This window comes from Rhinolophus sinicus, linkage group LG01 (genome assembly GCF_036562045.2).
Source record: "Rhinolophus sinicus isolate RSC01 linkage group LG01, ASM3656204v1, whole genome shotgun sequence".
NCBI classification, from domain to species: Eukaryota; Metazoa; Chordata; class Mammalia; order Chiroptera; family Rhinolophidae; genus Rhinolophus; species Rhinolophus sinicus.
In genome coordinates, this window is record NC_133751.1 from 112,278,556 (window position 1) to 112,350,644 (window position 72,089).

A 72,089-nucleotide genomic window follows, 5' to 3' on the forward strand; every position below is an offset into this window, starting at 1 on the left:
TCCAGGGATAGGGTGAGCTAAGAATGGGGGTGTGAAGCCTGTGGCATGTCCTGGGAATAGCAATCAGTGATTTAGAATTGCCTGGGTTTAAGTTGTGAGGAGGAATGGAAGAGAGGAAGTGAGGATGGAGGTGGGAGCAGGGTCCAGAGAGTGCAAAGGGGTTTACTTTGGAAGGTGATGAGGACTCAGGAAGTGCTGTGGTCACTTTTGTATTCTAGAAAGAGTGACCTGCAGCCTGGAAGTTGTGCTGGAGGAAGAGACACGGGAGTGAGTTAGGAACCTGACGTTCTCATCCAGATTGCAGACGGTGGAGACTGGAACCTGGGCATCGCCGGGGAATGGAGTGGGGGGGGGGTAAAGGCATGAGGGAGGCACAGAGATAGCAGGCTCAATGATTGTGCAGGTGAAGGGACCACACAGGAAGGAGCCTAGCATGGCTTTATTGACTTAGAGGTTCATGGTCCCTGCCAACTGAAATGAGGTGAGAGGCTGAAAAGGAATTCCATGTTTAGGTAAGTTTGGGAAATGCTGAGATTCATGAAGTTAAACAAAACTTCTTTACTTCGGGACTTCTCAGAGCCTTGAATATGTTCACATGCATTTGAATCCTCAAGAAGGGAGATTTAGAAGGCAGCCTTCCCAAACATATCTGATGATGAAATCTTTTTGGGAGAACAGTCTTAATAATATGAGATCACCAGAAATACTCTGGGGAAAGCTGATTAAGACTAACCCCTTCATTTAAAGTATTATCATAAAATGATTCAAAGAATTAAAAAATATATAGAGATGAGATAATGAATACATATGTACCCATGTTTCAGCTTTGATAAAATATAACATTATACACTATTGATTAGCTGTGTTAGGAAATATCATATGCCAGCTGTGGGAAATCTCCCCAACGTACCCCCGTTGATTCCATCCCTTTCTGTCTTACCCAGAGGTAACCCACATGCTGAACGTGGTGTTATCACGCCCATGCATGCCTTACACACTTGCTACATATCTGTATGTCACAGACAGCACACACCACTGCTGTAAAATGTTAATGTTTAAAACATTTCATAAATGGCATTATAGAACTGCATCCTTCTGCACATGCTTTTTTCTTTTAACTATATTGTTGGGATATCTATTGTATGAATATACCATAAGCCATTTATCCATTCTTCTGTTGATAGGTCTTCAGTGTCTTTTCTTTTTTTTTTTTGGGGGGGGGCTATTATAAACAAAGCTGCTGGCAACATTCTTGTCCACATGTCTCCTTTTGTGCATAAGTGAGAGTTTCTCTAGTGACTATTTCCCAGTGGAATTACTGGGGTCAGGTTTGCCAGATGCAAAGCTACTTGTTAAGAGAAGTTTCTGTCTTTCCATATTCTCACCAACACTCAGTATTATCAGATCCCCCCATCTCTCCCCCCTTGCTCCTTATTGTGAAATGGTGGTTTTTGTTCGAATTTGCATTTTCCTGATTCCCAGTGAGGATGAATATCTTTTCATATTTTTATTGGCCTTTTCATTTTTTGGGGGACTTGCCAGTGTTTCTCTTTATTTGCCTGTTGCTTTTTCACTGTCTTTTTCAAAAAAATGATTTTTCCTCCAGTCTGTGTCTTCATTTTTTATTTTGTTTATGATAATTTTTGTTGTGCAAAATTTAAAAAGTTTAATATAGTCAAATTTTCTTTTCTTTCTTTCTTTCTTTCTTTCTTTCTTTCTTTCTTTCTTTCTTTGTTTTCTTTTCTTTCTTTCTTTGTTTTCTTTTATTTTTTAAATTAGTTTCAGGTGTACAAAACAATGTAATAGACATTTTTCATATCTTTCACACAGTGATAACCCTCCTCCCCCCAAATTTTCCAGTGTTCTATATGGTTTGTGCTGTTTGTGACTTTTGTAAAGCCTTCCCTACAAAAGTTGAAAGATATCCTATATTTTTTTCTAAAAGTTTAAAATTTTGCTTTACATATCTAGGTGTCTAATTCTTTTGTGTTTCTTTTTGGGCACTTTGAGAAATAAATCCGATTTTACTGTTTTCTATTTAAATTATCAAATGTTCCAGTATCATGTATTGAGTGACCTATCCTTTTGATATGGTTTGCAAAGCCACCTGTGTCAAGTTTACGCACGTTTGCCTTCTCTGTCCACCATGTTACAGCTGGATAAACTGAATCCTTGAGAAGGCAAGCAGGTTTCTCAATGTTCTAAGAAGTGGCTACAGGACGGGAAGTCCAGTCACATTGTCTGAGGTCCAGGGATTTCCCTACTAGGCCATGGAGAAAAGCCAATGTACTCTGCTGGTATTTTCTTCCCATCTTTCTTTCCTCTCTTCCCTGCTTCTCTCACCCTGTCTTCCTTCCTACCTTCTTTCCTTCCCTTCTTTACCTTCTTTATCCCAGGTAAACTTATGTTTCACCTTTGAGATCTATATTTTTTGTGCATGACATAGCCATCAAAACACAGCTAGTATTCTTTAAGTGGCTGTTTTGTGAAAACCATGGCAGATTAGATCACATTTCCTTTTCATAAGCGGGGGCTGGCTGGGCTGACCTCTTTTCCATTAGAAGAGATGGATGGTAGGGTGATTAACATCTGCAGCACTTTGCCTTGGCTTCTGGTGATTCATGGCTACTAAGCCCTGCTGACATATTTTTATTTTCTTGGATATATTGGATGTGCAGGTGGTATATATTGGAAAAACCTGTTGTTTATTGACATGAGCCCAGAAAAGACTCTGATTAATCTCAAAAATAAATAGAGAAAAGTGGAAGGTCACACTTCAGATCAAGAGCTCTGATAATATCCCCAAATCCTTGAGTTATTTATTTCCAGCCGAGAGGCATCCTCCCAGCGGAGGAGTCAGGAGATGGATGAAGAATAACACATGAAGTATGTGCAGGGCTTCTCTTGCTCGCTCTTCTAAACCTTTACTGGCCTTGCTGGCCAGACATGCTCTCGCTAACTCACCATTTGGGGAAGAAATTCAGCATTTTTTCTTAGAATTGTTTTCAGGTGCTTGTCGATATTCCATCCTTCCTCCTATGATCTTGAGGAACCTGGAGGTGTGTGCCTTTTAGATGTTCCTGTGATCTCAAAGGATTTGATGTGCTTGGTGAGGTTCCCTTGATGAATTCAGGACAGTCTCCTGGGAATGTTCAGGATGGTCCCCACAGGTCTCATGATCTGTGTCATTGGCGGGAGAGCAGTGCTGGCTGTGGGTGGGTACTGTCTAATGTGGGGACAAGGATAGAATGGTGGAGGTAACATGTGATAAAATGTTGTATTTTGAGATTTGAGGTGGGGTGGCCTCAGTCACCCAAGTCAGACCCATATTTCTCCTCCTATTCACGCTGGTATTCAGGATCTGTCACCTTTTCCTCTTTGCATGTCCAGTGTCCTGCTGCTTCTTTCCCTTCCTCCACTGGTGGAGTTCAGGAAGACCATTGTCTTTTGTGTGAAGAATGGAAGGAAATTTCTTGCAAATTTCCCTGGCTCCTGTCTTTCTGACAATTCACCCTCCACACTGGCTGCCAGAGGGAATTTTCAAACACAAATGAATTATATTACTTCTTTGTTTAAAGTCCTCCGTGAGAAGGGAGTGCTGGCCTTTTAAGTGGGAGGTGACTCAGAAGTTGTTCACATCACTCCTGTGTATATCCTTAGACCGCCTTTAGGACAGAAGGAGGCTAGAGCAGTGTGGTGCTTACCTGAGCAGATATACACCCAGCAACAATGCTGCAACAGAACGGATTCGCTGGTCAACTATTGTCTCTGCTACAGCACTGGGCTCCTTGATGCTCTGGTGATGTCCCCCATGTGGGGAGCCCTCCTCCCTTTCCCATCCAGTTCTCTCTGAGACCATCTCATCTCTTCCTCCATGAAGCCTTCTCTGGCTCCCCCCAGGTGTCTAAGCCGCCCTCCCCTCGGCACTCTGATGGCACCCTTCTTTTGAGCACAAACCGACTGCACCCTCATTCTGCTGCCTGTCTTTTGCCCTTAGTACTCCGTGAGCTCCTGTTGGGCAGCAGCTGGATCTTCTTTATCTTTCTGTCTCTCATGCAGAGCATGGGACAAGGCACAATGATGAATTATGGGTAGATCAATGCTGCAGTGTCGGGGAGCCCTTAGTGGTACTTGTGACAGAATGTGTAAAACTCTTTTTAACACGTTAAAGAAAGACTCAAAAAGGGCAGTCTTTATTATTACTGTCTGCCTTTCCCTGGTATAGGGCTTCTGAAATCTGGTTGTGCCTTTGAATAACCCAGAAAGTGTGTGAGAAATACAGCTGTAGGGCCCATCCTGAGACATTCTGCTGAGTAGGTGTGTTGAAGGCCTGGGAAATTCTGTTAAAAACAGAGACCTCTGTGGGACCGTGCTGCAGCTAGTCCCAGGGGAGAGAAATATGAGGTTGCAGAAGCCCGAGGGAAAATGAATTATAGAGAAACCCTGTGTTCCTTCCATCTAGAGATCAGAGTGGGACCAAACTTGCCCGCCAGCCTGCCTGTCTCCCTCCTTCCTCCTCCCTTTCTTTTATTTCCCCTGTGATGACTTTCATTACATTCGGTAGCTCAGGGCTGAGAAATTCTAATCAGAAATGTATCCTCTTATCCTGCAGCTTCTTAACTCCATCCAGTCCCTGTGGATATAATTTGTGATGATTACATTTGATGAATTGCTGATGCCTTTGTGATTCTGGGTTTGGTATCCCTGTGGGGTTGGGGACAGCACTGGGCTGCCTCAGCTCTCAGCCCCTGAGACTGGGCGCTGAGAAAGCTAGGAGCTCTGAGCCACAGGGCAGCTGTGTCACCCAGGGCCTTCTGGAGGACCTGTGAGGACCCTGCAGTTAGGGCTTCTCTTTTTACCACATTTTAAAGTGACAGAACACTGAACGGCCACTGCGTATTTCTGCAAAGGGGAATGTAAGGAGGATAAGCTGCCAGGCTCCAGTGATGACCTCCGAGTCATCACTGGAGCCTCCAGGGGAAATGGATAACTTTAATGATAAAATACATTTAGAAACACATGGAAAAAAGCCAGACTGAGACTATGAAGTCATTGTTTTTCCTGAGCTCTAAGCAACGGGAGGGGTTCATGAACTCTGAGGCTGCAGGAGCCAGACAGGTAACATACATGGATGGGTTTAAGTATTTGGGAGGAGTGGGGACTGTGGCACACTGGCAAGTGTCCAAGAGTATCTGCATTCATAGTCCAACCAAACCAAACAAGCTTGCTGTGGATTTTTCCCTACGGTGAACAGTTTGGGATGTCCGTAGCACCAGAGTGCAACTCCTGACACCTAGGTGTAGGTCGTCTTGGTTTGTTTTCCCTTGTGGCGCGTATCCCCGTGGTGTTAGCTGAAATCCAAGACTCAATATTTACTCCTTGAGAAAGGATCAAATAGTGTGCATCGGGTCCTCCGTTTTAGTTTAGTAGGTGGTGTTTACCACTCAGGACTTAGATCAGAGCTAGTCACTGTCATAGATTCAGGAAAGGTGCAGACTCAGTGATGGCCCTTGAGGACTTAAAATGGAGCTAAAGAGACAGATACACATATGGACCAATCGGAGACTGGTGGGAGACAGGGAGTAACCTACAGTGATGATGAGAAGTGCTATGATTATTTAAAAAGAGAGAGGTCAGAGGGTGCCATAGCAGTAAGAGGTCTTCAGAGGTGGGCTTGAACTGGTCCCTGAAGGTAGGCAAGATTTGGACGAGCAACAATAATGACAATAGCTAGTATTCACTGGGCCACATTCTTGATCTGACTTGTGACATCTCATCCTCACAACACACAAGTGAATGGTTTCATTTCTCTTTCCACATTACAATTGGGGGATATAACTGTTTACAAGCTGGATACTTATAGCTAGAATTTACTCAGTGCCGGGTACTGCTTTTAGGACTGTGCGTGTATTTACCGATTTAACCCTATGACAAGGGTTTTATTATTATCATCGCAATCTTACATATGAAGAAACTGAGACACAGGAGGTTAAGGAACTTGCTGAGCATCACCCAGCTGGTAAGGGAAAGATCTAGAACTTAAACCCAGATGGCTGCCTTCCAACATCTTGTTCTTAAGTCCCATGCCCCTCCCTAACTTGCCTGCTAGCACATGGGTGCTGAATGGTGGAGCTGGGATAAATTTCAGATCCTGAACTGGGAGCTCCAGGTACATTTCACACCAACCCCTCCTCCTAAAAGGAAAGACTCAGCTAAGTGTGATAAGGTATCTTTTAAGATATTTAGTTTCAAATGTTTGTCCAATGCAAACCGTGCAGATAGTGCAGCTTATGCCCCAGAGGAAATAAGACCAGACCATGGCAAGTAAGATGTGAAAGTGGACTGGGCAGCCCCTGGGTACAGGTGGGGAGGTGGGAGGAGCCTGCTAGGATTTGGGGAAGAGCCAGAGCCAGGACCACTGAATTCCACGTATGTTCATTTAGAAAACAGGCATTCATTTAGTGTGTTAATTACAGATTATTTTAAAATGCAGTGTATGAATAGAACATTTGAGGTGTAGTAAGGCCAACAGGTCAGGAGATGACTGCCACTGAAAATCTAGTTTGTTACTCACAGTTCTGAGGAGGAGGCATGCTGCATCATGGAAGGCCACACCGGGGAGCACCAGGGTCGGTCAGGAGGCCGAGGGAGCCCGCAGAAACCAGGGCAAGGACCACATCATGATTTCCAAGCAATGGGTGAGGCAGGGTCAGCCCACTTGGGATTGGCTAGTTGGAATCATCTTACTGGGCTTTGGGGCAGAGTAACTGTCTGCAATTGTCTGGTACCTGGCCCTGGGGTGTTGAGGGCAAGGGGCCAGGGGCCAGGAGTGTCAGAACCCTGTGAGAGTCTGATAGAGGAGGTGGTGGGGTGTGCACTGTGGATTGTTGGCTTGTATTTGTAAAATGCACTCACAGGTAAGTTGTTTATTGTCCCCAGGAGGGACGGTCCTTGCGTGGCTCCAGATGTTAAAGCATTAGAGTACAGAAAATAAAAGACACAGTTAATACGTGCATGTTGTTCTGACTTCTCTCCAGGGTATAGTATCACTGCAGTTTTATGATCTCAACCTATTTAAAGTTAATTTTTCGGGAAAATTTTTTTTTTTTCTTGCAAAGACTGAGCATATCGTGAGACAACCCCCCACCCTGTATAATTATTCTTGGACACAACAAGGGTCTGGGCACATGGCAACGGAGTGCATGGCTTTGCTGCACCAATGGCCAGATGCTGTGCTGGGCACGTGGGCCCTGCGGGTGCCTGCAGTGCCTGTGACTAGAGCCTGTCCTCTGGGATAAGGGCAGGTTGTTACACTGTTGTGCAGGTGAGCACTACACGATAGCTCTGCACCTAAGGAAGTGCCATTCATTTGGTAGCTTTGCATATTTATTACACATTTCCAACAGATGGCAATAAAGCATCTTAGTCTAACAAAATCTACCAGGAAGCTTTTTTTTCTGACAGTAGAAATAAAATTGCTATGTGCTAACTTGCACATAGATCCTGAAAGTGTCCACTGCCCAATAGTCTAGGTCTCACCAGCCATCCTGCTATTATCTTACTCTGCAGGGGTTGCAATTATGCCTCATCACCAAGGAATAGATGGGCTTTCGACTTAGCCCCGGGAAAGTTCCTTGTAGTTCTAAAGCAGCCTAATTTTTGATGCTGCTAGTACAGACCTAAGGAGGGAGCAAAGAGGTCCCTGAAGGTCAGAGGAGGTACTGCATAAGTCATGGGTGGCACTTAATGTCTGGGGTCCTGACAACATGGTAGAGTGGGATGGCTCTGGGACCCGAGGGTGAGGGAGGAGGGCATTTATGGTCTGAGAGAAAAGCAGGACATGGGAGGACACATGCATAGAAGGTGTGGGACAATTGTTCAATGAGTCCTGTACTAGGAAGTGACCAAGATACTAAAGGATTAGTTCCAACTACTTGAACACATAATGCAAGGTGAGGCAAGGAAGGTGCAGCCTTGGACCTGTACTCTTTTCTGTCGGGGAGTTGCTGGAATGGAAGGGGTGATGACAGATACAGGTCAGAAGGTCCTCTCAGCTCTGGCTGTGCTTGGTGCAGGTCCAGAAGTTATTTTAACATCTGGCCCTCGTCCCTCCTGAGGAGGAACTGTCTTTGTTCAGGGAAAGACCATGAAAAACCACTGAGGAAGAAGGTGAGACCCTGAGAACATGAGTGTCACACAAAGGGATTTTGAGCTGCTCTGAGTGAGACAATGAGAAGGATTTGTTTTATATCCTTTGAAAGAGAAGAGAAGAACAGGGAGACAGAAAAAGGAGGAAAGAGTAGCAGGCAATATGGTGAAACCTTCAGTCCCCAGGGCATGGGGAGCTCCCTGTGTTAGGCGAGGTGCCCTGGGGATGGGATCTTGGAGAGGGAATAGGAATGTCTGGTACATAATGTGCTGTGGGAGCTGGCCCCACGGACATCCTCTACCTCAGTCTCAGTGAATTTTGCTGCATACACCAGTGTTTTGTATGAATGTTTTTGTGTTGGGGAGAGAGAGAGAGAGAGAGAGAGAGAGAGAGAGAGAACACTGGGGCAAAGTCAGGTTAACATCTGGATGTGTGGAGGTGGTAGAGAAAGCAGAGTAGAGAAAGCATGAGTGGGAGAAAGCTGAAGAAGCATTGACCATTTCTGTGTAAGCCTCTCTGGGTTGCAAAATCTTGGTGAAGGCTTTCAACTTCACAAACTATGGATTTAGGGGTTTCGTTCACTTTTATTAGATGTGTAGACTTTGGTAGGCCCCAGTAGACATCTGAGTCTCCTAGACAACCCTGTTCCTAGGAGAAGGGCTTGTGGAAGCCTCCTTGATTCATAGAGGTATATGTGCATACAGAATGTTCCTGAGCCAAGTAAACTATTAAAGATTTCCCTCAAGTTGTCCTATCAGAAGAATTGATCTGTCTTAGAGTCTCCTCAGCCACAACCACACTGGGGAGAAACATTTAAGAAATATCTTCTGTTCTTTAACAGATTTTATTTTGTTAAGAAATGAATTTTGAGTGGTTTTATATTTGTTCGTTCACTCATTTATTGATTCAACATCTATTTATTAGCAGTACAATATGTGTTGGGAGCGGTCCTTGGCATTTGGGAGCTGTGGAGAAGGTGGCAGCCCTCAGCTCAGCAGATTTCTGGATGCAGGAGTGAGACTGGTCAGAGTAACAAGAAAACAGCAGCTCAGGGTAGTATTTTTAGCAGCTACTTTTAATTTGCCCGACAAATGAATCTGATTGACAAACTATGGCAGTAAGATCCCTGGGTAGAAATTATTCCATGCTAGAGAAAATACATGCCCACTTTCCAGCACTGGTCTGATATGCTTATAAAATTTTTGTTGAGAGCAAGATAGTGGGCAATAGGATCAGGGTGGGCCTGACCCATAATAATCCTTGGAGTGGAGTCCCAGGTCCATTTGGCCTCACCCACTCTGCTTTTCCATTACTGAGAGTGTATGCATTCTTAGTCTCATGCTGGCTCTATAAAGGGATTGCAAAGTTGTTCCGAAACTGAAGATAAAATTGCTTTGGAGAACTGTCATTTTGGTCTCCTGGTGGGTTGTAAGCAAACATATTCTTGTAAGCTGAAAAATGAAACCTTGTTGTTTCAGGCCAGGAGAATATATAGCTGCCAAGCTTGTGCTGCTTTGGTCTTTCAGGAGGTGCCACCTTGGGTGCTAATGACAGAGTGAGGGGATATCATACATACATCAAGGTCTGAGTAGGGGCTCAGCGCCTGCTTGGTAAGGGAACAGAAAAGGGATCGAGACACAGTGCCATATCCTCCCCTCTTTTTTTTAGAGACATGTATGAGTGTTTTGCCATTTTAAAACTTATGTTAAGTTCACCCATTTTAGTATATAGTTCTGAGAATTTTGAAAAAAGTATATAGTTTTGTAATTGCAATCAGGATATAAACCAATTCTGCAGCCTCCAAAGTTCCCCCATGTCTCAGCTCCTGACAAACTCTGATCTATTTGATGTCCTTATAGTTTTGTTTTTACAACAATTTTTGTATATATGGATTCATACATTATGTAACCTTCTGAGTCTGCCTCCTTTCACTTTGCATGACACAGTTGCCTTCATCCATTTGTTGTGTGTATCAGTAGTTTGTTTCTTTTTCATTGCTGTGTAGTGTTCCATCATATGGTTGTAGCACAATTTGTTTATCCATTTACAAGTTTAAGGAACTTTGGGCTATTTCCAGCTTTTGGCAGTTATGGAAAAGCCATAATAAATCTTTGTGTACAAGTTTTTGTGTGACCATAGGTTTTAATTACCCTGAAGCCAATAAAATAAGAAACGTCTAAAGGATTTCTTTAAGCAAAAGAAAGCAGAAACTTAACAAACAAAATAAGATAAAAATATGAATAATAAAAAGGCAATACATATGTACCTATCAATAATCACTTTACATGTAAATGGAATAATGCTCCAATCAAATGACATAGGGTAGCTGCATGGATTGAAAAAACAAGACCTATGCCTATGCTGTCTACAAGAGACCCACCTCAGATCAAAAACAAACATAGAATAAAAATAAAGAGATGGAGAAAGATATTTCACACAAATGCAAATGCTGGGATTGCAATATGTATATTGAAAAAATAGACTTTAAAATGAAAACTATAATAAGAGACAAAGAAGGACATTATATAATAATAAAGGGATCAATCCAACAAGAGGACATTACCCTAATAAATATTTATGCACCAACATAGGAGCATGTAAATATATAAAACAAATATCAACTGACATAAGGGGAGAGAATAACAGTAATACAATCATAATAGGGGATTTTAACACCCCAATGACAACAGTGGACAGAACTTTCAGAGAGAAAATCAACATGCAAACAGCAGCCTTAAATGACACACTAGAGCAAATGGATTTAATTGATATTTTTAGAGAATTTCACCCCAAAGCAGCATAATATACATTCTTTTCAAGTGCACATGGAACATTTCCCAAGATAGACCACAGGTTAGGCCACAAAATAAATCTCAATAAGTTTAAGAAGATTGAAATCATATCAAGCATCTTCTCTGACCACAATGGTATGAAACTAGAAATCAATTACAAGAAAAAACAAACAAACCAAAAAACACACAAATATAAGGAGGCTAAATAACATGCTACTAAACAATGAATGGGTCAACAATGAGATCAAGGAAGAAATCAAAAGACATCTTGAGACAAATGAATATGAAAACATGATGACCCAAAATCTATGAGACGTAGTGAAAGCAGTCCTATGAGGGAAATTCATAGCAATGAAACTACCTAAAGAAACAAGAAAAATCTCAAATAAACAGTCTAACTTCACATGTAAGGAAACTGGAAAATGAACAACAAACAAAGCCCAAAGTGAGTAGAAGCAAGGAAATAATAAAGATCAGAGGTGGAAATAAACAAAATAGAGGCTTTAAAAAACAATATAAATGATTAATAAAACCAGAGCTGTTTTTTTGAAAAGATAAACAAAATTGACAAACCCTTAACCAGATTCATCAAGGAAAAAGAGAGGCGACCCAAATAAATAATATCACAAAAGGGGAGAAGTGACAACGAACACCACAGAAATAGAAAAAAAAAAAAAAAAAAAAAAGAAGAAAATACCATGAGCAGCTATATGACAACAAATTGGACAATGTGGAATATATAGATAAATTCCTAGAAGCATACAATCTTCCAAGGCTGAATAAAAAAGAAACAGAAATCTGAACAAACTGATTACTACTAAGAAAATCAAATCAGTAATCAAAAATCTCCCAACAAACAAAAGTCCTGGACCAGATGGCTTCACAGGTGAATTTTACCAAATATTTTTTAAAAAAAATCACCTATTCTTTTCAAACTATCCTAGAAAATCCAAGAGGAGGGAAGGCTCCCAACCTCACACTGTAATCCACCATCATCCTGATTCCAAAATCAGTCAAAGACAAAAAACAAACAAACAAAAACAAAAAACAAACAAACCACCCCCCAAAACTATAGACCACTATCCCTAATGAACATAGATGCAAAAATCCTCAACAAAATATTAGCAAACTGAATTCAGCATTACATTTAAACGATCATATACCACGTTCAAGTGGGATTCATTCCTGGTTTGCAAGATTGGTTCAATATCGGCAAATCAATTAATGTGATTCAACACATAAACAAAATAAAAAATAAAAACCATGTGGTCATTATCAATAGATACAGAAAAAGCATTTGACAAAATCTAGCATCATTTCTGATAAAAACTCTTAGCAAAGTGGGATGAGAGGGAACATATCTCAACGTAATGAATTCCATATATGACAAATCCACAGCTAATATTCTCAATAGAGAAAAGCCAAAAGCATTCTCTTGAAGATCGGGAAAAAGACAAGGATGACCACCTTCACTGCTTTTATTCAACATAGTATTGGAAGTTTTAGCCACAGCAATCAGTCAAGAAAAAAAATAAAACATCTAAATAGGAAAGGAAGAAGTAAAACTGTCATTATTTGCAGATGACATGATACTATATATAAAGAACCTCAAAGATTACACCAAAAACTATAAGAACTGATAAATGAATTTAGTACTGATAAAATATAAGAACTGGATACAAAATTAATATTCAGATATTGGTTACATTTTACACACCAATAATGGAATATCAGAAAGAGAAATTAAGAAAACAATTGCATTTACAATTGCATCAAATAAAAGTAAAATACTTAGGAATGCATTTAACCAAAGAAGTAAAAGAACTGTACTCAGAAAATTATAAGACACTAAACAGAAAAATTAAAGAAGATACAAATAAATTGAAACATAGACCATGCAAATGGATCGGAAGAATTAATATAGTTAAAATATCCATACTACCCAAAGCAACCTATAGATTCAATGCATTTCCTATCAGATTACCAATGGCATTTTTTCACAGAAGTAGAACATATAATCCTAAAATTCATATGGAACTACAAAACACCCCGAATAGCCACAGCAATCTTGAGAAAGAAGAACAAAGCTAGAGGTATCACGCTACCTGATATCACATCCTGCTACAGCATGATATTGGCATAAAAACAGATACATAGATTAATGGAACAGAACAGAGAGCCCAGAAAGAAATCCGTGCCTATATGGTCATTTAATCTTTTACAAAAATAGCAAGAAATTACAATAGTGTAAAGACAGTCTATTCAATAAGTGGTGCTGGAAAACTGGATAGATACATAGAAAAAAACCGAAACATCCCATACAAGAATAAACTCAAAATGGATTAAAGACATAAATGTCAGACATGAAATCATAAAACTCTTAGAAGAAAATGTAGGAAGTAAACTCTCAGACATTATCCTTAGTAATATTTTTACTGATGTATTTCCTCACACAAAGGAAACAAACAAAAAATAAACAAATGAGACATCATTAAACTAAAAATTTTTTGCACAACAAAGACAAACATTAGCAAAATGAAAAGACATCCTACCAAATGGGAGAAGGTATTTACCAATGATACACCTGACAAGGGGTTAATATCTGAAATTAAAAAACAAAACAAAACAACAACAGCAAAGAACAACTCATACAACTCAATATAAAAATAATCCAATTTGAAAAAATGGACAGAGGGCCTAAACAGACATTCCTCCAAAGAGGACATACAGATGGCCAATAGACATATGAAAAGGTGCTCAATGTCACTAACCACCAGAGAAATGCAAATAAACACCATAATGAGATACCACCTCACACCTGTTAGAATGTCTATCATCAATAAATCAAACAACAACAAGTGTTGGTATGGATTTAGAGAAAAGAGGACCCTTGTGCACTGTTGGTGGGATTGCAAATTAGTGCAGCCATTATGGAAAACAGCATGGAGGTTCCTCAAAAAATTAAAAATAGAACTACCTCATGATCCAGCAATTCCACTCCTGGGTATTTATCCAAATAAATCCAAAACACTAATTTGAAAAAAATATTTGCACCTCAATGTTTACTGCAGCACTATTTACCATAACAAAGATATGGAAACAACCAAAATGCCCATCAATAGACGATTAGATAAAGAAAATATGGTACATTTATACAATGGAGTATTACTCTGGCGTAAAAAAAGAATGAAATCTTACCATTTGTGACAACATGGATGGACCTAGACGATATTATGCTAAGTGAAATAAGTCAGACTGAGAAAAACAAATATCATACGCTCTCACTTATATGTGGCATCTAAAGAACAGAACAAACAAGCAAACAGAATGGAAGTAGACTCATAGATAAAGAGAACTGATGGTTGCTAGATGGGTGGGGGTTGGGGGGATGGGTGAGAAAGGTGAAGGGATTAGGAAGTACAAATTTGTAGTCACAAAATTGTCACTGGGATGCGAAGAACAGTATGAAAAATATAACCAATAATGTTGTAAAGACTGTGTGGGGGTGTCAGATGGGTACTGGACTTATCGGGGGATCACTTCATAGATTATATAAATGCCTAACCACTGTTAAAATAATATTGAATGTCAACTATAATTATATACACACACACGAGTATATTTATTCACAGGATGTGAAGTACAGCATAGGGAATATAGTCAATGGTACTGTAATAGCTATGTACCTTATCAGATTGGTAGTAGACTTGACGGAGTTATCACTTTGTGAGTGGTATAAACGTCTAATCATTATGTTGTTTTGTACATCTGAAACTAATAACAAAAAAATAAATAAAAAAGAAGATATTCCAAAAAAATAAAAATTTGAATTATGTAACTGAAGTATGAGGTGGTATTAAAACAATTTGAAATTATTAATGGAAATATTAAACCAATGAATGTTTGGGGGAAAAAAGAAATTAACAAGTATTGGTGAGGATGTGGAAAAATTAGAAGCTGTGTTAACTATTGGTGGGAATATAAAGTGATGCAGCTGCTACAGAAAACTGTGGAGGTTCCTCAAAAAATTTGAAGTAGAATTATCATGTGATCCAGCAATCCCACTTCTGGATATTCATCCAAAAGAGTTGAAATTAGTATCTCAAAGAGATATATGCACTCCATATTTATTGCATCATTGTTTACAAGGGACCAGAGGTGGAGACAACCTAAATTTCAAACTGTGAATGAATGAACAAAATGTGGTCTTTCCATACAACAAAATATGAATCAGCCATAAAAAGGAAAGAAACCTGTCATTTGTTACAACATGGATGAAATTTGAGGACATTATACTAACTGAAAAAAGACAGTTACAGAAGGTCAAATACTGTATGATTCCACTTATAAGAGGTAGTTAATCATCAAAGCAGTAAGTAGAATGGTAGTTGCCAGCAGCTAGAATGGGGGTGGGGGAAAAGAGGGACTGTTGTTCAATGGGTATAAAGTTTCAGTCATGCAGGATGATTAAATTTTAGAGATCGGCCATGTAATGTTATGCTTATAGTTAGCAATACTATTATGTTTGTTAAGAGGATAAATCTCATATCCTGTGTTTTTTAACACACAGACACACACACACACACACACACACACACACACACACACTCACATGATAGAAGGGAGAAGAAAATGGGTTGGGCAGACAGCCAACACAGTCTGCCATGGGTGTGTGTACCAGTGCTGACATACTAATGGTTCTTATCTCTTGGGTGTGGGATTATGAGGAAACTTTCACTTTTTTGGTATTGGTGTTTTCCACCTGATCACACATTATTATATAAAAATAGGTGTTTTTATTTTGAATAAAGATGAAAAGGTCCCTGGTTGTCATTCACTTCTCTGTGGAGCCTTCCCTTGTGCTGCCTTCTCTGAATTATTGGAAGCACTCCAAGTTAGTCTCCTATAGTTTAGGATTTCTGTCTAACCCATCTTGCTTTGTTTGCTACTATGACATCTGCATTTATCTTCTACCCCCAATAGGGTTGTAAGCTCTTTGAGGTCAGACATATTTCTTCTTCTGGATCTCCAGGACATCCAAGGCTGAGAACTCAGGGGAGGAACAAAAAAATACTTTTTAAATGGTTTGTAGCCTATTTCTGGGCAAGCCCTGGGGAAAGGGGCTAATGTGTGGTCATTTGTTACCAATCCGTTTATTAAAAAATATGATCTCTTTTGTGTTTGGATCCCGGAAGACAAGAGACCACTCCAAGAACCGAAATTTTATCAGGAAGATCTAAGTGATGGGAAGCAAATGCTAACTTCATCAAAACAAATCTTAGTTAACCCATTCTGTAGTGTTTCCACTCAGCAAGCCCCAATCTTAAGGGACTTTTGCATGTTAATGGACTGTGTACTTCGGTTATCAAATGTTTCAATATAGATTAACATTTCTCTTTCTGGTGGTCTGCAGAATGTATATTCAATTCATAACCCCTTAGTTAACCAAGGAATCCTCTCTAATTTTTCTAATAACACATCTTAAAAAACGAATCAAAAGATGTATAGTTAAGAATATTTACTTACATAATGCTTTTTACTTTTCAAAGTCTCTTCACCTACATCATTTGAAATCATGCCTGTAATCCCTTTACACAGGTAGGGGAACAGGCCCAAAGAGAGGAAGTGTTTCTCCATGATCTGCAGTGTAGGAGGATGGGCAAAACTTGGAAGGAAATTCTCCCCCACTGCCACAATCATACTGCCTAAACCAGATGTTGGGGGTGGGCACCTTTTCCTGTTTTATCTAGACAAGATTGGCTCCATCTTCCATCTCACATCCTGTGGAAGGTTCAATACCTTCCCTAAGGTTTTTGTGAATTCCTGTTTACACTTGTTTTTGGTTACTTCAGTCTAGAATTATGGCTTTGTCAAATTATTTTCTACAGTGCTTTTTGAAAGTGCTCCGTTATTTCTGCCCTGGCCCTGACCCAAATGTGTGAAACAGATCTGTCTTATTTATTCCCTTCTATAAAAGCGAACTCTCTAATACTATTGCGTCATGTTAAAAGGGCTCTTACTGGTTAAATGTAGGACAATTTGACCATTAATAAAAATAATAACTGCACTATATTGAACACATTAAATATGTTTAAATATAGGAGCCCATTGTAATAATAATAATAATAATAATAATAATAATAGTTTCATTTATAAGCTTTGGATTCTCGGGAAAGTATTCATCACTTTGAAAGATAGCAAATAACGGAGAAACAACATCCTTTATCCTGCCCTTACTGTACTAACTGAACCTCGGAGCAATCAAATAGTTGACAAGACCAAGCTTCTCTTTATAGAGGCTAATAGATACAGAAGGGACAATAAAATGAGAATGCCACTATTTTGCAACCTCTAATGAAATAATGATGTAGGCAATGGTCATCAAGGGCATTGGTATCATAAAATGAGAAACAGTTGGATATTATATGTCTCCCAATGAAGATTTTCAACACCATTTATGAAGTAGTCTTGCCAAAAGAAATTAAACTATCAAACAGATTGATTGGATTATAGTTTTATTTTTCTTTTGGCAAGACTACTTCATAAGTGGGGCTGAATACTTCCATCAAGAAGGATTTGCTTCAAAAGAGCCCCAAGAGGGAACAAAATGGGTGAGGTTAGAGATGAAACAAGATGGTTGTTGAAGCTGGGTGATAGATACACATGGCATTGTTATTTTCCTTCATACATATTTAAATTTTTCATAATTTATATATTTCTAAATTGTCCTAATACAGCATAAGCAAAACAAAACAAGCACACATGAAACAGTTCTGTGAGGTAGACTTTTACTGAAAACTCAGAGGTAGTAGTGAATGAGGTTACACCAAGCTTCATATAATAGTTAATTTAATACTGAATATTTAATTTGATGCTCCCATTTCTTAAAAAATGCTCTTCAGCCTTTCTAAAACTCAGAATTCAGCTGTGTCTTATGTTTGGTTTCTTCTCTGTTTACCACCACTTCCCATTACTATCACTGCTAGAAAATACCCCTACTTTATTACATAGAGCAATTTAGCAGTCCTTAACCAGGCTCTCAACTCTGGACCTTCCTTGGCAATTCCAGTATTTCACTGATATGCTGGACAACAGACACTTACTTCAGATTTCACAGCTCTCCCCCTCATATTTGATAGGGTAAAGATAAACTGCTATAACAACGCAAGCCACATTGCAATGCCTCAAAAAGAGAGGAACATACTTCTTTTTCCCATAATAGGTCTGGGGATGGGTAGTCCAGCTCCACACTATGAACTAATTCAGGGACCCAAGTTCCCTCCATCTGGTGCCTTAGCCCTGGCCTGTGGACTTGTCAGTGAGGATGAGGGAGAGTGTGGAAGAGTCCATGACCAGTGTGCACAGGAACAGACCTAGGAGCTGCACATATCACTCCTGCTCACATCCCATCTTCAGGAACCTGGTCACAAGGTTCCACCGGACACACAGAACCTGGAGGTGTGGCCTCTCTATGACGTTGTGTCCAGCTACAGTTCTACATCCACTGCAGAGGATAGAATGAATTTTGGAGAACAACTCTGTGCTCTCCGTCTTTGCAAGGGGAGCAGAGGTATAGCTCACATTAGTATTGCAACTAATATATGGACTGCTGGGCTGTGATCACATTCAACTTTGTCTTTGTCTCCCACTCTCCTTTAAAGGTTGCTCAGTGGTGGTAATTTTGCCCCCAGCCCTGGGTGAAACTGTTAGGTCCATGGCTTCTCTGTTCACTCTTGGGTAATAGACCATTATACGGATGTCATGTCTCAGTTCTGTATTGGAATGTCCAGTCCAACATAGCAACTCAATTTGGTGGCATGTATTCACTTCTCTCCAAGCTTGGTCCAACTTTGGGGACATGACTGGCCTTCTCTTAATTTCTTCATTTTGTGTTTTGTCCAGTCTCCAGATTCTGGTCCATTTCAGACCCTCCTGAGCAGGAATGTGGAGGTGCAGGTGGAGGGAGGGATCTGTCTCACTCTAACTGGCTCTGCTGGGACCTTCCTATCCTCGGGGCTTGGAAGATGCTTACAGCTGATTCATGCTGGAACTTGCAAGCTCTTCAGAGTTTCCCCAGTGGATCCCTTGGCTGTGATTCCTTTGAGGATGCCTGTACTTCTGTGTTCTGGGTTGTGGCTTGACACACCTCCTTCAGCCCCAAGGAATGTTTTTTCCCCCCACTTCTTGCTGCAGAGATCTCTCCAGCCCTCTAGGTGATCCTAATGATGCCAAGGTATCCTGGCTGGCTTTCTCCCCCATGTGGCTCACATCAGTCCTTAGGAAGCACTCATATTTCCCCTGCTGTCTGGGAAGGCAAGCTGATCCTATTTTAGAAGTACTCTTCTCACCCACCTAGGACCTCTAGATGTCCCAGGTGGGAGCTGGAATCCAGTGCTCCCCCCATCCCCAGCTGTCGGGGTCACAAACTGAGCTCTCCATGAAGCCCTGACCCCTCCCCCTATATCAAGTCCTTCTTGCCCACCCCCACACCTCACTTTTTGGATAGGAGGTGGGATTTACAGCATAGCTTGCTCTAAAGATATGATGATGATTTTTTTTGTACTCGTGAAAAGGGCGAGGTAGTTCTCAAGTTGTAGATGAGCTTCTCGTTTCACCTTTATAAATTCTGCGTTTGGTGATCTGATGGGCAATTTGGCATTGGATATCTATTGTCAGAAATTGAAGCAAGAAGAGTTTCATCATAACATTCCTGTGATATGAATGCTGCCTGCAAAAGGCAAAAGCAGCTGTGGTCATTTTCGGTTTTAAATAACACCTTTTATCTCCCCATTACAGTTGGACACCTGATCTGTGTACAGCCCTTTCTACAGAAAGGCAAACCCGATAGCCAGCATGAATGTCCTGTCCATCTGGCCCCGTCTCCCACTCCTGCCTGTGCCCAAGAAAGCATAACTGACTGGGTAGGACAACCTCTTTCAACAGCATTTTTATTCCAAGCTTTCTGCAGTGTCGCCCATTATGGGAAATGACCTATGGATGTTTTCTTTAAACCCAACAAAACAAATCCTTTGGTCTCTGTGCACTTTTCCTGCCACATAAATTACAATTATTAGGTTAGAGGAGAGGTAGCAGTGAGGGGGAGCCCAAGGCTGTGTTTATTAGACTCATTTAGTGTAGACCTTGGAGTAATATATTTCTTCCTTTGCATGGCCAAGCCCTTTTCAAGGCAATGAGTCCAACAGAAGGATTTATGGAGAAATGAGCAGGGGGTTGAGTCACACCCCAGCCACGTGGAGACAGTGGCCTGACCTTATGCCATACATCTTTGAGTTTCAGAGCCTAGAGCTAAAAGGATGCATTTCACACAGCGTGGCCAAATAATGCTGCGTGCTTCGCCCTGAGGGCCACATGTTCATGATTGGAGAAGACAGCCTCTGAGCCCAAGAAACTCAGAGCCAATGCATGCAGAGGGAGTGAGTGGAAACATACCTGTGGTCAACTGCCCCGAAGGCCAGTCCTTCCAGGGCCCAGGTGTAAGCACCCTCTGTTTGAGGGGTGTTTCTCACATCTGGACTCACCCAGCATGGCCACATCGTCAGGTGTGCTCATCCACTCCACCTTGCCTGCATTCCTTCCACCTGGCCTCCAGAATTCATGTTGACCACCTGTGCTTGGCCCTCCTGCTGCCTGTCTATCTCAGGGTGCTGAACCCCACTTCTTTGAGTTCAGTCCTTGCTTCTCATCATTAGTGAAGGTTCCTGGACTGATAACACAAACTAGCTTGGGTCCAATAACTTTGATCTCTCACCAAATCCAGGGGATGACCTCTGGAGTTACCTGCCATGACCGTGGCAACCTATCACCTCCCCACAGATACTCACCCAAACCCTGGGCAGTGCCTGGTGATCTTGGTCTAACTGTGTTCTCTGGGTGGTGGAGGGGAATGCAGACCTGGGATGGTAACGCCCAGAGGGGGATGGCCAGCTATGTTACACCAAATACAGTGGGCTAATTCAGAAGAAGCCCCCTGCTTAATACCTGATTGTTTAATTTACTGTCTTGCTTGGGTTTGGGATGCTTATGCTTAGAGAGATTTGATGTTCCTTAGGGAGCCTGATACCATCCAGCTCAGTACTTCACGCCACATAGGAGGGATCATCGATTGCCACAATCTCATGCATTTTGCATCTAGCAGTATCACCCTGTCAGAGCCCCCAAACATGCTGAGCTTTCCCCACCTCAGAGGCTTGGCCCCTGCTGTTTCCTCCATCAGTGCTAATGCTGATTCTTGCATGGCTGCAAGACATGAGCTCCTCAGTTTCTTCTGAGGCCACGCTCTGGGTTCTTCTCAAACTGCCAGGTTGGTCTGATTCTGTTTTCTTTATGGCACATCCCATACATTCAATGTATTTCCACTCAGTCACAACTGTGATTGTATCTTTCAGTTTTTCCTTCTCAGCCTTTCTCACCCTGGACGTGACCAGCTCCTTCCTGTGCAGGGCGCCACCATGATGAAAGTGAGAATGGGGGGAACAGACATCAGTGTGGTGGTGCTGTCTGGGGGGGACAGGAGCCAGCCAGACCAGGGTCAGGGGCTCTTTCTGAATACAGAGCCTCTATGCTGAATCCTTTCAAGCAACATAGCTGTCCAGTTATGGTGGGACTAAACCCCGAACTCAGCCTGTCTGGCCCAGACTGCAGAGAGAAGCCAGGGCTGAGGTGTGTGTGGGTGGTGAGCCACGGCTGCTGATAGTGCATGTGTGGGGACAGTGAAGGAAAGGAGCTCATGCCAGGCAGCTCAGGGCCTGGTGAGCAGCTGTCCCCTGAGCCACTGCTGAGGGAATGTGGCTGGAAAAGCGTGCGTAGTGATGCCACTGGGTCGGGCTCCTGGGCCAAACCCAAGCAGACATCTGTGATTTTGCATCAGGAGCATGCTGTCCTCTCCTGGAACTCCATCACTGTGGAAAGAGCCACGACTAAATTAGAGTTACTTCCTCCCGGGAAAGAGGGACCATTTCCCTGACTTACTCCGTATAAGCAAGTTATTCACCAGGAAGGAGTAAGTATACTGAACGCGGAGGGACACCTCGAAAGGAGTCACCACGTCTACAGTTAATGGGCAGCGGGTCAGAACGGAGCTCCAGGTCTACTGACAGCAAAGCCCACATTCTTTCTCCTTTACCATGTGGCTTGACTATTATTTATATTTTTAAGTTGTTTCCAGTGTATAATAAGATAATCTGATATTTTTATAATTTGTAAAATGATCACCACAGGGAGGCTAGTTAGCGCCCGTCACCACACGTAGTTACAACTGCTTTTCTAGGATGGGAACTTTTAAGATCTACTTTCTTAGCAACTTTCAAATATACAGTATTATTATTACATAGTATACAATATTATGAACTATAGTCATTATGCTGTATATTATGTCCCCATGACTTATTTTATAACTGGAAGTTTGTACCTTCTGACCCCTACACCCATTTCACCCACTCCCCAAATCCTGCTTCTGGCAACCACCAACCTGTTCTCAGTGTCTATGAGTTTGTCTTTTGTTATTTTTATATTCCACATAAAAGTGATATCATATGATAGTTTTCTTTCTTTGTCTACTTATTTTATTTAGCATAATACCCTCAAGGTCCATCCATGTTGTTGCAAATTGCACAATTTCTTTCTTTTTTATGGCTAAATAATGTGGTGTGTGTGTGTGTGTGTGTGTGTGTGTGTTGTGGGGAGCCATGGTTACAGGTAACTCTGAGCCTTACAGAATGGCTCAGTTTATGCTTAACCTGTTTCTGCCCCTAAGGCATTGTCTCTGCCTACACCTGGAGGGAGCTTACAAGCTGCTGAGGAATGTGGTGGGAGCGGCCAGTTCAGGACACAGAAGACTGATGGCTATCAGGGTAATTGATAGGATAATTACTTTTGGGAGTTTCAGTGATTTTGTATCCTCTATGTAAAAGTTAAAAATTTACATTTGCTAAGGTAATGCATACTTTCTTTGTTAAGTTGCACGTACTCAAACTGCATATATTGGTGAAGAAGAATAAACTCGGGGCTTCAGCATCACTGAAGACCGGCAGCATCGGCATTTGTATGAGTGTCTTTTATCCATTCCCACTCCCCCATTTAGGTACTGATCGACTTGTGGCGGCTGGCTCGCCACAGTGTGTGTGTGTGTGTGTGTGTGTGTGTGTAATATTTTCTTTATCCTTCAACCATCAATGGACACTCAGGTTGCTTCCATGTCTTGGCTATTACAAATAATGTTGCAATGAACATGAGGGTGCATATCTTTTTGAGCTAATGTTTTCATTTTCTTTGGGTAAATACCCAGAAGTGAAACGCCATACTGTTTTCCATAGTGGCCGCACCAATTTACAACTTCACAAAGAGTGCACAAGGGTTCCCTTTTCTCCACAGCCTCTTCAACACTTGTTATTTGTCCTCTTTTTGATGGTAGCGATTCTAACAGGTGTGAGGTGGTATCTCACTGTGGATTTGATTTGCATTTCTCTGATGATTAGTGTTGTTGAGCATCTTTTCATATATCTGTTGGCCATCTCAATGTTTTCTTTGGAGAAATGTCTATTCAGGTCCAACGCCCATTTTTTTAATTGGATCATTTGTTTTTTTGATATTTAGTTGTACAAATTTTTTATACAGTTTGGATATTAACCTTTTATTTGGTATATAATTTAAAAATATTTTCTCCCATTCAGTAAGTTGCCTTTTCATTTTGTTGATGGTTTCCTTTGTTGTGCAGAAGCTTTTTAGTTTGATGTAGTCCCATTTGATTATTTCAGCTTTTGTTGCCCCTTTGCTTTTGGTGCCAAATCAAAAAAAAACCATCACCAAGACTGATGTTAAGGTGTTTACCTCCTATGTTTTCTTCCAAAAGTTTTATGGTTTGAGGCCTATATTCAAGTTTTTAATCCATTTTGAGTTAATTTTTGAGTATGGTGTAAAGTAATGTTCATTTCATTCTTTTGCATATGGCTGTCCAGTTTTCCTAGCACCATTTGTTGAAGAGATACTTCTTTTCCTATTGTTTGTTTTTGGCTCCTTTGTTTTAAATTAACTGAATATATATATTAATTCCCCTTTGATATATATATATATATATATATATATATATATATATATATATATATATGGGATTATTTCTGTTATTTCTGGGCATTCTATTCTGTTTCACTGATCTCTGTGTCTGTTTTCATGCCAATACCATACGGTTGGATTACTATAGCTTTGTAATGTAGTTTAAAATCAGAGAGCATGATGTCTCCAGCTTTGTTCTTCTTTCTCAAGATTGCTTTTGCCGTTTGGGGTCTTTTGTGGTTCCATACAAATTTTAGGATTGTTGGTTTTATTTCTGTGAAAAATTCTACTTGTTTCTTATATCTAAGCTTTTGTATCTCCTTTTCTAATGGTTTGGGTTCCTTTGACATTGGAGATAGGATTCAAGGGAAAGAAGGTCATTCAGGAGGGCAAGGAAATGATACAAAAGAGAAACATCAGAAGGCTCTCTCCCCAGGAATGAAGGAGCTGAGGTAGTCACAATCCATCTCCTGCCTGCCATTAGTTGAGGCTCCCTCCTGGGGATAGTAATTCCCAGGCAGTCTGATCTGCCATGCAGGTAACCAGAGCAGCCTTCCACAGGTCTGCAAAAGCCTTTAGGTACAAAGGTGCCCAAGTCAGCAGTTGGTAGCGTTTTGGAGCACCTAAAATGGTGGGGATTGAAGGATGTCAGAGGAACACTGACAGCATCTGCTAGATTCCAAATAGCCATGGGCCCTGGATTGGAGTCTTGATTCTGTCACTAACAAGCTCTTTGACTTTGGATAAGTCATGTGACCCTGAGCCTCCGTCTCCTCAAAATCAAAATGGGGAATTAATAATTTCATCTCTCCAAGCAGAATATAAACTTCTTGAGACCAGGGACTATGCTTTAGACACCTTTTCCTCCAGACATGGGTCTAGTTCGGTTGAATGCCTCATCTTGCTGCTTCTTCTGTTAGTTACTTTAACCAAGACCTTCAGGAGACTTAGAATATTTGTCTTTCCAGAAGACACACTAATATTACCAGGCATGTGGCTAGTTATCCTACACTAGTTCAACACAGCTCTGGAAGCAGGTAGAACACCACATGGTATGTGAGTCAGAGGGACTTGACAGGGACACCGAGCTCTGTATGCACTAGATGCTCAGCACAGCCAAGGACTGAAATATTACTCATAGTTTGGGCTGTATGGCAGGTGTTCAGTTACAGATTCCTATGAACATGTAACTTTGAATGGACACATATTCTCAAATGTCACCTGTGACCATTAGGTATGCAGAGGTTCTCCTCAGTATGGGCCATTAACTACTATTTATGATGCATGGTTTAAGTCTTGTGAACAGTGCACCCAGTGATGACCTTGGCTCAGGTGTCAGTAAATTATGCTGCATAGTACTTTGCTTCATGCTACAGTTCCTGGTCTGAAGGTGGCTAATTATTAGATGGTCAGTAGGCATGTCCTTTCCATATTCATGGGATTTCTACTTCTTGGTTGTCTGCTCATTTACAAGAGCTTTCTGAATTAGTCCCTCAATCTCTTCTGACTTCTCTAAAATGCATGGTTTAATTTCTATCAAGAATCACCCATGTTCATAAATAACCTCCAAAGTGACTCTTTGGTCGTGCAATCTACATAAAATTATTTTTCAGATGTTGGAACTTCTGAACAGGGAACCTGGTAAAACTGTTCCAAAGTTTGAGGCTTTAGTCCTTCTTTACTGTAGTTTTTATTTTGTAGTAAGACTGTATCATAAGACACATGTTTTAAAAGATTTGCTTCTTTTGATCTGTTCTTTCTTTTCCTCTACTCTCTGCAGCCTCCTTCCAACAAGAGTGTGAGGCAATTTATCTGTGTGTGTGTGTGTGGTTGTGTGTGTGTGTGTGTGTGTGTGTGTGTGTGTGTGGTTGTATAAACACGAGGTCAGACAATTAAGTTTGTGAATTCATCCTATAAAAAGTGTTACATACCTCCTTGCTGAATATCACTATGGTCACCTTTGAAGTACTCCCCTTGGGAAGCTATGCACCGACACCAGCACCTAGGGCACCCTTCAAAGCAGTTTTGGACTCTTTTTCTGGAATGGCCATCAGAGCTGTCGTTGATGTCCTGAATGTCATCAAAATGTCTTCCTTTCAATATTTCCTTTATCTCCCAGTAAAGAAAGAAGACATTGGGGGCCAGATCAGGTGAGTAGGGAGGGTGTTCCAATACAGTTATTTGTTTCCTGGCTAAAAACTCCCTCACAGACAGTGCCGTGTGAGCTGGTGCATTGTCGTGATGCAAAAGCCATGAATTGTTGGTGAAAAGTTCAGGTTGTCTAACTTTTTCACACAGCCTTTTCAGCACTTCCAAATAGTAAACTAGGTTAACTGTCCAGTTGGTGCAAATTCATAATATCTGATATCAAAAAAGGTTAGCAACGTCGTTGCAACAAGTTCGCAAACTTAAGTAGATGAAAAAAACTCAACCAGATGAAAAAAAAAAGATGGAGAAGTTGACGTTATGGAAAATTGAGGGCGTACGAATAAGATAACAGATGTTGGTAGTAGGGTGTTAGACAGGTATTAAAGGGCATTACAAATTTGGTCTGAACTTCCTAGCAGCCAAAGCAAAGAAATACCATCCATAAAACTCACAGTGTCATTAGAAACATAAAATCTAGTTACTTAGCAAAAACTCAGTGTTTGCTATTACTGAAGTCTGTCGATTTTCACAAAAGGGCAGGAATTCCCAGCATCTTGGCCTACATACAACTAAATTGAGACGGGTTTGTGCATGGGAGCTGTGTTTTGGTGTGTAGCCACTGTGTGTTTGCGTGTTGGGGTGGATGGCTTTGGGTGGTCTCTAGGGAGCTAAGGCTCCATGGGAAGACAAGTGGGCTCCCATGTTATACCTGGTTCTCCTGTGTAGTTCAGACTAAAAGAGGGACACCTCCCTGTTCAGAACAGCTTGGAAATCTGAGCAGACTTAGAAGAGGGCTCCTGGTCCATAGGGATCCCTTGGAGGGCACACTTTCCAGGGCTGGGAGTGAGGCCTCGAATGGCCTGAAGCTGTTACAGAGCTTCCTCTGTACTTGGAGGACCAAACCAAGGAGTCCAAGAATGAAGGAGTGGAAGGTCAGGGTCATCCTCACTGCTGTGGAGCCTCTGACCCTTTGTGGGAAGGGGCAACACAGGTACCAGTCACCTTGGGGAGGCTGTGATCTTGGAACACACAGAACGCCATTTTCTGAGAAACAAATGTCAGTGTGTTGATAATGTTTGTCAGAGCTGCATCTTGGACATGAAATGACAATGCTGATTTGGTCATCTTTACAGTCAGAGAGACTGACTCTGTGTTTGGCAATCATTCCTGTAGTGAAGACTTAAAGATCTTTGGCTTTCTGACCATTTGTATGTATTCTGTCCCCCAAAGGCTAAAGTGCCCTGTTTATTTCTACTTGAGGTCCCTCCACCAATAGTTTCCCCCTTGCTCTGATCATTTACCTTAGATTATTTTCAGTTTCCAGGAATGGTGTCGTGAGATTGCGTCTCAGTTCCTGGCACTGAATATAAGCATCTCATTTCCACCTGAGTCTTGGGAATGTTCAAAATCAAGTGAATTGTGGGACACCCATGGCAATGAATTGCATGATTACAGTAACAGCAGCTGTTACAGAAACTTCTGGTTCAAAAAGACACCTCAGACTCCGAGACAATTTCTCTGTGGGAGTGATCAGGCCTTGAGATACAAAAGTGTTTATTGGGCGGCTGCTGAAAACTCCCTGCTGCATTACACTACCTGGGGTATGGAGAGCTCTTCCTGCATTTCAGAGTGCTTTTCCTCACTTAATTCTAATCACCAGAATTAAGGGAGGACATAAGTTGGGAGGCTTCTGGTTGTGAGTGACATGAAATACTCCAACTTGCTTGGTCTATAAAGGGGATTTATTGGCTTGTCCATGTAAATGATATTCTCAGAGGTAGTCTCTGTTCAGGTGAAGCTTTATCTAGGGCTCAAAAGGCACCCCTGGGGGCCAGGTACTTTTCTTGTTTCCGCCCTACCTTCCTAGCATAGGCTTCCTCTTCAAGTTTATACTAAAGGCTCCTGGTAGCTGAGGCAATTTTGCAGTTTCAAAACAATTGCTGGAGTTCTAATCCTTACAATCTCATACTGTATCACAGAGGGGAAGAGATGGTCTCTTCTAGCAGATTTTCAGAACAAGGAGAGAGTATCGCCTTTCCCACAAGCCCTAGAAAGTTCTCTTTGCATCTCCTTGGTTCTGATTCATTTGTTTCCATCCTTGAACAAATTATTGACGGCCAGAGGCATGGCGTTCCCTGACTGACTCAGGAACCCTCTCCTGGAGCGGGGATTTCAACCTCATCAAATCACATAGCAAAGAATGAGGAGAAAAATAAAAGGTTCTGTTCAAAAGAGGAGGGAATTGCATGCAGGTGGGTAAGACAAGGCTTATCTCCAGTACCCAGATGAGAAGCAGGGACTCTTCCGAGGTCATAGACCAAGGTGATAACACACAGAGAGGCTATTTTTCCTTTCTGCCCTTACATTCTCAGTTTATTAAGAGCCTGGGCTGCAAATTTTTTGTCTGTTTCATCCTGACGTCAGACAATGCAGTGTCCGTAGACAGTGCTTACTCACTGTTTCTTGAGTGAATGGAACAGAGTAGTTAGTGTTGTGTGAGGAGGGTAATGCAACCAGTTGGACTCAAGTGGTGGATTAAAATGGAGGCCTAGGAGGAAAAATCTGAACAGATTTTGGAACTCTGTAAAGTAGCTGAGATTCTGGCTTGATCAATAGACAGAGAGACATTCTGCAGCAGAAGATGAGGGTGGCTTAGTGAAGGGACGGAAGCAGAATGTGAGCTGAGCCAGTGAGACTGCTGACCAGAAGACCAGCACAGAGGGTGGGATGGGAAGCCCAAGCCTGTGATGGGGAGAGAGAGAGCCTGGGTGAGACCCTACACCGCCCCCACCACGCACACACCATGCCCCCAGTCTCAAGTACTGAGAAGAAAGGAGTGACTGTCCTGGAACTTAGGGCACAATGGACGGAAGAAATTCACAGCAGAGCAATGCAGTTCATTTTCAGTGTTGCAAGGTGTAATGTACTTGGAGCTAAACAGTGACACTTGAGTGGAGATTTGGGTCCCACATGTTGAACCGAGAACGTTGTTGATGTTGACTTGTTTGCCTGAGGACAGACAGGAAGTTCAGACAAGGATGAACTGGGGCATTAGCCAAGTGTTTCCCATGGGCATTAAACAGTGGCTTAGGGGATGCCCCAAGTGCTGGGTCTGACATTTAGCAGGTATTCCAGAAATGGGAGCCCCCTGGATGTGCTTCGTGCCCTTGCCCTGTTGAGGAGCTGTGACAGCCTTTTTGCCTTTTCAGGGTGTGCGTGGCTTTCTGCTTCAGCAAATGGAATGTGGGCTCCTGGGTTCCCAAACCTTTGCTGGAGGGGCACCCCCACTGCATGGCTCCCTATAAGGGCTCCACTGTTACATTTGTTCGTTTCATGACAGGAGGCCAAAGCAGAACCCCTTGATAGTGCCCTGTGCTCATCAGGCCTGTCTGTACCTTCGGCAGAGGGAGAAATCTCCAGGGCTCCCTGTTCCGTGGTGCCAGTGTCTTCCAGTGCCTTGTGGGATGTCCTCTGGGGACACATCGGCAATGCTGGCAGGTGACGTCTCCAGCTAATTATCTTCCCCATGCACCATATTGCTGCTAGGGGGCCCCTAGCAAGCTTAACTCTGCTGTGAGCTGGGGGTAGGGAATAAGCTAGGTGTGATTTACTGGCCGATGCCCATTGCCAGACAGTGGGATAACTCCTGAGCCCAGATTAGAACGTGTTGGGGATGCAACCATGGTTTCCCCTTTTTTCTACCCTTAAAGAATTCCCAATGACTTGTAAGTGACTTACCTTCTGTGGATTAGGATAAGAAAGGTCACTTGAAACCTAGAATTCTGTCAGAGCTAAAAGAATATTAGTCATCTTTGTCAAGCTGGTCATCTCCCAGCTGAGCTCAAAGAGCAAAGTTGCAGCTTCACAGGCAGGCAGGCACCCTTTTTTGATTTCACAAAACTATTTACGAGGTATGGCAATTAAATTCGTGAACTTGTTGCAATGATGTTGCTAAACTTTTTTGATATCAGAGGGATTATTCATTATGAATTTGTACCAACTGGACAAACAGTTAACCAAGTTTACTATTTGGAAGTGCTGAAAAGGCTGCATGAAAAAGTTAGATGACCTGAGCTTTCGCCAACAATTAATGGCATTTGCATCACAACAATGCACCAGCTCAAATGGCATTGTCTGTGAGGGAGCTTTTAGCCAGTAAACAAATAACTGTATTGGAACACCCTCCCTACTCATCTGATCTGGCCCCCATGACTTCTTTCTTTACCCAAACATAAAGGACATATTGAAAGGAAGACAGTTTGGTGACATTCAGGACATTAAGGGTAATACGACAACAGCTCTAATGGCTATTGTATGTAGCACTTTTTCTAGGATGAGTTCGCGAACTTAACTGTCTTACTGCATATATACTTCTTCTACAAAGATCCAGAGGCAATTTAAAACAGGAGCACATAAAATAAAGCAATATAAAGATACCAACAAAGATGTAGGCCCAGGGAATACAAGAACAGGCAGCGTATGTTCAGCTTGGAGAGAAGAGAGGAAGAGTACCCATGGCAAGGCTGCCTTGTTGCTTGCGATTCTACTCCAAGCTCTCTGGCTGCCAAAATAAAGGAGGAAGCAGGATGGGTTTTACTTTTCTTTTCAGAACGGAAAGGACACCTAGGTGTACTACGTGTTTTAAACACATGATCTCATTTAATCTTCAGAACAGTCCAACAAAGTGGATTTCCTTACATCCTGTTTATAGATGAAGAAACTGGTCTTGGAGAGTTTAAGGGACCTCTGGATTGCACAGCTGTTAAGTGTCAGAGAGGGGATTGGAACCCATCTCGGCCTGGTTCTGCAGTCTATGCTCTGAGCACCAGGGTCCACATTTCTGAGGTAAAGGGGGCCAGCAGATAGTTATGTTGGTGTTATCGGATGCTCTTGAAGGATCCACTTGGACCCTCTGGACTGGATGTCTGTGCCTCATGCCTGGATTTTCGGAGGTGCTGCAGGACATAGTGAAACCTCAGCACAGTGCTGGCACACCACAGCGCTCACTGATCTGTAGCCACAGATAAACCTGTGGTCCTAATGTGTCCACAGAGAAAGGCTAGTACAGACCCTTCTTCCCCTCATCTCCTCCTGGGCACTCAGGTTCTTGGTTGATATTTTCACAGGGCCCTTCAGATGCAAATGCCCCTGCTTCTCGTAATCCCAGGTCCCCAGAGAGGATTCTGCTTTTTGGAGGGAGGGGTGGATGGGTGGTGTCATTATGGGCTACCCACTGGGCAAGGACATCTGGATGAAAACTCAATAACTGAGGTAGTACAGTAAACCCCAAACAAAGTCCAGTGAGTTTCCTACCATTCCTTTGTTGTGCAGCTCAGACAGCTTCCCCTTTCTTTGAGTAGCAGAAAGGCTTAGCCAGGTAAGGATGAGCTTCTGGGACAGGGTCTCGCAAATGGAGTGCCCATGGCTTTGGAGAGAAAGAGACTATGGTGGCAGAAGTTGGCCCACAGGAGAGAATGGCCTTGGGAGCAGAAAAATACTTTGCAGAGGCTGGAAAGGGAGGGTCCCCTCCATCCAGGCCACGTACCCTCCTCTTCTACCTGCCTCTCTTCTCACAGAGGCTGTGAGAAGACACAGCACCTGGAAGCAGCACCCTGGGTTATCTGTCCTTTGCTTCTGGTGGAAACCGTTAAAAGATAAACTGAGGCATATTAGAGCTTTTAAGAGTCTATTTGAGCCCAAATTGATTTGAATCAGGCATCATCCAGTCTAGCAGATAGAAAGAAGCTCTGAAGAGGTGTACAAAACGAAAGACTTTCATAGGCGGAAGGGAGCAGGAACAGGAAGTTTTTCTAGGCAAAATAGCAGGTTGGTTATTGCAAAGTCGCTTTCCTTTAGGGGATAGCAGGAGTCTAAATGCAGATTATCTGACTAGTGCTGGTCAGGTGATTCCTGGCTGACTAATTTTAGATTCCATTTCTGAGAGAGCCACGACTATAAGTTAACTCTCAGTTTGGTGACATGAGGCTTAGCACAGCGATTCCATTTTGGTCCTGTTGTATCATTTTATAACAGGACTCACCACTGGGCCTGTCCTCTGTTTTTTCTCTGTCCTCCTCTTTTGCATTAGAGTGTGGCTGGGCCAGCCATAAGGTCAGGCCTGTTATATACCTCGCGAAGTCAACTCACCTGCACCTGCTGTGAGGGTGTGCAGAGGGGAGGCCTAGGAAGGGAGGCCCACCGGAGACAGCACAAGACAGATGGAAACATGGTCCTGGAGTTACTCTAAGTATGACTGGCCAGGTCACATCCCCAGCAGTGTACACTGTTTGAAGAGCACCCAGGGAAAGATATAACCTGGAGGAGGCTTTAAGTTGTGTTAACGCTCCCTTTAGCGGTGTTATCAGCACAGCAGATGGTAGACGACCAAGAGAACTGCAGGAAATCAAGTATCCTTCACAGCTCACTTAAAGCAGCGTCTGGTTTTATTATTTATAGAGTCATGGAAACAATCTCTACTATGCCACAGTGTGTTGTTACATAATTCCTTTCTCCTCCTGAATGCAGTGGTAGTGTACACCATGTGGTTGCTACAGGTAGATTTGTTTTAGTTCACGTATATATTTATTTCTGGAGTAACTAACTTTTGGCATCTCAACCTGAAAATTAATCCAAAGCACTAATGAGATGTATGGGAAAGAACCAGATCCATTCAGATCTAGAATACATAAGTTTTATTTTGACAGATTTTTCTTAAGTGGGCCATTTAAAGAGATGTGAAGTCACAGAACAGACTTCCTTGGAGAAACTTGATCTAGGCGAGCCTCTGTGTATGAAACCCAGACAAAAGAGCATTTGTCACTGGGTATACTTGGAACATTTACTGGAATTTTAGAGGGATTTTATTGCTTTATGAAAATGTCCTTTTAAACTGAAGCTCCCCTAATGCTGAAAAGTCACCGATGAAGCTGAAAATGCACAAACAGGGTCGAGAAAATGAGAGTGCAGGGTTAAGAACTTCTGTACTTTAAGATAACTGAGGAAGAAAGATAATTGGAAAAAATGGGGCTGTGTTACATGGTACTAATTAACTTGTTTTAGGATCCCATATTAAATGATCATTTCTTGAAAATAACTGGTTCATAACATTAAAATTGTTATATATATATATATATATATATATATATATATATATATATATATATATATATATATTCACGGTTAAGGTAAAATTTCCTAGAAGGGTATAAAGTGAAAAGTATGTCTCCTTCTAACCCACGCCCCCTGAAGTTACCATGATTAATCACTTATTAATTATCTGTCCAGAAATTTTCTATACAAATGAAAGGATACATATCATATCATTAAAAAACAACAACAACAACAACAACAACACATGGGATCACATGTATGAATCATTCTGCAACTTGAATGAAGTGAACTTTTTCACATCATACTTTACCTTGGAGATCTTCCCACTTCTGAGTAAGAATCAGCACCCATCTCTGAAATGGTAGCACAATGCTTCGCAGTGTATCATAACTTTTTGACTTGTTCTCTGATGAAGAATGTATGAGCTTGTGTTGTTTTTTGGCTTTTGGTATCACCAACAATGTTGCAAGCAGCATCTTCTTTCACATATCTTGTGCACATCTACAAGCATAGCTAACAGATACATTTATTCTGTTTGGCACAATTTAAATTGGCCTCCAACAATTTTTCTTGCCAGTAGTGTATGAAAATGCTTTAATCTCTCTGCATCTTTCTAATATTTGCCAAAATCACAAGAAAAAAGAATTCTTTCATTTAAAATATTTTCTTTCACTCAAAAATATTCATTGAGCACCTACTGTATGCTGAGCATGTGTGTTAGGTTCTGGTAATACAATAGAGAAAGAAAAGCAAATGGCAGGACCCTTTCCCAATGGAGTTCATAGTATAGATAGGGAGACAAACATTAATTAAATCATCATATAAATAAATGTAAATTACAACTTGTATAAGTGCCATAAAAGAGAAATACATGACGGTTAGGAAAGCATATAAAATAGAGAGCTGTTCTAATTAGAGGGTAGGCTGGGTGGCCAGGACAAGCTTTCCTCAGGAAGGGCAATAAATCTACAACCTGAAGAATGAATGTGCACTCATGAAGTGAAGGAAGAAAGAAAAAGAGGGAAAGGACATCACAGGGAGATGGAATAGACCATGGATAAAGGTCCTGAAAAGTGGGGAGAAGTTAGACAGGGAAGGTGGGATCAGGGCCACCCTGAGTTTAGAGCCTTTATTAAGAGGAGTGGGAAACCTTTGAATAAGTTTAAATGGGAGAGACATAATCAGATTTGTATTTTGAAATGATTGTTGTATTTGCTCTGAGAGGAAGACAACAGTGAAAGATACCTCATGTTGATGTAATTTGCGTTTATTTAATTTTGAGTGAAGTTGGCCATTTGTTCTTGTGTGATGGCCAATCACTTATCATTTTCTTTGAATTGCCTGACATTGGCCTTGGCAACTTTTTTTTCCCTATTGGGTTCATTTTCTTCTATTGATTTATGAGAGCTCTTTGTATATTAAGGAAATGAGTCTTTCATCTGCTAAGAGTTGTACATATTTTTCCAATTTTGTCTTTTGGCTACATTTAGATGTTTTAAAATATTTATATGGTTAGATTTATTAACATTTCCTTTATGGCTTCTTAATTTCATGAATGCTCATAAAGACTTTTTCTCCTCTAAGATTATAAATGTATTTCCTCATTTTCTTAGAGATCATATGTTTTTATTTCTTGCATTTTAATTGATATATCTGAAATTTATTTGTATAAAAATTGAAGTAGGTTTACTTATATATTTTTGCTGATTGCTGGACAGATGTACATAACCATTTTAAAAATCCTGTAATTTTTCTTGTCCATTTGAAATCCTACCTTCATCACCTACTAAATTTTCATCTGTAAAATATGCATTTAGATGTAACTTTATTCTGTTTCATTTTATTTGTTCTTTTCTATTCCTGCACAAGTACTAATGTTAAAAATTACAGTAGCTTTGGAACATATTTTAATATCTGGTACGGTTCACCCTCATTCACCCCCACACACTATTTTCCTGGCAAAACTGACATGCTTTTCTCAAGGCTCACCAGGAGAAATGAGGCCGCCAACGTGACCTCCGACACCAGTGTGAAGGTCATTCGTAGTCTCAGCCCGTGTGTGACACTCACTGACCGTTCTAGGGCACCCACTTGTTTGCAGTTGTATCTGGTGCGCTCCATTTCTTGACATCAAGATGCCAGCAGGGTTCACATGTATCCTCCCGTGTTCAGCATCAGTAGAATAAGCAGATGTCGGGAGCATCTAAACCGTGCATATTCCCTGGGGAATGAGGAATGCAGGCAGTCCTTACCTCACTCTTCCCTTAAAGACAGAAACAATGATCATCAGTAGTAGCAGAACTTCAACTGTAGAACAAAGGAGAGAAAAATGTCACTTGGGTAACTGGTGACATGGACTAGCCTGGACTGCAGACCTCTCTCCCCTCCTTTCTGCAGGTACCTGGTTTCACTCAGCCAGGTCCAGAGGTTCTCTGTTTAAGTCTCTCTCACAGATAAGCATGAACTTGAAAGTCAGGTAGACAAAGGTACAAGTCTGTCACCTACCTGCTCTGTGACTTTTGACCTCTTAACATCTCAGAAGTGCAGCCCTTTCTCTAGACATTGGGGATAATGATGCCTGCTTTGAAGAATTGTTCTGAGAAAAAGAAATAATATCTGGACAGTATCTGGTGCATTGTAGCTGCTAAATGGTAACCCTTGTTATTAAGCATCTCACACATTTGTTTTATTAAAAAAATTATTGTCTTAATAATAGCCAATCCCTTCTGTAATTTCTGAATGTTGATTTAAATGCCAGACACCAGACTGGAGTTTTTGAGGCCTCTCCAGTCATTGCTGGGTCATTTGCTGACAGTATTAAATAAAAAGATGAGGGGGGGATGGTATTCTAAAATATCAAAGCAAGCAGTAAGTATCATGATCCAATGTAACTTTTTCTCCAGATTTTCACAGTCCAGCCCCAACACCCAACGTTTCGGGCTGTGCAAGGTAGGGGGACATAGCAGGAGAGCCCCTCAGCAGCACATATGCCTCTCTTCTGTGGGGCACACAGCATTGCATCAGCCTGTACCTCTACAATGAACATTTATCCACTCTCTCACTTCTGAAGTTTAATTAGCTAAAACAGAGCCAGTGGTCTGGTGTAGACAGAAATGTTTTCAGAATAAAAGTATTAGTTACCCTGAGAGTTTTTATGAAAAGTCAGGAAATGAAGAGAAGTAACACATACACACACAAACAAAATGAGCTAACAAAACAAAATCTGAGTCCCAAACCCCACTTTCTTGGCCCCCTCTCCTTCTTAAACAAACAAACAAACAAATAAACAAACAAACCTGGGTCAAAAGGAAATTTTCCCAAGTGATGAAGTTTTCCAAGGAGTGAGAGTAAGCCAAGACAATGGGGCAGGACCAGAGATGCAGATGCAGAGACACAGCCGAAAAGGTCAACAGGGGCTGGGTGAGGGAGACACATCAATACTTCTAAATATCAAGCCTGATACAAGTTGTAATCATCATGGTATAACATGACAGAGGGGGACACCAGGCACTCCACTCAAGGGTAGATAATGTAACTTTGTCCAGAATATGTAACTTTGACCAGAATATGGAAATGCAGAGAGTTGGCTTCAGTTAGATGGTCGCTCTTGGATTTGAAAGGCTGCAGCCAGAACTTCATCAGGTGATAAACACCAAGTGACGACGACTCATGATGGATGAACTTAGAAAGAGCAGTGGCCAGAGGAGCAGCAGGTAACATGCCATGGGGAAACAAGCACAGACACAGAGGATGGTCCCATTAGAGGAGACTTCAGGCACAGGTGTCCTGGACAGGTCCTCAGCCCTGCACAGCTCAGCTCAGCGATGATGAATGGCAGACAGAGAGTCAACTAGAAATTCAAGGCCCATTGTGAGGAAGGGCCAGATGGGGGCTGGGATGTGTTGTTCAATGTCCTCCTTGACCTTGCAGGGGATGCAGGGGTCCAGGGTTCGGGACACCTCTCATATTCGGCAGTTCAGCTGTATCTCCTCTCCCTTGGTGGGGCCTCCGTCCTATTCCCTTGGGACCATTCCTCCTGTGTCTCCCTCACCCGGCCCCTGTTGACCTTTCCAGCTGTGTCTCTGCATCTGTGTCTCTCGTCCTGGCCTATTTTCCTGGCTCACTCTCACTTGCTCCTTATAACTAAACTTAAATGGTATTTTCTTCATGAAGTTTGGTGCTTTTACCCAGCGGGGTACCTCAAGGCTGGGTTAGAGCTCCCCTCTGTGGCCCAGATAGCCTTGTGCCTTCCTCCATCTTGGCACCACCCTAATACTGTCCTGACTATTGGATGAGTTGTCACTTGTCTCACTAGACTTGAGCGCCTGTTCTTTCTTTCTTCATGTTGCTGTACCTGGCACAGTGCTGAACAACAGAAGGAGCGTGTCACAGGCTGGACTTCCAGGGAAGCAGACTCTGGGATGATTAGCTGGCAGGAAGTGTGTTGGGGGTGCCCTTGGGAAACATACCTGTGCACTCGATGGGATGTGGGGGAAGAAGGAATGGGCAGAGGAGGAATGAGGTGCGTGGGTGCAGGCCTGACAACAGCCCAGCTCAGCACCATGGGAGGATTGGAGCTAGAACAGCCCATCAGAGATCTATCTCATTGGGCCCATGTGGCCAGGCCTTCATGCTATCACTTCAATCGCTCATTGGACACGGGCCCCTCTAAGAAGGGTGTAACCTTAGGTGAGGGCTCTCATTGGTTGAGATGAACCCAAGGCCTAAGAGCTGTTTGACCTGTACCCCAGCCGCTGGAGCCACAAATCCCCACTGAAATGACATCTTGGTGGCATGGCCCCATGTCAACACAGAACCCAAGGATATCAGCATGAATTAATGCACAGATGAGTCCAGCGGTCCTGATCGACTTTAGGATTCTCAGCCAGACCCGTCAGCCTCCGCACCCTCCAGGAGTAGACATTTTCATTCAGCAAATATCTGAGCACCAACTACTGGTCATACGCAGCTCTAGGTCCTGGGACATAGCAAGGAGCTAGACAGACATGGTGTCTGTTGTCCTGGAGCCCATGTGCTAGGAGGGGAAACAGATAATAAACACAGTGACATAGCAGTAATGCAACTGTTCTGCCTCATTGGGACTCTGCAGAAAATAAAAAGGGTAATAGAGAGAGAGTGTCAGGGAGACATGTGAGGGAGGTGACTATTTTTAAACAGGGTGCTCGGAAAGTCACCTACAAGGAAGGGACATTTGACCTGTGACCTAAGGGTGAGGAGGAGTCAACCAGGAACATTTCCTACAGAGGCAGGAGAAAGTGCCAAGGTGCTGCCATGGCGCTTTTAATGAAAAGATCCTTTAATGGAAAAAACTGGAGGCAAGATCAAGCTTGGCTGGTGAGAGGAAAGAAGGTTGTTTATCTGGTGAGCAGTGATCAGGGGAGGAAGACTAGAGGATGAGATCAGAGAGGAGGGCAGGAACTTGGTCTCTGATTTGAAAATTGAAATAGGGCTTTGTTTTAATGGCAGGCACAATGAGAAGCTTTCAGAGTGTTAAAAACAGGGAGTGTGAATTTGTCTGATTTATATTTTGAATAGATAACTCTTCCTGCTATTAAGTATGGGGGGTAAAGGACAAGATTGAAAGTGAGGAGCTAGTTAGGAGGCAACAACTACACTAGGCAAGAGGTGAATAGGGTCGAGGCAGGGGAGGTGGAGAGAGTGGACGGAGGGACCATAAGGAGGGGCATTGACTGAACTTGCCGATTGGCTGGTAGAATCCTGCGAGGGACATGGATGGGGCCAGGAGCTCCTGGTGACTGGGTTTGAGCACTGAATGTTCAGTGGTGCCATTTCCTGAAATGATGTGTCTCTGTCCCTTCCTCCTTCTCCCCAATGTGCATTTCCTGTTTTATATCCCATTTCTTTGCAGTTAAGAGATGAGAAGTAAACCCACTCACACAAATGTTTCAAGTGACTGACAGGTGATTTATCCAGAAAATACATCTACTGTGGTGAAACTCGTGGAGAGGAATAGCCCTTTTTTACATACAAGTTTGTGCTTTCACTACATTTCACTCCTGTCCTGTGTGGAAGTAAAAGCAAAGCAGGTAAATGCCAAAAAATGGGAATATAGAGTCAATTTCAAGGAACTTAATGGGTGAGCTGTGAAAAAAGAAGGATGGATATTTTAGGAAAAGCTTATTTAGTATTTCACAGCCTCTTCAGTGGCAGGGATGTTGGTAGATACTGTTTTCAAGCTTTCCACTCTCAGGGTCCATCTCAGGAAAATGTGAGCTGAGGAACTTGTTCAGTGAGCAGTGCAGGAGGTCTGATCATCTGATGTGGGTGGGTATCATTGTTGGGGTACCAGTGGATGTGTCTGCTTTCTCCCCACACTCAGTTGCATAATAAGCTTCCTGACAATGTGGGTGACACATAAGGGTGGGGAAGTCTCAGGGCCACAGGTACTTCAGTAGGCTATTTTATAGAGCATCCTAAGGCTGGGCCTGGGGGACAGAACCATCATGTGGAGGATCCAAAGTCGTAACTACAGTGAGGATGCTGAGAAATTGTATCTGAGAAGTGACTGATGATAATGGAAGCACAATCAGCAGGCCCTTACAGCTAGGATGGTGCCAGGCCAGATGCACCGAGTCCCAGGGAGGCTGGGGAGCACTGGAGCCAAGTGTGTGTCTGGGGAGTGTGGAGGAGCTGGCCTTTCACAGGCCCCTGGGAGGGGTGGGGGTGGAGACTGTAAGGAGGATGCAAGAAGGAAACAAAGAAGGCTCTATGCCTGTCACAAAGTAAGGAAGGGAGGCCAGCTAGCTTGCCCAAGCTAAGGAATGTTCAGGAAGGGCTCTGCATGATGGAGGTGGGCTTTTAGGCCTGAGAGATGCTATCAGGAGCTCCAGGTAGCCCTGATGTGACTGAGCTTCAGAAACAGAGGATGATGGCTACGGATGGTGGGCAAGTCACTGTGCCTTCTGGGCTGGAAGCCAGTGCTGGCCCCAATGGTAGAGGCATGAGGTTTGGGTGGAACCTCCATTCTCAGGGTCCGGAGGCTTACCTAGCCTGTGTCTAGCATGGGCCTGTGACTGGTCAGTCCTGCGTGGGACAGTGACTTCTTTAAGAGGTAACTAGAAGGAAGCAAATACTGGGTAGTGATCAGGGCCTGGCGGCTGGAGCCAGCTGTGGAGTTCTGGGCACAGCTGACCTGCAAGAGCCAAACGAACTTGGATAATACACAGAATCTCCCAAAGCCTCTATTTCCAAATTGGAAAAAATGGGGGATAATCACTGCACTTTTCTTGTAGGGTTGTTGTAGGGATTAACTGAGTTGAAATTTGCAAAGCACTTAGAACAATTGCTGGCACATAGTAAACACTCAATAAATGTCATTTTTATCATCACTACCATTTACTGGGTGCTGTGTGTTAGGAGCAAAGTCTTGTGATACAAATGTACAGAACAGTTGGAAAAAATGGGCCTAATATTAGGCTCAGAAAATGTCTTTGCTGCCGGATACAGGAACAAGTGCCAACCTCAGCAGTGACCTGTTCTGGCTTCATGTGTGGGCAGGTTGACCACCGGCTGCTGGCAGTGAGGGAATCTAAGGGGCTGCAGAGAACAGCATGGGAATGGAGCCAATGGCTCCTCAAGCCAACTCAGAAAAATAAGACCATTGTTTTTTCCATCAAAGGATCTTTTAATTAAAATGACCATGGCAGCACCTAGGGTTGAGGATGTGCTGAGTTTGTCCTGCGAAGGATAAACGGCAGACAGAGGTCGGCTGGCTGCCAGGGTCCATCGTGCACGTCTCCCTGAGTCTCGGAGCCCTGGCAGGCACACATGGGCTCTGCATGGCTTGGCTTTGGCGCTTGGCTGTCTCATTGCTAACTAGGCTGTGCAGCTGCCACACATGAAATTTGAGTTAAAAAGTAACTGGCGAGAAAAAGGACTCAGCTCATAAACTTTTATTTAAGAGAGATTTAAGACTGCTCAGATTCAGATGACTGTTTTGTAGCCCAGAAATCTGCATGTTGCTATAAGGATGGTCTGGAAGGTATGTTCCTGCCATTACTATCATTTATGGAGTGCCCACTGTGTCCTGCACAGTGCTGGGTGCTCTGCAGATACTGCCGCAGCTCCTTACCTTGGTTGGCACAGCTGGCTTCACACATGAGGACACCAAGGCTCAGAGAGCTGTGGGACTTTGCCAAAACCTCACTCACAAGTGGGGAACTTGAGGGTGCCGGGGTGCGCGGGGTGGTGGGGTGGTGGGTGGGGGGTGGAATGTCATCAGCAGGACTCATTTGCATAAACTCTAACAGTTTCCAAAACTTCTTGATTACACTTCTCTCTCATTTTAATCAAACTGGGTTCAAATGGGACTGAAATGTCTCTTTCAAGAAATTGCCCAGCATGAAATGAGCTGGTACAAACTACAGCACAGATAGATCCTTCTTTAAGAAATTACACTGATTTATAAAGTGTAACTGACACTTACAAATTGGGAGATGTGTAGACTGGCCTTGCAAAAGCTTCCGCAGCGTTTTCCATTAAACAGGATGCGCCTCTCATACAGACATAGGCTTGATGAATCAAGTTCCTTGTCTGAGACAGACACAATGTAGTCAACATTCCACCTCCTGTGCCATCTGCTCCCTTCTGCTTTTCCAGCATTAAGGGGCTGCTATGGACTGAATATTTGGGTCTCCCCATTTCTTATGTTAAAATCCTAACCCCCAAAGTGATGGTATTGGGAGGTGAGAAGGGTTCAAGTCATGACAGCAGAGTCCTGATGACTGGGCTTAGTGCCCTTAGAAAAGTGGCTGGGAAAGCTCCCCGTCGTCCTCCACCATATGCAGTTACAGCCAGAAGATTGTGGTCTGCGAATAAGTGGGCTCTTACTAGACCCTGCATCGGCTGATGCCTGCTTCTTGAACTTCCCAGCCTCCAGGACTGTGAGAAATAAATGTCTGCTGTGTATAAGTCACCCAGTCCATGGTATTCTGTTAGCAGCCCGATTGGGCTAAGACAAGTGCCCCGGCCAAACCCACCTACTGGCCCATCCTGAACTTCTCGCCCATTGACCGTCCTCATGAATCCCTGTAACATCCCTCCACTCTTTAACATACTGGTTCACGGACATGCCATCTCCTCCAAGAAGCCTGGCCTCATCTCTCCGGGCAGATAAAATACAGGATGCCCAGTTACATTTGCATTTCAGATAAACAATCATTATGTTTTAGTACAAGTGTGTCCAAATATTTGCTGTGTCCTATATTTTTATTTGCTAAATTTGGCAACCTAACTATGGATCCTTTTTCCTCTGACTCTTAGAGCGTTGATTTGTCTGAATGACTTGTGTATTGGGTTATTGAACCTGTCTTCTCTCCCTCACTAGGTCGTCAGCACTCAGAGACAGGGGACCGCGTTCCACATGGGACCACACACAATGGGGAACTGAACACAGTACACACTCAAAAACATTGAAAAGGAGTAAGCCAGCCTACTCATCATTTCACAGGTGTTAGGATTGTAGTTTCAGCTGGACTGGGGGCTTGTTGAGTGTATAACAGTACACCTGTATCCTGAGTTTTGGGTGGTCACAGAGTGGAGCTTAGAAAATATTCTAGTTACTCGTATTTTCAGGAACATATCCAACATACATTCTTAAAATGTTGATCTTTCTGAGTGTTTTTGCACCACTCCTCTTTACCCCCTAGGGCCAAAACAAAATGTAAAAGCAAAGCTGACCAAGTTAAAGTAAACTAATCCAAACCACATCCAGCCACACAGAACTGAACAACAGGCGGCAGTTAGCCTTGGGGGAAGGATATTTCAGCAGGTCTTGGCCTGCCCTCAGCATGTGCATAGGGCTGTGAGGTGGGGCTTAGCTTGAGCTTTCCTCTCTGCTTAGGTCCACTATGGTGGAAAATGGATAGGATAGGGGCAACCACACAGTGGAATTTTTCAGCCTTAAGGAAAACTTATCGATTTAAAAAATTTTCTAATTCAGAACTGATCATGATCCCCCACAAAGGCCAAGACAGAGCTTATCTTTATAAAAAAAATTGTTAAACAAATTAGGAGTATAAATAAGATTTTAGTTTTAAACTTAACCTATTTAAAATAACTAAGTGTTTTTGCTTTTATTTTTAATTATTTTTTAAAACACATTTAAAAATTTTTCAGTTACAGTTGACATACAATATTATATTAGTTTCAGGTGTACGACATAGTGATTAGATATTGGTGTAACTTATGAAGTGATCTCCTGTAAATCAAGTACCCATCTGACACCATACATAGTTATTACAATATTATTGACTATAATCCTTATGCTGTACCCTACATCCCCATGACTACTGTGTAACAACCTATTTGTACTTCTTTATCCCTTCACCTTTTTTACCCATCTACCCAACCCCCTCCCACTGGCAACTATCAGTTTATTCTCTGTATAGATGAGTTTTTTTCTGTTTTGTTTGTTTGTTTGCTTTGTTCCTTAGATTTCACATATCAGTGAAATCATATGGCATTTGTCTTTCCCTGTCTGATTTACTCCACTCAGCATAATATGCTCTAGGTCCATCTATATTCTTGCAGATGGCAAGATTTTATTCTTTTTAATGGCTGAGTAATATTCCATTGCATACATGCACCACCTCTTCTTTATCCATTCATCCATTTATGGACACCCAGGCTGCCTCCATATCTTAGCTATCGTATATAATGCTGCAATGAACATACGGATGCACATGTCTCTTCAAAACAGTGTTTTGGGTTTCCTTGGATAAATACCCCAAAGTTGGATTACTGGGTCCTTCTTTGTCTTTTGTTACATCCTTTCAAGTCTATTTTGTCTGGTTTAAGTATTGCTTCCCCAGCTTTTTGCTTGCTTCCATTTTCATAAAATATCTTTTTCCATGCCTTTATTTTCAGTCTGTATGTGTCTTTTGATCTGAAGTGAGTCTCTTGTAGGCAGTATATGTAAGGGTTTTGTTTTCTTATCCATTCAGGCATCCATGTCTTTTGATTGGAGCATTTAATCCACTTACATTGAAAGTAATTGTTGATATACAGAGGGTGCCAAAAAAATGTATACACATTTTAAGAAAGGAAAAGAAAAACTGTATTAAAATTGTAATACTCAATATATCCCAATAACAAAAGACGAATACAGTCATGTTTGACTTCTGTAATTGCAAGAGGTGCTCAAAGTGGTTACCATCAGCATAATTTTAATACAGTTTTTTCCTTTCTTAAAATGTGTTTACATTTTTTTGGCACCCTCTGTAAATGTAGTTATTACCATTTTGTTATTTATTTATTTATTTATTTATTTATTTATTTATTTATTTGTAAGTTTTAGGTCCCACAAAATTGGGATCCATCCCTGTACCTACCACATAGGATTTTTTTTTTTTTAAATTAAGTTTATTGGGGTGACAATTGTTAGTAAAACTACATAGATTTCAGGTGTACAATTCTGTATTACATCATCTATAAATCCCATTGTGTGTTCATCACCCAGAGTCAGTTCTTCCATCACCATATATTCGATCCCCCTTACCCTCACCTCCCCCCCCCACCCCCCTTACCCTCTGGCAACCACTAAACTATTGTCTGTGTCTATGAGTTTCTGTTTCTCATTTGTTTGTCTTGTTCTTTTGTTGTTTTTGGTTTATATACCACATATCAGTGAAATCACATGGTTCTCTGCTTTTTCTGTCTGACTTGTTTCGCTCAGCATTACTCTCTCAAGATCCATCCATGTTGTCACAAATGTTCCTATATCATCTTTTCTCACTGCGAATAGTATTCCATTGTGTATATATACCACAACTTCTTTATCCATTCATCTATCGAAGGACATTTTGGTTGTTTCCATGTCTTGGCCACCGTAAACAAAGCTGCAATGAACATTGGAGCACACGTGTCTTTATCTCTAAATGTTTTCAGATTTTTTGGGTAGATACCCAGGAGAGGGATTGCTGGGTCATATGGCAATTCTATTCGTAATTCTTTGAGGAACCTCCACACTGCCTTCCATAACGGCTGCACCAGTCTGCATTCCCACCAACAGTGTATGAGGGTTCCTTTTTCTCCACAGCCTCTCCAACATTTGTTACTATTTGTCTTGTTGATGATAGCCATTCTGACTGGGGTGAGGTGATATCTCATTGTGGTTTTGATTTGCATTTCTCTGATGATTAGTGATGTTGAGCATTTTTCATATGTCTATTTGCCATTTGTATGTCCTCTTTGGAGAAATGTCTCTTCAAGTCCTCTGCCCATTTTTCAATTGGGTTGATTGTTTTTTTGTTGTTGAGTTGCATGAGTTCCTTGTATATTCTGGATACTAGCCCCTTATCGGAGGCACTGTTTGCAAAAATCTTCTCCCATTCAGTTGGTGGCCTCTTTATTTTGTCAATGGTTTCTTTTGCTGTGCAGAAGCTTTTAAGTTTCATATAGTCCCATTCGTTTATTTTAGCTTTTACTTCCATTGCCTTTGGAGTCAAGTTCATAAAATGCTCTTTGAACCCAAGGTCCATAAGTTTAGTACCTATGTTTTCTTCTATGCAGTTTATTGTGTCAGGTCTTATGCTTAAGTCTTTGATCCATTTTGAATTAACTTTGGTACATGGTGACAAATAGCAGTCCAGTTTCATTCTTTTGCACGTGGCTATCCAATTCTCCCAGCAGCATTTATTGAAGAGGCTGTCTTTGCTCCATTGTATGTTTTTAGCTTCTTTGTCAAAAATTATCTGTCCATATTTATGTGGTTTTATTTCTGGGTTCTCAATTCTATTCCATTGGTCTATGTGTCTGTTTTTCTGCCAATACCATGCTGTTTTGATTATTGTAGCCCTGTAGTACAAGCCAAAGTCAGGAAGTGTGATACCTCCATTATTGTTCTTTTTTCTTAAGATTGCTTTGGCTATTCGGGGTCTTTTGTGGTTCCAAACAAATCTGATGATTTTTGTTCTATTTCTTTAAAATATGCCATTGGGATTTTGATGGGGATTGCATTGAATCTGTATATTGCTTTGGGTAATATGGCCATTTTAACTATGTTGATTCTTCCAATCCATGAGCACGGAATGTCTTTCCATTTCTTTGTGTCTTCTTCAATTTCTTTCAAAAATGTCTTATAGTTTTCAGCATATAGGTCTCTTTCACATCCTTGGTTAAGTTTATTCCTAGGTATTTTATTCTTTTCCTGCATTTGCAAAAGGAATTTTTTTTAAATTTCTTTTTCTGAGATTTCATTGTTAGTATATAGGAAGGCAATGGACTTTTGTGCGTTGATTTTGTAGCCAGCAACTTTACTGTATTCGTTGATTGTTTCTAATAGCTTTTCGGTGGAGTCTTTAGGGTTTTCTATATATAGCATCATGTCATCTGCAAAGAGTGATAATTTAACTTCTTCATTCCCTATTTGGATACCTTTTATTTATTTCTCTTGCCTGATTGCTCTGGCGAGGATTTCCAACACTGTGTTGAAAAGCTGAGGTGATAGGGGACAGCCCTGTCGTGTTCCTGAACGTAGAGCAAAGGGCTTCAGTTTTTCACCATTAATTATGAGATTAGCTGAGGGCTTGTCATATATGGCCTTTATTATGTTATGGTATTTTCCTTCTATACCTATTTTATTAAGTGTTTTAATCATAAATGGATATTGTATCTTGTCAAATGCTTTTTCTGCATCAATTGATATAATCATATGATTTTTGTCCTTTATTTTGTTTATGTGATGTATCACATTGATGGATTCGTATGTTGAACCATCCTTGTGCCCCGGGATGAACCCCACTTGGTCGTGATGAATAATCTTTTTAATGCATTGTTGTATTCGATTTGCTAGAATTTTATTTAGGATTTTTGCATCGGTATTCATTAGAGATATTGGTCTGTAGTTTTCTTTTTTGTGCTGTCCTTACCAGGTTTTGGTATCAGGGTAATGTTGGCCTCATAAAATGAGTTAGGGAGTACTGTCTCTTCTTCAATTTTTGGAAGAGTTTGTGCAGAATTGGTATTAGATCCTCTTTGAAGGTTTGGTAGAATTCACTAGTGAAGCCATCTGGTCCCGGACTTTTGCTTTTGGGAAGGTTTTGGATGACTGATTCAATTTAGTTACTGGTGATCGGTCTGTTTAGATTTTCCAGTTCTTCATGGTTCAGCCTTGGAAGGCTATATGTTTCTAAGAACTTGTCCATTTCTTCTAGGTTGTTGAATTTGGTGGCATATAGTCCTTCATAGTATTCTTGGATGATCCTTTGTATTTCTGTGGTGTCCGTGATAACTTCCCCTTTTACGTTTCTGATTTTGTTAATCAGTGTCTTCTCTCTTTTTATCTTAGTAAGTCTAGCCAAGGGTTTGTCAATTTTGTTAATCTTTTCAAAGAACCAGCTCTTTGTCACATTAATTTTTTCTATTGTCTTTTTGTCCTCTATTTCATTTAGTTCTGCTCTAATTTTTGTTATTTCCTTTCTTCTGCTGACCTTGGGTTTTACTTGTTCTTCTTTTTCTAGTTCTTTAAGGTGGAACATGAGGTTATTTATTTGGGAGTTTTCTTGTTTCTTGAGATAGGCCTGTAATAATATAAATTTCTCTCTTAAAACTGCTTTCGCTGCATCCCAAAAATTTTGGTAGGATGTATTTTCATTGTCATTTGTTTCTATGTATCTTTTGATCTCTCCTCTAACTTCTTCTTTGACCCAGTCCTTCTTTAAAAGTATGTTGTTTAATCTCCATGTATTTGTGTTTTTCTCCGCTTTCTTTTTACAGTTGATATCCAATTTCAAAGCCTTGTGATCAGAGAATATGCATGGTATGATTTCAATCTTCTTAAATTTGTTGAGACTGATTTTATGTCCCAATATATGGTCTATCCTTGAGAATGTTCCATGTACACTAGAAAAGAATGTATAGTCTGATGTTTTAGGATGAAGTGCTCTATAAATGTCAATTATGTCCATTTCATCTAATGTGTCATTTAGGGCTACTATTTCGTTATTTATTTTCTGTTTGGATGATCTATCCATAGCTGTCAATGATGTATTTAAGTCCCCTAGTATAATTGTGTTTTGGTCAATTTCTCCCTTTAGTTCTGTTAGTAGTTGCTTGGTGTATTTCGGTGCTCCCTGATTGGGGGCATAAATATTGATGACTGTTATGTCTTCTTGTTGTACAGTCCCCTTCACCATTATGAAATGTCCATCTTTGTCTCTTGTTATCTTTTTCACCTTGAAGTCTGTTTCATCTGATATCATTATGGCTACACCTGATTTTCTCTGGGTACCATTTGCTTGGAGTGTCAATTTCCACCCTTTCACTTTGAGTCTATGCTTGTCCTTGTAGCTGAGATGTGTCTCTTGGAGACAGCATATGGTTGGGGTTAGGTTTTGGATCCAATCTGCTACTCTGTGCCTTTTCATTGGTGAGTTCAGTGCATTTACATTTAGGGTGATTATTGATATGTGAGGATTTCCTGTCATTCTATCTTTAGTTTTCTGGTAAGGCTGTGTCTCCATTGTTTCTTTGCCTTTTTGTTGTTGTCTATTATTTCTGTGTGGTGGTATTTTATGATGTTTCCCTCTGTTTCTTCTTTTATTTCAGTATATATTTCAGTTCTGGATTTTTTTGAGTGGTTACCCTTAAGTTTATGTAAAAGAAAGTTTGATATTTAGAGTATTCCATTTTCTTCAGCACGCTTACTTTCTCCATTCCCATATTCGGTTCAGGCCTTTACTCTCCCCTTTTGAGTTTTGGTTGCCACAAATTGTCCCTGTTGATGGTGGTCGAATAGCCTCCTTTAGTATTTCTTGTAGTGCAGGTCGTGTATTAGAAAATTCCCTCAGCTTCTGTATGTCTGGAAAGGTCTTTATTCCTCCTTCATATCTAAAGGATATCTTTGCTGGATATATTATTCTTGGCTCATGATTTCTCTCTTTCAATAGTTTGAATATTTGGTTCCACTCCCTCCTGGCTTGTAGAGTTTCTGCTGAAGAATCTGATGATAATCTAATGGGCTTTCCTTTGTAAGTTACCGTCTTCTTTTCCCTGGCTGCCTTGAGGATTCTTTTTTTGTTCTTGATTTTAGACAGCTTCAATACAATGTGCCTTGGAGAAGGCCTGTTGGGATTGAGGTAACTAGGTGTTCTATTTGCTTCTTGGATTCGAGGGTCCAGTTCTGTCCACAAATTTGGGAAGTTCTCATTGACAATTTGTTTGAATATATTCTCTGTTCCCTTCTCTCTTTCTTCTCCTTCTGGTATGCCCATTATTCTTATATTGCTCTTTCTGATGGAGTCAGAAAGTTCTTGTAGAGTTCTTTCATTTCTTTTAAGTCTCAAGTCTCTTTCTTCTTCTATCTGTGTCATTTCCAGGTTTCTATCTTCGATGTCACTGATTCTTTCCTCCATCTGGTCAACTCTACTACCTAAGCTGGTTATTTCATTCTTAATTTCTTCTATTGAGTTCTTAATCTCCAGAAATTCTATTTGGTTCTTTTTTAAGATTTCAATCTCTTTCGTAAAATGCTCATGCTGTTCTTTGATTGAGTTTCTGAGTTCATTTAACTGCCTATCTGTGTTTTCTTGTATCTCGTTGAGTTTTTTCAGAACTGCAATCTTGAATTCTCTGTCACTTAAGTCACATATTTCTGTATCTTTAAGTGCCTTCTCTGGAGATTTTTCACTTTCTTTCTGAGCTGTCTTGTTGCCTTGGTTATTCATGGCGATTACTGGTTTACTATTTCTCTTCCTAGACATCTACAGGAGTGACTTCTGCAACAGGTTGATAGAAAGCGGTCTTTCTTTTGCTTGCCAGTACTTGTTGGTAGAATGTTTTATTATTTCTCCAAATGCAACTTATTTTTCTTCTCCCACACGGTAGTGCTATGTTTTCTCTGCACTATTCCAACTTCTCACACAATGGGGGGATTCCCTGGGAGACGGGCTTCTCCTCTGTTAATAGTTCGTCTAGGTCACAGGACGCAGTGTCCCTGTGGGTATGCGGAGAGCTTTTCATGTTCCAAAGCTCTTCCAGCTCCTGATTCAGAGCCCGTATGTTTCAGCAGTTCTGTTTACTCCTGCAGGGATCCGTCCAGATAGGTGGGGTCAGGGGCGGGGTGAGTTGTGAGAGGTGGCCCAGAGCAATGGCGGCGACCACCACCACAGCCGATCCTGCTTCCACAGCTCTCTCCCCTTTGCCGGAACTAGTTGGGCTGTGAATTTGTGTCTGTAGTACACAGTTCTCAAAATAGCAAATTTTCTGTTGTTTTGACCTGACACTGGTACTGTTTCGCTTCTAGCACCGGGCAGGTGGGGGCGGGGCGAGCTCTGGGAGGGGAGGGAGGGGGCGGCTAGTCTCAGTGCCTAAGGCTCCGTTCTCTGCTCGGCAGTGCGGCTTAATCTACCGTTTTCAGCCTTTTTCCCTCAGTCTTTTCTCCGAGGTCTCTTCCGTGAGCGTTGGGTTCAGCCGTGTTATATGCTGCCCCCTCAGCCCTGTGGAGCCCTGGTGGAGCCCTAGCAGTCCGAGTTCTTCCCTCTCCCGCAGCTGCGGTAGTTCCGGGAAGCAGCGAGCTCGGTGCACTGAGCGAGGTCTGCGTCCTGCGCCCGCGCTGCTCCGTCTCAGCTCACTTCTCCCTTTCCTCCTCCCTCCACTCGCGCGAATCTCCCACCTGTAGGTGATTTCAGTCGGTAGTGGGCCTCTTCGTCTTGCCTGTCTGCTGTGCAGGGAGTCCTTTGTGGAGTTTTTGTTGTTCGATTCTTTGTAAATTCCAGGGGAGCTTTACAGAGGCTCACCTCACTCCACCATTTTTCCGGAAGTCCATTTTGTTATTTATATTCTTCTCTTTCTTCTCCTTCTTCTCCTTCTCCTTCTCCTTCCCCATCTTCTTCCTTCTTCAACAAGTCCCCTTAAAATTTCTGGTGATACTGGTTTGGTGGTGATGAACTACTTTAGCTTTTTCTGGTCTGGGAAGCTCTTCATCTGTCCTTCAATTCTAAATGACAGCCTTGCTGGGCAGAGTAGGTTTTGTTTTAGGTCCTTACTTTTCATCACTTTGAGTACTTCATGCCACTCTCTTTTGGCCTGCAAAGTTTCTTTTGAGAAATCAGCTGACAGTCTTAAGGGAGCTCCCTTGTAGGTAGCTAACTATCTTTCTCTTGCTGCTTTTAAGACTCTCTCTTTGTCTTTAATCTCTTGGCATTTTAATTATGATGTGTCTTGGTGTGGACCTGTTTGGGTTAATCTTGTTTGAGACTCTCTGTGTTCCCTGGGCTTGTATATCTATTTCCTTTGCCAGGTTAGGGAAAGTTTTCTGTCATTTTTTTCAAATAAGTTTTCAATCCCTTGCTTTTTCTCTTCTCCTTCTGGTACCCCTATGATGTGAATATTGTTATGCTTGATGTTGTTCCAGAGGTCTATTAAACTCTCTTCATGTTTTTGGATTCTTTTTTCTTTTTGCTGTTCTGTTTGGTTATTTTCTGCTACCTTATCTTCTAAATCACTGATTCAGTTTTCTGTTTCATCTAATGATTGCCTCTAATGTATTCTTAATTTCAGTTATTGTATTCTGTCTTTCTAACTAATTCTTTTTTTTTATGTTTTCTATATCCATTTTTTATGTTTCCTATCTCTTTGTTGAAGTTCTCCCTGAGATCATTGAGCATCCTTATAATCAGTGTTTGGAACTCTGCATCTGGTAGATTGCTTGTCTCCATCTTATTTACTTCTTTTCTGGAGTTTTGTGCTGTTCTTTTATTTGGGACATGTTTCTTCATCTCCCCATTTTGGCTGCCTCCCTGTGTTTGTTTCTGTGTATTAGGTAGGGCTGCTATGTCTCCTGGTCTTAGTAGAGTGGCCTTATGTAGTAAGTGTGCTGTGGGGCTCAGTGGTGCAGTCTTCCTTGTCACCACAGCTGGGTGCTCCACGGGTGTTCCTTGTGTGGGTTGTGTGTGCTCTCCTGTTGTAGCTGAGCCTTGGTTGCTGTTTGCACATCAATCAAAGGGATTGACCCTCAGGCTGATTGGTTGTGAGGATTGGCTGTGACTACAGTGGAGGAGCTGTAATACAGTGGCTGACCCTACAGAGCAGGGTTCACTTTAGCAGGTCTCTGGTGTCTGCCCAGTCTGCCTCTTGGGTGTGTCGTCCTTGGAGGTGGTAGGGTGATGCTCTAGCTCAGTTTAAAGCTGGCTTCCAAATGTGCCAGTCCCAGGGCCTTCTGGGAAGGGCCCCACCAAAAGCCAAGTTTAGACATAGCCTGTGCCCTGCCTGGGGCAACCTGGAATGGGCCATAATGCAATCCACAGGTGGCTGTCACCTGTGCTGGACTTGGAGTTGCCTCAAAACCTGCAGCCATGTACCAACCAAGACCAGCTATGGCTAGTGCCAGATTTATGGTGGCTCAGCCAGAGATATGGGACATACCAAAGCCAGATTCTTCTTCTTTGGGTTTTCTAAACCTTTGAGAGATTTTAGGAGTCTGCAGCATGAGTCATGAAAGATTGTTTGTATGGAAAACTCACTAGAAATGGCTTAGGTGGGCCCAAAAGTTGGGTGGGGTGTGGTCTCAGGGAATCACCAGGTCAGGGCAAATGGTGTTAGCCAGGTGATTGAGACTCTGATATGCAGCTAGCCTAAGTTTGCATGCCAGAAGCAGGGAGGGCTTAACAAAGAAACAGTGGCTTCTACCAGCACTTCTGTCTGGCAGAAAGCTGCCCCTCTAGCCCTCGGCCTGAAGCCAGACAACTCAGTTCCTCCTAGTATGTCCCAGTGCCTTTTGAGCTGCTGCCCCATTGCTGGAGTTTAGAGGAAGTGTTTCTGTCATTGAATAAGTCTGTGCGTGGTCCTTTTAATAGGAATGTCTGCCCTGCTTCACTCAGCCACATTCTCCTCCTGTTTCACAGCCAGAAGTTATGGGGACTTCTCTTCTTGGCACTGGAACCCTGGGCTGGGGAACCTACTGTTAGGTTGAGACCCCTTGCTCCCAAGGGAGGACCTATGCAGCCAAGATATCCCACCCAATTATTAATCACCACACGTGGGTATCGGAACTAGCTCGTTCTATGTCTCTATCCCTTCTACCAATCTTGATGTGGCTTCTTCTGTATATCCTTAGTTGTAGGACTTTGGTTCAGCTAGACTTCAGGCAATTCTCAATGATGGTTGTTCTGTAGTTTAGTTGTGATTTTCATGTAGTTGTGAGAGGAGGCAAGCACAGCATTTTACTTATTCTGCCTTTTTGACTGGAAAATTCCTAACCCAAAGTGTTTTTGCTTTTAATCAAACCAATGTTGCTAATGTGAGATGTATTTTTCCTCATTAAAGCTAGACTAGCAAATGTTTCCTTGGTAAGACACAGTGAGCAGCAAGGTCAGGAGTTAATGTGGGAGCTATTAAGTACACTTTTACATTATCAGCATCCAGACTTGTCTTTTCCCTCTGAAAACAGAGCAGCAAGAACGTAGCCTCAGACCTTTTGTAGGAGAAGTTGGAAGTTCATGCTATCCCACCTTTGCTCAAGTCATGCAATCATGGGAATCTCTGTCAGCACCTTGGAGTAGTGTGGGGTGGACCACCTGAGGTGTCTGGTCCACCGTGGTACAGCTCCTACGATGACAAAGATTTGTTCTGTCCTGAGTTACAATGTCCATCCTGGCACCCAGTTTTCCCTATACACCACACACATCAAGTCTGTCCCCTTTGGCACAAGATAGCTCATCAGGGAGCTGCAGGAAGCTCTCAGGGGCCATTTAAGGCTTTCATCAGTGGCCAAAGCTGACATCGTTCTTCTGGAGCAAGGTATAAAGGAGAGAAGGGCTATGTCATTCTCATTCCTCTTTTTGTCCCCTCAGCAGACATGCTGAGGGGAATATAGAATAAGGTGGGCACAACTTCTGTCACCTGAATTCTTCCTGGGGGAGTAACATTTGTGTTTGAAAGAGCTGCCCTGATGAGCTGTTTGGGGTATGAGATGTGTAGTAACAGAAGATGGTTCATCAACTTTCTTCCATAAGGATGGGTCTCGTTTGGATGCACATGGTGCACAAGGGCAGTGCTACAAACTGGGAAGGGTAGAAATTCCATGAACATTACAGGGCAGAGGAATTTGAAATTGGGGGTGAGAGATCCAGGAAGGAGGGGCCAGTGAAGCTTAGGTTTACACAGGAAAAGACAAGCAGCCCCCTGAGGGCAGGGGTGGCCAGAGAGGGACTTTGAGAACCAAAATAGCAAATAAAGAACTTAGAGCGGTTGCTGTGGAAGGTGTGATGTAATCTCCCCTCAGTGTCTACAATAAAGTCTAGTAAGCTAGCTCACTAGCTGCTTTCCAATAAAAAAAAAGGAGATTCTTCTTGGCAAACATTTAGGTTGTCATAAGATGAATCCAGGAAAACAAATGTGGGTATAGGAACAGAAGATGATGATGGTATATAAAGAGAAAGAGACCCCTCAGCCAGATAATTCTGAATTGCTACAGAAAGCAACCGTTTAGACTAACTGGTCTGAGGTTATGGTGATCAGGGCTGATGATTAGAAAAATGGTCTACCCTCACCAATGAGTTAGGCTGCTTTAAATGAGTAGTATGGGTTAGGACCCTCAGGTGGCTCTTTGTCATATGAGTAGACCAGAATGCCAGAGTCCTGGTGGGGGGAGTCACTTAGATGCTGAGACACTGGTGGGTAGAATTGTTTCAGCTGCCCCTCTTGTGAGAGCTGTAGCCTGTTGCACAGTGCAAGTGTCCTGGCTGTGGTCCAGGCCCAAAACCCTGACCTGGAGACGGGCATTGGAAGTCTCATCTGTGGAGCTATCAGATGAGCTTCCTCTTCTGGGCCTTGTCACTTAGGAGATGCTTACGTGAAAATAGGGAAGTGATGGATCTGGTTAAAGTGTAGAGCTTCAGCAGATGTAATTTTTTTTTTTTAATTAAATTTATTGGGGTGACAATTGTTAGTAAAATTACATAGATTTCAGGTGTACAATTCTGTATTACATCATCTATAAATCCCATTGTGTGTTCATCACCCAGAGTCACTTCTTCCATCACCATATATTCGATCCCCCTTACCCTCACCTCCACCCCCACCCCCCTTACCCTCTGGCAACCACTAAACTATTGTCCGTGTCTATGAGTTTCTGTTTCTCATTTGTTTGTCTTGTTCTTTTGTTGTTTTTGGTTTATATACCACATATCAGTGAAATCACATGGTTCTCTGCTTTTTCTGTCTGACTTGTTTCGCTCAGCATTACTCTCTCAAGATCCATCCATGTTGTCACAAATGTTCCTATATCATCTTTTCTCACTGCCGAATAGTATTCCATTGTGTATATGTACCACAACTTCTTTATCCATTCATCTATCGAAGGACATTTTGGTTGTTTCCATGTCTTGGCCACCGTAAACAAAGCTGCAATGAACATTGGCGCACACGTATCTTTATCTCTAAATGTTTTCAGATTTTTTGGGTAGATACCCAGGAGAGGGATTGCTGGGTCATACGGCAATTCTATTCGTAATTCTTTGAGGAACCTCCACACTGCCTTCCATAACGGCTGCAGATGTAATTTTTACAGCTGTTATTACTATCGTGATTCTTATTATTTCTCTTTCATTCTCTTCCTTTTCCCTTTAATTTCATGACTCTGGGCCAAATTGCTTAACTTTTCTGCTTCAATACCCCTCAGCCCCATTAAATAGGAATGTTAATCCCTATCTCTTGGAGTTGTGGGAAGTAAAACTGGGATAAGGATGTCAAGATGCTTTGGTCAGCCTCTGCTGCTTCACTCACTGTTTCAAAACAGTGAGTTACTTTTCCTCTTTCCTTCAACATTATGATGGGTTCACACCCTCCCACTCATGAGCTTCATGTTTGTTCACAACTTCCTTCCTTCCCTTCCCTGACTCAAGAAGGAAATGGTCAGAAACTAGTTGATGTGCTGCAGAAGGTTCTAACTGCATGAGGCTGTGAGTTCGCCCTGGCAGCCTGGCGCCCCTTCCTCCCAGGTGGCAAGCTCCATCCCTTCAGAGGAGATGCTGGAGGCTGTCCTAGCAGAGTGTCAGTGGGCAGCGCCTGCCCTCCTTCATCCTCCTGAAGCAGAACAGGTCTTTTTGCTGCCTTGCTTGGCATTCACTGCCCCCTTGGTCATTTTCAAGTCAAGCAATTTTTCAACTATGAGCATGTATGCAGGTCATAGGCAGTAATTCTGCACTTTAATTTCTTCAAATTGCCCTTTAAAAAATTCCTGTTTTTGGCTTCTGGAATCTTTAAAAGCAAAAGGCAGGTATGGATATCCCCGCTCCAGCAAGCTGCGTTTGCCTTTGGCCCCTGTTTGGGCTGGCCCTGCCATTCTGATGCCAGGAGAGTTCTGAGATGTGGTGCCTACCAGTTGTTCATTGGGAGGGGGTGAAAATTCTCACTGAATACTTTCTTAGAAGAATAATGTGTTAGAATTGCTGTCTAAATGAAGGCTGTAGGGAGATAGAGGTCATGCATAAAAGAAGCAGGTGTCAAATTCCTCAAGCTGTTATTTAAAGGTGGCCTAATGATTTTATTTTTCTTTATAATCCTTCAAGACATTTGAAATGTATGTATATACATAATAAGAACATATACAGATCTATATTATTTGCAATTTGTGCCTTTCTTTTTTTTTTTTTTTTTTTTTTTTTTAAAACTGAAGTGTTGGCAAACTGTGGCCTGTGGGCCAAATTCTGTCTCACACCTGTTTTTTTTTTTTTTTTTCCCTTTTGGATAAGTTCTTTTTTTTTTTTTTTTTTTTAAATTTTATTTTATTAAATGTATTGGGGTGACAATTGTTAGTAAAATTACATAGATTTCAGGTGTACATTTCTGTATTACATCATCTATAAATCCCATTGTGTGTTCATCACCCAGAGTCAGTTCTCCTTCCATCACCATATATTCGATCTCCCTTACCCTCATCTCCCACCCCCCACCCCCCGCCCTCCTTACCCTCTGGCAACCACTAAACTATTGTCTGTGTCTATGAGTTCCTGTTTTTGTAAGTAAAGTTTTATTGGAATACAGCCAGCTTTTTCATTTACTTATTGTCAATGGCGGCTTTGGCACTACCAGGACAGAATCAGGTGGTGGTAACAAATGACTACATGGCCCACAATGACTGAAATATTTACTATCTGGCCCTTTATAGAAAGTGTTTACTGATCTCTGTTTTAACTTAATTTGCTTTCTCTCAGTACACCCAGATCAATGCCATTTTCTTTAACTTTAGCATAGTGTGCCAGAATAATTTGGTCACTCTCCTATGGATTGGATTTGAGTGGTTTCTAACTTTTTGCCTTTATAAACAATGAATACAGTGAATGGCTCTGAATATGACTGTTAGTGCAAGGTTTTCTGAGACACACACCGGAAGGGGAGCTGCAGGGTGGAAGCACAGACATAGTTTAAATTTGGAAGGACAGAAATTCCCCTCCAAAAAGGCTGTATCTATTTACATATTTGCCAACCGTGGCTGACAAGGCCAACTTGCCCAAATTAAAATATATATATATATATATATATATATATATATATATATATATATATATATATATATTTCTCAATGTCTGGATTTTGAGAATTCTTTCCAACCACACCTGATCCAGGCTATCCTCGTCCCTGAATATGGCCCCAAACCCTACATGCTCAGAGGAGAGAGGCAAACACAGTTGAGAAGTTGAAGTAATTCAGACCAGTTGGGTGGGAAAATAGTAGAAGTTTCATAGGCTTCAGAGAAGGGAGGGTCTGTTTAGGCCGCAGTGGGCAGGGCAGCTTCATGCAGAGGAAGGCCTTGGTCCTGCGCTCGGAGAATGAGTGGGGTTAAAGGGAGAGAGAACATCCCATCTGGTGAGCTAGGAACCGGTTTCTGTCTTCTCTGTAGCCCAGCTGCTGCTCACATACCTGGGGACACAATGAGGGCAAGTCCATTTTCCTAAGTAGTTCCAATCCCAAGTGGTTTCTTCCAGTGGCGTTTGGAGCAGTGGGGCTGAGGACAGGCTGATGGATGTGAATGTGAAACGCTGCTGGGGGGGGGTGGGATGGGGTTGGCAGGACATTCAAAGGAGGTGGAGAGAAAGTGCCACAGCAGTTTCATTTCTGTGCAACAGAGGAAAATCCATTCTTAGTGAAGGCTGATGCCAAGAAGTCACGCTTCTCACCAAGTCAGCAGGCAGCCCCTTCCCATGGCCCCCGGTGGGCAAAATGCAGCACAAAGGGGAAGAAAACGGGAGACGGTCACTGGCCTGGGCGCTGAGGGCACTCAGGCCAGAGCACGGCTCAGCGCCACTGAGCTCACATGGGAAGGGAAGCTGCCCCCTGGGGGGTGGGTTATTTGCACATAAGTTGGAGAGAGTGCTGCAGAGACTCACCTCCTGGGAATAGTGTCCAACAATGGCAACAATGTTTACTGATTGCCCATCATGAGCTGGCAATGTTAGCGTTTTGCGGGTTAGCTCATCTACCCCACAACTATTCTATTATTGTTCCTCCCTTTTCAGGTGAGGAAAATAAGAGCACAGTTAGTAAATATTCAACAGTAAGTAAATATTCAACATTCAATAGTTAAAAGTAGAGTCAGGATTTGGACTCTAGGGACACTGACTCCCAACCTGTGCTCCAAAGTAAACCGCTTTGTTATATTAGCATGACCATCTGTGTGTTCTTGGGCATTTGTTTGTTACAAAATAGATGCAGAACTAGTCGCTCAGAAGGATGTTGTGCAGATTAAGTGAGAGATGCATGCAAAGCCCTTGCATGGGGCCTGAATCTCAACTATCATTGTTATTCCTCCTACTCCATCTACTTAAGTCTGAGAATTAATGATGGAGAGACTGAGGATTTTTCATGTGTAATAATAGGGTTTTGACTGAGCAGGCTGGTGTGCTGGGAGAACGGATGGGGAAAGGACCTCTAGCAGAGCCTGACGGTCACCAGAAGACATCCGCTGAGCTGAGGACAGAGACCATGCTCTTAGCAGTAGGGCTAATGTGTTTCACCGTTTTCTGAAGAGGAAGAACAAGGAGGCCACCCAGCAACCCCAGTGACTGCCATTTCCAGGATGCTCTGTCATTATGGTGAAGTGAACTCCCCAGGTACCACTCATTCCAGCAGTGTGTGTTTAGCTACTTTCGACAAGACAATTACTGCCCTCATATAGCTGTGGACTAAACACTACCTCTAGGTGAAGTTGCAGAGAGTTAACTGGTCAAGAAGGACCTACCTCAGCGATGCAGACAGGTGCAGATACCCAGAGTGAGCGGCAGGGAAATGGCCCTGAACTGCCTCAGAGTCCTCTGAGCATTTGGTAACATACAGTTCTGGTTCCACTCAAGAGGTCTGGCTCTGTGAGTCTGGGAGCTGGGATAAGTGTGCCTGGTCTGGGCTTGTGGTCCTCACACCCAACTCTGAGAAGTGGAGACAGGTTATCACCTCATTAAGGCAGATTCTCCTCTGTGAGTGACAAGACACTCTACAACTGAAGCATACCTGTGAATACACACATCGATAGGTGATCAACTACATTCCTGGCAGAAATAGATGTATACCAGGTCCAGCTTCCTGCTGGTTTTACTCCCAGCCAAAGTTCAATTTGAACGTTAAGACATTAGTATTTGCCATCTATTGCTATTTATCAGTTGAACTGGCCTTGCAAATTGTTCTCCCTTAGTCAACGCTTTCAGAAAGTCATTTAAAGGAGGTAGTTTTGCCAGGTTGAGATTGCTTATTCTTTAGAATTCTCTGAGGGTGAATAAATCCGTGGGCTGGCCTAGTAGATTCAGTTATGACATGTCATGGGCAAGTCACTTGATGAATGCGGGTACATGGATTTGACATTTTAAGCACAGATAACATTTAAAATCAGGGCAGGATAATGACTTTTATCAATTATCCATGTCCCGTCCCACTCTTCTGGCCTCCGCCCCTCACCAGCTGTTAAGCATTTGAGAAAATGGTAAATGAACATGATTACAAGCAATTATGAGTTTTTCTTTTCCAAGAGACAGATGGAATCAAGGTTTCTATTTTAAGAGGTTTTTCAAATTTAGGTTATGTCTGCATAATGCCTCATTGTTACAAGAGAACCATATGTTTTCTTTTGGTGTCATTGAAGTTTCATTCTTGGATGGGCTGAAATCAATGGTACATATTATAGCAAGTAAAGCACAGACACTTTATGGATACAGACAACTTCACACCAGCAACTCCACTTTCCCCCACATTCCACTTTTCAACAAGCATGATGAGTTCCAGGCCAGTTTTGTGCTGCACTATTAGGATACAAAGGTGAAAACACTATAATTTTATGTCCTCAATGAGTTTATTGCTGACTTCACATGGTAATTTGGGTGGGTTAAGGTTAATATAATGACACTTCCAAGTTTCTTACATTTTTCTGTCTATAGAAAACATTGAGAAGAATTACTGATTAGCCTCTATTGTTAAACTTGAAGCTGTTAGTGAATCACAGGACAATCAGCACCTTTAAGAGATTCATGCACAAGTTAGCCAGCAAGTCAGAGGAATGCGACCCCTCTTCTAAGGGCCTTTGGTTTGACTTCTCTAGTTTAATATCTTAGGTCTCTAAGGGAATTTTGGATTAAATGTCTCCTGATTCCTCAAAGCAGAGGTTCTTAAGCTTCAGTGTGTACCAGAGTGTGGGGACAGAGCCCCAGAAAGTAGTTTCCAGGCTCTCAGCCTCACATAGACAGGTGCTGGCTCAGGTAGTAAATGGCCATCAACTGTGATTGCATGGCCAGCAGCTGTGGCTGGTTGGCCATCAGCTGTAACCAGTGAGCCATTGGCCACTAATATAACTGCTGTGGCTACGCTAGAGGAGAGAGGAGAGAGAGAGAATGGGGGCTAGCAAGAAGATGGCGGCTGGGCTGGCGGTTTGCGGACAGTGTGGATCCAGCCCCCAGTGAGAGTATAGTGCCGCCAGAGAGAATATAGTGGTATGACTCCCCCATCTATGGCTCCGTGGGTGTTCCTTTTTGGCCTCACCATATCCTGCGTTCTTGTATGGGGAGCGGGAGCAGAGACCCCGCAGGCTTCCCCGCACGACACAGAGTCATCTGGAGGGCTTGTTATTACATGAATCCTCTGCCCCAGAATTCCTGATTCAGTAGATCCGGAATGAGGCCTGAGAACCTGCATTTCTAACAAGTTACCAGGGGTTGCTGCTGGTGCATTGCCTTGGAAGTTTTAGTATCTGTGGGGGTTCTTTATTGATATGAATGAAAAAGCTATTCAGTAAACAAAAGCATCCAACTATTGAGCACCTATCAGGTGCTAGTTTGGGTACTTTACAGGCAAAGGGATAAACAGGGAGATGAAGGCAGAAAACAACTTCAGTTTATAAGTGAGACCCCTGTGGCTGCCGATGGCTGGCCGGCCCCTCTGTGCTCCTTGCAGAGGGTTGCAGGTGGGAACAGGAACTCCAAGGGGCCAGGGCAGGCAGCCGCCCTGCTCAGCACAGTCCTAATTGTTCCCTTAATGACTTTTACCATATAGCTCTTGGGAAATTATGCTGCTTTTTGAATAATGACTCTTTCTTCTCCCAGTATAAAGATTTCTCACCCTCAAATATGCTACCTAAATAAGAAGTGGCATTTGGGCACTGCAGTTCCAGCAGACACACACCCAACATTGACATAATAGTTTCTAGTCAGAGAATACCATGTGGGACAATTTAAATTTGTGCCGTTGTGGATGAACACAAACTGTTTTGTGAGTGCGCATATGTAAGCAAGAGGGATAAAGAGATAAGATTTTCTGCATCTCTTTAGTCTGCAGAATCCGTGTGCTATTCTTCATACTTTGAAGCCCCTTCTCCCCCCTTTTTTTCACCTACACATCCCACAGCTTCTACAGACATGCCTCCCACACCAGAATCATCTTCTAGCATCTGTCTTAAGGGGAAGGAAGTCATCACCAAGCTTGCCTGATATTGGTGTGCCACCTGACTCTGTACTATTTTCAAAAGGCCACCCCGGTCAGCCCTCCTCCCCGCCCACAGCCACCAACAAGCTTCACTTCCTGCTTCGCTGCATTGCGTTTTATGTGCAAACTTTCAAATTGTTTATTATTACCTAAACTTATTTCCAGGAGTAGAGTGATTTTCTGTCAAAGTTGAAAAAAATTTCCCATTAAAATATTTTTTCCTGTTAGTGGCTTTTCACTTAGCATTAGGGGTTTCAGGAATAAATGAGGTGATTAAATAGGGGAGAAATGTGATTGTCACCAGGAAGGTAAGGGAGGTGTAAGAAGTTAGCTAAATTTACCAATTCATGCCATAAATTGTTCCAGTGAAACATGTTGCTCTTCAGCCAGAGTAAAGGATAAAATAGGAGGGTGAAAGAAATAGGAAAAGTAAGTTCTTCTGCTTTAACTTCTTCACTTAGGAGACCGAAGGATACTGGAAGAGTCATGAAGAAGCTCGTTTTTGGTGAGTGAGCAGGGAGTCGTGAGATGAGTATGAGCTCTGCACGCTGTCTGCAGCCCCCGCTCATGCAAACTGCAACCCCATCTGCAAGTGGCCATGGAAAATCTAATGTTCCCATCAATCTTCATTCCATTGAGGATCGTTGCAAATAGGTCCTCAAGGGTATTTGGTGCATGGTGGAATAATACAGATGACATACTCATTGCTTAGCTTTGAACCAGGGCAGCAGCCAAAAATTGATAGCTCCTATGACAGTAGTCACCTGGAGTGAGCTGGACTTTTCTCCATGACTGGTGCACAACCATTGTCCTTTTTACACAGGCAGCTCTGTTTTCCAACCTGACAGATGTCTAATGTCTTCAAATAAGCCTTAATGAAATGCCCAGCAGGTGCCACTGATGGTTTTGACCTCAAGAAAGAAAAGTGCTAGTTGGATGGTAGAGATTTTAAAACAGTAATCATAAAACAAATATTTTCAGGATTTTCTTTGCATGCCAGTTAGACTGTGGTCCAAAGTTCTTGTTGACCGTGATGTGTGTTGGCTGGGACAGGACTGGTACATGCAGCACAGGCTGCAGGGGCAGAGCAGAGGGGCCTCTGCACCATCAACTGCTGCTTTTGGCCCCATCCATCTGCTCAGTCCCTGGAAAGGCAATGGCACTATGGCACAGAGCTTTGGCATATGTGATCATAATGCTGTGGTTATGTTTCATATGCATGTAGGAAGCTGCCTGGATGTCGTATTATTGTCTTAACGCACTCACTTGGGTTTAAAAAATTCTTTTTTTGTAGTAAATGTAGCTTCGTATTTTAAGCTAATGAGCTTGTTCCTTTTATCTTGTCCTGCACTTGTCCTTTTATGCTTATAAAGTGTAGACTCTTAATTGCTATTCTTAAAGGCTATCGTGCTAGGAAGGGTCTGGGTAAGTAACGGCTTTCTTCTTCATTAGTAGTGAGCAAGGTGGCTACTTGACTGTCTCTACTGAGGCAGGGCGAAGCCTGACCTCTGCATGGACCCAGCTGGCTCACAAGGATTTAAGAGTAGAAGAAAAACACAGGTTTTATAATCAGACTGAGTTGGCATGGAACCATGCCTTCACATCTTACAATGTAGAAATGAGAAGACATTCACCTCCAAGCCATAATTTCCTCATTTTTAAAGTGGTAATGATTTCACTTACTTTACTGGGTTGTTCCAAGAATTGGAGACAATGTTTGCAAAGCACCTGGCATGGTGCATAGCACATGGCAAGGGTTAGACTGACAGTGACCATTACTAACTTGTTCTGGTTTCCCAGAGCCAGCCCTTGGGAAGGATAATATGGGCCCTAGAATAAGTTACTATATACCACAGAATCATCATGGACACATCTGGGGACAAGTTTGGGAATAACCCATAATGATTTGGAATCTCAAGGCAACTCTCCATGGTAGTTCCACATTTCCCAGACTATCTGTTCCAGCATTTTTGAAGAGGCACCGACCTTGGAAGTTGGGGTGATGAAGCTTAGAGATGCCTCTCTGGGGACAGTCCATGGTAGTAAATTCCCACTCCTCTCCCTAGAGAGATTAGCTACTGCATTCTAAGTGAAAAAAGCGCTCTCTCTCTCTCTCTCTCTCTCTCTCTCTCTCTCTCTCTCTCTCTCTATTTCATCTCTGAGAATTGGCAGTTATCAGCAGCCCCATCTAAGATCAGAGTTTTCTCATTTGGGGTTCCTATCCTGTGATGTACCCACTGCAGGTGCAGAGAGCATCTAGCCCTCACCCTGTCGTTCCTGTGACACAAGATAGGAAACAGCTCTGGCTGCTGGTTTTGCCATGATAAATAATCGGACTTTGTCTCTGCCCCTGGAGTCTTGTGTCTCTGTTAGTATGTGTACAGAAAATGGGGACAGCCAATTTGGTAACTTGCAAGCAGGGTGAAATCTTAGGCCCTTCACAGTTTGTTTTCAACACTTTAACACTTGGTGCTGGGTCTTTGAAAAATAGGTAATTTTCTTTACCCAGAAGGAGTATTGTTAGGACAATAATATATAACATATAATGTATAATATAATATGTAAAATATAAGATAGGTAAACAAATACATACATGTACATACACACATACATACATACATACATACATACATAGACAGATCTCACCCTAGCATGCTGCTATACCTGGCTCTTAAAAGAAATGATGATGATTTGTAGTCAGCTATTATTGCATCCACTGTAACTGCTGGGTGGCACTTGTCTCTGCAAATGGGGACAGGGTAAGACTGATGGAGGTGAAAGGTGCCTGTGAAGCACTGCAGGATGAGAGATGGCCTGGCAGTCTACCCCTGGGAACTCACAGTGGACCAGCACGTGGAACAATGAGGAAAAGAGCAACACAGCCTTGTTCAGGTTCCCACTGGGTGTTCATGACAATGACCACTGAGAAAGTAGAGAGCAGGGCGGGAGGAGGTGGCTAGGATGGCTTCCTGGAGGAGGTGAGAAGTTCTCGGCCCTGGAGCATGAGAGGGAGGAGAAGGTATTTCAGGCTGGGGAGCCCCTGGGCAAAGAATGACAGGAAGGATTGAGCATAAACATACCTGAGTTTCCTTCAAACCTGAGTTTGGTCAGTTGCCAAATGCCTCATACTGATTTCTTGAATGCTGCTCATGCACACCGTTCCCTTCCTGCTGCAGGCTCCCTGCCCTTCTGCTGGCCACAGCATCTTCACCAGGACCACTGTGGCTGTCCCAGAACTGTCCTCCAGTTTGTGTCCCTCTCCCCACCCAGACTCCCCAGAGCTGAAAATGCAAATCTTTCTTTGCTTAAACCATTTCTGGGCTTTCATTTCCTCAGTGTGTTATACCAGATCCTTTGTGAAATGGTTCTTGCTTGGCATTATAACATCATCCCATCCTAGCCCACCCAAAACTGCTGCCCCTGCTGCTCGGAAGGGGCCATGCTATTTCTTGCTTCTATGACTTCCCTCCCTTTGCTTGGATGCTGCTTTCCCCATGTGACAATCCAGTGTCCACTGCCCTGCCCTTGCTCACTTCCTGTGTGTGCGGATCCTGGTTCTCCGGTGCACCTCCCTCACTGATGGTAAGCTCTCTGACAGTAGGGCTCACATCTCACTTGGCTTTGCTTCTTCAGTGTGGAGACTGTACCTGACCCATCACAGGTGCTCCTACGAGGTGTGATCAACAAATACAGTGAATGTTTAAATTAAAAAAAAATTACAGTAAAAGACACATTGCCACTAATCCCCCTCAAAATACTCCCCCTCACTTTGAACACAGTTATTCCATCATTTTTGCCACTTTCTGAAGCAGTTCTGGAAGTCCTCTTTCATGAGTGTCTTTATTTCATCCTCCATCATGACAATGCTCCATGCCACATATCGTTTCTGGAATATGGCAATTTTTGTCAAATAAAAATATTATGGTGTGTCCTCATCCACCTTATTCACCAGATCTGGCACCGTGAGACTTCTGGCTCTTCCCCAAAGTCAAAATGATTCAGGACAACAAGGGAGCCAGGACATCACAACTAAAGACACTCATAAAAGAGGACTCCCAGAGCTGAACTATAGGCAGGAAAGTCCCCTCTGTGAAAACATCTCTCACTCTGATTCAGGACTGAAGAAATGTCCTGGCATGGGCTCCTCTGTGGTGAGGCCAACACGGTGCCACCACAAGGACAAAAGGCAGAGCCAGGAGAGAGAAGCTCCTGGGGGACGGACGTAGGTGTGGGGACAGAGCCCCAGAAAGTAGTTTACAGGCTCTCGGCCTCACGTGGAGGGGTGCTGGCTCGGGTAGTAGATGGCCGTCAGCTGTGGCTGATTGGCCGTCAGCTGTAGCCAGTTAGCCAATTAGCCGCTAATATAACTGCTGCGGCTACGGAGGAGAGTGGAGGAGAGTGAAAGAGAGTCGTCGGTGGGTTGAAGACAAAAGGGACAGCAGGTCGCACGTCCAGTGAACCCAGCCTCCAGTGAGACCGTAGTGGTATGACTCCCCTACCTATGGCTCCGTGGGTGTTCCTTTTTGGCCTCACCATATCCTGCGTTCTTGTATGGGGAGCGGGAGCAGAGACCCTGCAGGCCACCCCGCACGACAAATGGCGCAGCGAGCAGGGTCTCCCGCATGACAAATGGCGCAGCGAGCAGGGTCTCCCGCATGACAGTAGGGCTGTGAGCAAAAGACCAGGTTGTCACATTTGGTAACCTGGGACTATTTTCAACGACAGTTGGTTTTTACCCCTTACCTTTGACACATTTGAATTGAGTCTCATCTGAATGTACTGGCACCTGAGGGAAAGGTTGCACATCACATTTGGGCCGTATTTGCAAAAGCACCTGTCCCCTGTCCCTGAGCCCAGGAAAAGGTAACCGCAGGAGGGCAAAACTGGGCTGTGGGGTCCAAAGCCTCTCCTCATGGATGAGCCCCTCCCCGTCCCTTCATGGCAGTCTCTGGAATACTGGTTTCCCCCATCCAGGAGGGTGGCTATTGCATTCAGCATCTTCCTGCAGAAGAAGCAGGTTCAGCTGTTCTTTCTCTGGTCTTCAACTACACCCTGCTCACAGGAACTGCATCATTTCCTTTCTGGTATGAATACCTGTGTGCAAGTCTGCCCACGTGGTCCGTAAACTCCTTGAGGATAGGGGCTACATCTTTCCATCTCTCCGTAGTCCAATCAAGTTTACTAAATATAAGACTGGCTGCTGGATGATTCCTTCACTGCCCTCTTCTTGGCATCACCATATGGTAACACATTTCACCTGTGTCGTGACTGCAGCCCGGTGGAACAGTCTGTTGACAGAATAGGATTGCCTGTGGCAACTTACTCAATGTAACATTCAGCATCACTTTAACTTTTCACACTTTATAAGCTCACCTCCCCCCCACCCCCAAATTGCTTTCCTGTGGCTTTTGCTAAAGGTCCCATATCTTGATTTCAGAGAGAGAACCTTCATGGATGGAAATATAAGCACAGCGGAAGTTGCCTCTAAGTAAGCTCAGAGACGGGGTGTAGGAGGATGGCATGGTAGGCATATCTCCCCTTAGTTTGGTGTGGGTCTGAAAATACACATTTCTTGCCATTTAATTGAAACCTATTCAATTGGCCCCTAACAGGAAATAAAATCTTTTTAAGGCCTCTGCCTCACCAAAAATTTATAACCCAATTGTCTACTAATTTATTTAATGAATACAAGTGTCTATTTCTTCCAGTAGTCTAAGAGCAAATTAAGGGCAGGTTTTGACAACACATTAGTCTCCACCTTCCCAAGATTTCCTATTGTCTCCACTCAGTAGGAGCTCAATAGACGTTGTTGACCTACTGTTGAGCGATGGGCCTTTTCCGCCTGGGATTTCTTCTCTTCTGTAGCATTAGGTCCATAGCAATGACTGTATCTCCACAGCAACAACTCTGGGGAATGGAGACGGATAATACAATAATTGCATATCCCAGGCCTCTGAAAAAGAGTGTACCTATTTGGAGCCAGAGCAATGAAAAGAGCAGATAAAAGATGTACAATGAAAGGCAGCATTAGCAAGAAGCCTTAGGTCAGTGATCAATCCCTAAACAGCCATTACCTTTGTAAATCAAGAACACTGAATGTCAAGGGCTTCAGCCCCTCCCAAAGTCCACAACAGCAACTGAACTCAATACAGCTTCAAAAATGCCAGTATTGGCAGCTATTATTAGAGTCATTCAAGCCTTTGTGTTGTCATTTTGTATTGGCAGGTCACAGAAGCTGTGCTGTTTGATCTCCAAACTGTCTTTGGCTCTTTCTCAGGTCTGAAGTCAGGATTTCAAGAAGAGGGGGTGCAGGAGACAGGTGGTAGCCTTGCTACTGTGGTCTGCTCTCTGCAGAGGGAGCACCTCTGACAACTTCCTTGTCCCTAGAGTTCCACCTGTGGGTTGTGCAGAGCCCAGAGTTCTCTTATTGATCTTGAATCTGAAAGAGTTAGTTCCCAGTCCCCTTAATTGACAAAGGCTTTTGCAGCTCATTAACCACTAGATTATGTGGCACAATTCATTAAAATTCTGTTTCATCGACTGCATTTGTAAATAGTCTTAGGGAAGTTTATCCCTTTTTGCTTCTTGTTGAGCTTCCCTTCAGTGAGTGCATTTTTCTCTTCCTTTTGTCTGATAGAAAAAGTCTGAAATAATTTGCCACAGATTTGTTATCATTTAAAGGCAAACTAAAATGAAACTAATTTATATATATATATATATATATGAAATACCAGCTAGGAATCACAGGTTCCTATATTTTTTCCCCTTTCTATTTGCTGCTGATTATGTGGGTTTCTTCAATAAATCCGTTTGCTTTAAGCTCTTGTTACATTAATTTTACATAAATTGCCATATTTTTTATCAGTTCTCTGCCTGCTCTTTTTTGAATATAAACAGAAAGAGAAAGATTAAAAGAAATTAAAAATAAGTCTTTTCCTTTTATTAATACCTAAGCTTTAAATAAGTCATTCTTTGCAAAGTGTCCATCTTCAGGTGAATCCAGAGCACTGGGCATAACTCTTCCCCCTCAGGTGTCTGGCAGGCCATTGCTTACCCTAGAGCAAGGATTTTCTATAAAAAATTACATAGTAAACATTTGTGGGCTATACAGTCTCTGTTGCAATTTCTCAGCTCTGCCCTTGAAGTGCAAAAGCAGCCACAGATTGTATATAAGTGAGCACGGTTGTATGTCAATACATCTTTATCTATATGGACACTGAAAGGAGAATTCCATACGCTTTTCAAGTGTTACGAAATACTGCTCCCCCACATGTAATAAGCTTCATAGTTCACAGGCTGTATGAGCGTGAGTAGCAGTGGGACGCAGCCTTCGACTCTGCCTGCGGCGGTGCTTCTCCGCTGTGGCCCCCAGATGTGCAACACGGGTACCTCCTGGGAACTGGTGAGAGAGGCTGAAGGCCAGCCCTGACCCTGAGAGGACGGGGTCCAGCACCGGATACCAGATACCTGTGTGTTCCTCCTCTGCCTGGGTCATCCTGGTCACATCAAGTGTGGGGGAAGGTGCATAGGGACATGGAGATCTCTTGTCATGGACATTTGTGATAAGGAATGAGACTTAGGTATCAAACAGCATCTGCTATTTGCCCATTTTCATCAGAATCAGAGTGGGTGAAGCCCTTACATCTCAGCATTTCCTGAGCATTGTTATACATAAAGTGGCTGTGCCTTTTATGCAGAGTTACCTAGGGTTTTCCCTGCCGCCTGGACAGAATGTCACATGACAGCCATCTCACTCTGCCACTAAACATTGATGCCTCCCCCCCTCTGTCATACTCAGTGAGTCTTAGATCAGTGGCTTGGATTGTCTCAGCTGGGCCTGGCCATACCTCCTTCTAATAACCGTTTCATCCTGATTTGACATTACAGCAGCAGTCACTATCTACTGCACTGAGACCTGCTAATGTGCTACAACTTCAAAGTGGGACTCTGGGAATGGGACATGCATGTTAATATTGCCATCCCTGCAGTGGAGACTCCGAAGCTCACAGTTTCAATTGTTTTGCTAAACTCTCACAGTTGGAAAGTGACTGAGACAGCTTTCACATTTAGACTAGTCAGAATTAACTTTCTGTGTTTTTTTTTCCCCTCTAGGCCACTCTAAGTTTAGAAACTACTAATTTATGACATTTTCTAAGAAGCAGATATCAGGAATAAAAACGAACTTCTTGTGGCAGGAGTCTGCATTAAGAAATCTCCACTTGCGCTAGGAGTTAGGTTTCCATTAGCCCCATGAACTGAACTCCAGCCTAGGTGTTCCCTACATGTCCTAACTGGGAGCCACACCTCCAACAGTTATGTGGTTCTGTGACTGAGGGTGACTGCCAACTTGTGATGGGCTCTATTCCACTGTATTTCTTAAACATGGCTGAAAAATCACTCATTGTAGGTTTCATTTCTGTGATTTTTCTATAATATGTCCTGGAGGGGTTTTAACTGCACGACATAATTGGATGTCATTTCTCCTTTTTTGTAAAAGAAAAAAACGCTTGGTTTTTTTAGGCTTTGCAACTGGAATTATATTTGCAAAGCTTGAGACCAAGTACTTGCATGAAAGATGGTCTTGCAATATTCCTCCCTTTACTCTTGTACAAGCATAAGGAACGCTGTAAGTCAAACACTTCTGGACAGTGGTGGGAGTGCACGTTTGGAGACAACAGTCCCTCCTGTATCTTCTGTTTTCAAATGTGGTACGAGAATTATCTTCTCCCAAATTCACCTCCTTTCCTTTGGCTTTTCTGCCAGTAATTCTAGGTTTATAGGCTGAGGCTGATCACCCGGGGAAAAGGGGGTGAACACAGCCTGGAACAAAAATGCCTATTTTTTGCTTCAGTTTCAAAACAAAGGTTTTTAAAGCCTTGAAAACCAAGCTCACAAGAGAGAAAAGGGATTGTAACTGGGTTTCCTTGAATTGTGAGGTTTTTAAATTAAATTTATTGGCGGGACATTGGTTAGTAAAATTATATAGGTTTCAAGTGTACAACTCTGTAATACATCATCTTGTACTCCACACCCAGAGTCAGTTCTCCTTCCAGCACCATATATTTGACCCCCTTTACCCTCTTCTACCATCCTCCTGTCCCCCTTTACCCTCTGTTAACCACTAAACTGTTGTCTGTATCTATGAGTTTTTGTTTCTTTGTCTTGTTACTTTGTTGCATTCAGTTTTATATCCCACCTATGAGTAAAATCGTATGGTTTTTGACTTTTTCTGACTTATTTTGTTTAGCATGATAATCTCAAATCCATCCATGTTGTTGCAAATGACAATATTTCATCTTTTCTTATGGCTGAGTAATATCCCATTGTGTATATATACCACATCCTCTTTATCCAATCATCTATCTAAGGACACTTGGTTGGGTTGTTTCCATGTCTTGGCCACCGTAAATAAAGCTGCAATGGACAGATATATTTATGGATAAATGTTTTCAGATTTTTTGGGGTAGACATGCTGAAGAAGGATTGCTGGGTCATATGGTAAATCTATTCCTAATTTTTTTTTTTTTTGAGAAACTTCCATTCTGCTTTCCACAGTGGCTGTACCAATTTACATTCCCACCAGCTGTGTATGAGGGTTTCTTTTTCTCCACAGCCTCTCCAACACTTGTTATTACTTGTCTTGTTGATAATAGCCATTCTAACAAGTGTGAAGTGGTGTTTCATTGTGGTTTTGATTTGCATTTCCCTAATAGCTAGTAAAGTTGAGCAATTTTTTCATTATCTGTTGGCCATTTGTATGTCTTTTTAGGAGAAGTGCCTGTTCAGGTCCTCTGCCCATATTTTAATTGGATAGTTTGTTTTTTTGATGCTGAGTTGCATGAGTTCTTGATATATTTTGGATATTAGCCTCTTATTGGAGGCAT